Source organism: Trachemys scripta, chromosome 9 (genome assembly GCF_013100865.1).
Source record: "Trachemys scripta elegans isolate TJP31775 chromosome 9, CAS_Tse_1.0, whole genome shotgun sequence".
NCBI classification, from domain to species: domain Eukaryota; kingdom Metazoa; phylum Chordata; order Testudines; family Emydidae; genus Trachemys; species Trachemys scripta.
Genome location: NC_048306.1, coordinates 67239681 through 67311769, shown reverse-complemented (window position 1 = coordinate 67311769; position 72089 = coordinate 67239681). Strand labels below are relative to the sequence as shown.

General features: G+C 44.5%; 1 protein-coding gene across 2 annotated transcripts; it reads right to left on the bottom strand.

Annotated features, from left to right (window-relative positions):
• Positions 1-29987: 29987 nt before the first annotated feature.
• Positions 29988-32848, bottom strand: KCNE4 (potassium voltage-gated channel subfamily E regulatory subunit 4). 2 transcript variants are annotated; one of them, XM_034781550.1, is made up of 2 exons: positions 32764-32848; positions 29988-32285 (listed from the first exon to the last, which is right to left on the bottom strand). In XM_034781550.1, the coding sequence occupies exon 2, from the start codon at positions 32257-32259 to the stop codon at positions 31762-31764; it is 498 nt and encodes a 165-aa protein (XP_034637441.1). In that variant the 5' UTR covers positions 32260-32285; positions 32764-32848; the 3' UTR covers positions 29988-31761. The 2 variants fall into 2 exon arrangements, with proteins under 2 accessions (XP_034637441.1, XP_034637442.1); XM_034781551.1 differs by having other exon boundaries at positions 32740-32804.
• Positions 32849-72089: the final 39241 nt, after the last annotated feature.

The following is a 72089-nucleotide window of genomic DNA, read 5'->3' as shown; positions in this document are numbered from 1 at the left end:
AACTGAGAATCTGACCCACTGTCAGTACAGTGGTAGTTTCCTTTTGAGAGGAATTCAAGCCACAAGCTTTAGATCTGGATTTTGAACATCCCAAGTTATACAGGGTTATTGTTTATGCATTATTTTAAAAGAGCCAGGAGCCATATGCAAAATTTGGAGCTGAAGCCAAGTTCAGATTGAAGGTGTTGTTGTCCAAGACCCTGGTTTTCCCCTAAAGTTGCAATTTATCCTGGCTTAGGTACCTCTATTTATTTTTATGAAGATGGAGTGTCCCATTTTTTAAAAGCAGAAATCCTTTGCCTGGCTGACAGAAATTTATGGCAAAGCAATCTCATCACTTATTCATTGTATTTACAACTCCCAGGCAAGGCAAGTATTTTCCCGAGACAAGTAAAAAAAGTTTCACTATTTTGACAGTGAAAAAAAAGTATATTGCTTATTTTATTTCTGTTTCAGTGAAAACATTCAAAGTGAGATCCAATCTTAAAGAGACAGGTAACAAAATTTTCAATCATGCTGACGGTTTAGCCCATTTCACATTTTTTGAACAAAAACAGACATTGGCTATTAGTTTAACTCAACTAAAACACTAAGTTTTAAGTAAACTATAACAACTTTATTCTTACGTAAATAGACTTTCATGAACAGCCCAAACTTACAGCTGCAGAAAACACTTCCATAAAATGCTTAGTTTTTTTGCAACACTGAGCATTTTATGGAAGTGTTTTTTGTAGTTAATTTATTCCTTCTCATTGGTCAGATAAACACCCTTTTGTGATTTCACACAAGGATTTGAGGAGTTTTATTAGCCAGCAGACAGAAACAGATCACATATGTAGTGATGTTCTGTATAATGTTGTTGTGCAACTGCAATCCTTCATCACTGTGACATTGTATCAAAGTTTGCCAGGAACAACCAGACTGAAGACTACAATTGTTTATTTATCTTTTGTTTCTTCCCCAAAAGACAAGCTACTTTACTATCTGTTGAACCATGTAAATTAGTTACTTCAGTCTAGAAGTCAGTGGGTCAATGGGCCTTTGTATGCAGCGTCGTCTCCAACTGCCACCTTTTGCCTTTTGAGACAAGTAGCTAAAGTGTGGCTTTAATAATTTTCATTGAAGACATTTACTGTTAATTCATTTAAGAAGGGATACAAATACTTATGTTCTAGCAGAGATAGGTTCATGCATAGTTATGCCTTTCTCAGAGTTCATGGGGTGTTTGAGTCTGCCCTTTGAAGCTCACTCCCATTTTTATAAAGTTAGCTTTGATCTGAAGTTCCTCAGGCTGGGAGTGTCCTGACCTAAAGTTTTAGTTTGGGCACATCTTTTGTGTCATTGAAAAGAGGGGTTCTTTCTTCCTTCTGTGGTTGTGTGTGTTCCTCTTGCAATCCTCAATGGAGGTGTGTAAAGGAGACACATACAGCATATCCCATAATACAATAATTGTAATTAATACAAGTTTTAAACTAAGAAGCTCTCTGATCCAACACACTTTTGAACATATTCTTGATTTAACAGATTAATACAAGTAGACTCCATTTCCACAGAATTTAATCATTCATTCCTTGTTTTGTATGTCACTTTTGACTTCACAATTCTATGTGGACAGCTCTCGCCCAAGGAGCAGTACAATAGTTTTCTTCTGTTGGGTAACAGTCTCCTTTTAAGCTGACATCAAGCGAGTTCTAAAAAATTCCTTTCAACTATAGAAGGGCTTAGTTTTCAGTGAACAACTCCTTGTTTACTGCCACATAGAGAAGTGTCTCACCTCCTCTCCACTTTCTCCCACAGGTAGCTAGCCCTTCTGTCATGTGGTTAATGGCAGCAGAAAGGGACAAATTCAATATGACTCTTGATAAATAGGTAACCCAGCTTAAGCTGTTACCCAGACTCCTGGGAAAACCAATACGCCCTCCCTGGGTGACTAACAGGGTGAATGTCTGACATACAATTATTCAGATTGTGGACAGATAAAGCAGTTTGTATTATGGAAAAAGGAACACAGTCAAACCTGGGAAAACACTGGAACAAAATAGATATGCAAATTCTCCCTTCCAGTAATTTTGGCAGGTAATAATCCATTGGCCACCTCACCCATCTGTCAAACTTCCCCCACAGTTTGGATCAGCGATCTGCAGCAGTTCAAGTCTCTTGGCAGGTCTGTCTCCAGTGCCAAGGAAGCTGCTTGCCAGGTTCCATTTGTAGGCACCAATCACCTAACCCCATTTAATGAATCTGCGTTATATGGTGCTGGGTAGGTAGAGGCCCCACTGGAGCCCACTCAGTTCTGCTGCTAAACAATGTGTCATCTCAGCATAGAGTTCTCAGACTGTGCTGTGTCTTGCTCCAAAGTCGCCACAGGAGGGAAGCCAGGTGCAATTAGTACTCTTGCAGAGTCCTGGCTGCTTGAAAATGAGCTCTTTGCATAAGGTAAGAACTCTTTCCCTTTTCTATGCCTTTAATCACAGACCTCTGGAGCACGGACAGCAGCAGTGCATATTTCTGCAGCTTGCCTCCAAGCAATATGCCATAAGCATGCTGACAGGCTCACCTTTCACCCCATCTCCACACAGTCTGGAAAGGCAGCCCATCAAGTCAGCTAATTAAAATGCACATGTATTGGCTAAGTTGCATTTCCAATCAAAATCATGCATGGATTCTTGTGCACTGGTAAATTAAAATTGTCTGTTGGCTTCCATTCCCAGAGACAGTAAATCCAATTACTCATCTGTTTTTTCATTTTCACAGCTGTTCTTTGAGTTTCTAAGGAGAGCACAGATAATTTTAATCTAGGAATTTAAATATCTTCCATATGGTACCCAACTGTGTCATTTTGGGGCATTTGGTTTGAAGATTGAGAGTTACTAGGGCTTTTCAGGAATAGGCCATGGAAAACAGAGCAAATATTCCTCAAAAGTCAGACCCAATCTCACTAGCCATCCAAGTGTTTTTAGTGCCAAGACTTTGTTAGTGCTACATGGAGTACAATATAAAAAAAAAGTCAAGGCTAATTACAGCATTTAGCTGCAGCTGAATCCTAGTAAGATTGTATTACTTGCACCTGGGAAAATGATCAAAAGAATATGGAATACTGTAGCTATGTCCATTTGGGGAAGATGTTCCCTATAACAAACAAGTAGTAGTGAAACAAGTGAAACTGCAAGGCAAATGCCTATTTATATGAATATTTGTCTAGCACATTATTTTTAGGTAGAGGAACAAAACCCAACCACATTTGGTAAAGACCGCATATTTTAGTTCTAAGTAGATTTGTGTTACAATGTAAATATTCAATGACATCCTAGGCCATCAAAGCCAAATCTGAGATTACATTAAAGAAGGTCTAAACAAAAATTTCACACAAAGGGTAGGGGGGGAATCTGTATTTGTTTTCACTGGGAGTTTCTCCTCTACTCCTTTCTGATTTGGCTACTTGCTTCATACAAGCACATTCTAACTTATAGGTTCCCTCTATTTAAAACACTTGTTCTCTGAAAGACATAACTTTTGGACAAGAAATAGTGACACAGAAGCTGAAGTGGTACCATTTTCTGTGATAAAGTGTGACTTGAATGGCTGCTGCATTCTCTTAAAGCACATACATATATTTCTATTTCTCTTCAACCATTAAGATCAGACTGGTTCTGCCTATTTAGAGACAAAATGATAGAAGTGCTTAATGGGTATTTTAATTATCCCTCTACCCAGGCTTTCTAGCCAGTGCCCAAAGTGAGTAGAAACTGATCTTTTTAGTAGTGATGAACTCTATTTGGGCATGGGAGGAACAAACACAATCAATATAGTAGCTAGAATGGCTATTAGCGGCTATGCTATCCTTCAACCTACATGCTTTATCTTCCAGATATAGTACTCAAATACCAAGACAAACTCAGTTTCAATAGGAGTATAGACCTGTCCAAGATGCTCACAAAAGACTATTTCATATCAGAGATCCGAACACTGAGGGACAATAATGTCAGGCCTTCAAAGAAAGTTGACTCCCAAAGGGCTCCATAGAGAACTGTCTGCACTGGATAGTCCCTCAAAAGCATCACTTTTCTCCACATGTATAAAGCAAGTCATGTAAATTCATTGGATCTAAAAGCCTCTATTCACCAGCAAAACAGCTTTCCACTTAGTAAAATGGCATTTGCTTCCCCACGGGTATATTCCACTTGCTGACATGTTTTGTCAAGTTGAATTGAATCTTACCTACAACTGTTCAGAACAGAAAGCTCTAAGGGGGAAGGGAGCTAGACTGTATAAATACACATTAAAAAAATAGATAAGCTGGCATTTTACACAACACCATCCGTATATGGATAGGATGTGTATTCAATTTATCAAAGTTATTTAAGTGATCCCCATTACTAGGGCATTGGGTCACACTTGTGGGAGGGAAATGCTATTATCTCCATTTCACAGATGGGGAACTGAGACTCTAAGACTGCGGTGGGCAACCTGTGGCCCATCAGGGTAATCCGCTGGCGAGCCACCAGACCGTTTGTTTACACTTGCACGGCCACCTGCAGCTTACAATGGCTGCAGTTCACCGTTCCCAACCAATGGGAGCTGCGGGAAGCAACAGCCAGCACGTCCCTGCAGCCTGCGCTGCTTCCCGCAGCTCCTATTGGCCGGGAACGGTGAACCATAGCCACTGGGAGCTGCGGGCAGCGGTGCAAACGTAAACAAAACAGTCTGGTGGCCCATCAGCAGGTTACCCTGATGGCCCGCATGGCAAAGGTTGCCCACCACTGCTCTAAGGGCATGTCTACACTACAAAATTAAGTCAACCTAACTTATGTCAGCATACAGCACCTGCACTAATTGCATGCTTGTGCATGTCTACACTTTGCTCCTTGTGTCAGTGATGTGCCTTCTCACCATGAGTACTTGCACCAATTGAACTGTCAATGTGGGGCACTGTGGGACAGCTTCTGAAAACCAGAAACAGTAGATAAAAGCATCAGTGTCTACACTGATACAGCATCAACCTAACTACATCACCTCCATGAGAGACAGAATAAATGTTGGAGTTAAGTCAGCGTAATGGGTGAGTTATGTTGGCAAGAGCAACATTTTAGTGTAGACACTTAGAATTACATCAGCATAAACTTCCTTGTGTTGGCCTAACTCCGTAGTGTAAACGAGGGCTAAATGACTTGGCCAAGTTCACACAGCTAATTTGTAGTAGAGCAGGGAATTGAATCTAGGTCTCCAAAGTCCTAGGCTAGTGCCCTAACTATAGGACCATTCTTCTTCAGAAGGGATAGATTAGTGAGAACTTTAATGGTTGTATTTTTTTCTGTAGTGTTGTGCAATGCTCATTTCTCCTGTATTATTTGTCTGTGGGAGAAGGTGAAAGAGGAATGGGAGTTCTCTTGAAGATGGGAGGCATGGTCATCTCGCTTAGGAGACATGGCTTTAGAACCCAGCACTGCCACTGACTCACTGTGTAATCTTGGGCAAGTTTCTTTACTGCTCTGTGCTTCATGTTACCCATTCCTGGAACCAGCCAGGAAATAACCACAGACAAAGGGTGAACTCGAGCAGTACTGAGGGTTAATTTATTGCTTTCCTTATTGCTTCCCTTATTTGTGCAGTTATACTCACATACACAACTCATTCATGCTGGCAGACTGAAGGCACGGATGTTGGTTTCGGTGACTGAGCCTGGCCAGGCCACAGCTGCCCAGGGATCGAACCGCTAGGCAATGAGAGTCCCCCGGAGTCCCTTCCAGTCTGCAGGAGGGCTCTACTGCTTCCGGTCCAGTCAAATTAACATGCTATTACATTTCCTTGTTGGTAACCTCACCTGGCTGCCCATCTCAAAATTTATACCTTCACCACGATAATACCATGGTACCATAAAAAGTGATGTTTGCTTCGCCATTGGCTGTCACTCACACTATTTCACTCATTCCTTACATTGACTGATTACATGTTCATAAGCATGAATACAATTGGTGATATAGAGCAATACAGCTTTACGCAAGCATCTAATTTTCCGTTGCTGCTTGTGGTTTTGTAACAGCATAACAGGAAACTATGCAGACTGTATTCAGAGCAAATGGGGGCAGGGGAGGGGGAGACTGTGTCCAGCTACATTTCTTGCCCCTTGATCAATGAATAACAATAAGGATCATCAGACTGCAGCCCCCCAGAACAGCTGGTGGAGTTTGGTGACTCGCTGAACCAACCATCAGGTATAACAACATAAGTATAAAAATACAATGAAAAGTATACCAAGAATAATCACTAAGATGGCAATGGGGTAAATTAAGACCATTAGAATTCCCAAAGCTGTGGGGGACCAACCCTTGAAAATGTCCCACCAGAGATGCTTGGTTAGGTCAACTATTTCTCCACCCAGTTGTTCAATCTGGCAGCCTTTAGCTAAAACACAAATTTGGGTGGTCCTCACAGACTGGGCCACTACTCTGGCCTGTTGGGCCACATTGGAACTCTTATTTAGGAGCTCTGGGAGGGGGGAGAACGGGCAGGTCAGGTGTGGAAGCCAAACCATTGATGGTTTGGGGTGGGGATGGCACCCATGTATTATGATAGGTGCCATTGACCAGAACACCAGATACATTGTGGGTACATTGAGTATAGTTATTGGTAAAATTACATTCTTAGCTGGAGGGCGACCAGTAGCAAGAAACATTTTTGCGTGAGGTTGTTACACACATAGATGAAGGTCCAGTGTTAAGAACAGATACCCTATTTTGCAATGGTAGGAAAACACAGAAACCCTCCTTTTGGGGCCCGGCTCAGAGAAGCAGGCATCCTGGAGCACTGAGCCAGGTGGACAAACCCAAAAACCCAATTTAACCTGCAAGCAGTGAACAGCGGGGGTGAAGTGTCCCAAAGCCTGAGTCCAGTGGGATTGAGTTCTAAGGGAGAAGTCATATCCGGTCCTCCACTGGCCAAGTGTTTTCGACTAGCCAGCTAGGGACCTAGCTGGCTTGGTGCCATCCTGAATTTGTAAGTGGAGCAAGCCACACCTTTGCCCCGTTGAGGTCCATGAGAGGCTGTGACTAAAATCCCAGTCCAGATTGGGGTCCTACCAGACCCAAAGGGGAATTGCACCACTGCTCATTTGGGACACTTGACCCTCCGACCAAATCTGCGTTTGCAAATGAATCGCCATGCAGAATTGATCCCAGGAGTGGCAGGCCCATGTGATACCGCCACTTGGAGGATTTCTGGAGTGAGCACTGAGGCATCCAGCAGTCCCAGAAGACCTCCTACGGAGGGGAGACAGAAAAGTGATATTTTAGTCCCCCCCTCCTTTGTTTATGGGGGGGCCAGGTCCCCCCACCAAATCCTTAAGGAGGGTAACATGTGCCTTTAGATCCCTGTTTTCTTCCTGCAATTTCAGGGATCTAAGATGACTATCTTCCAACTTCACTGCGGATACGGCAGCGGAGGCAGCAATTGCTGAGGCTGTCTGAGCCTGAGCTTTCCATGGGTTGCACTCCCTGCGAGCCTCCACTAAGTCTTGGCGGAGCACCTCCAGTTCGGCGGTCTACCCCCTTTATCGGGTTTATACAACGCTAAATACTTCTCATAATTATTTTCCAGGTCCAGGATCATGTCCCCTCCAGAGACCACCCTGGGCCTCCAGGGATCTGGGCCTAAATTCTGCAACCATGCCAAGAAAAGGGAGGGCCGATTACAGTGCCCCACTCCCTTTTTTTTCTGCTTCCTCCTTCTTCCCTTTACCCTTCCCGAACACTGGCATGGTACTCCTGCTCCTCAGACCCGAGACTACCTGGGCTCATTGAGCAACTCTTCAGGGCACTCGGGGCTAAGAGGGAGGGTCGGTACTACCTGGGCTTGCTAGCCTACCTGTATGGCAACCAACCGTTGGGAACCCCCAAGCCTGTCCATCAAATACTGCCTGAGTTCAATTTAACCTTTGCCGCCCACACTCTCCACCATTTAGTGTTAGCCATTCCTGGAACCAGCCAGGAAATAACCACAGAGAAAGGGTGAACTCGAGCAATACTGAGGGTTGACTTATTGCTTCCCTTATTGCTTCCCTTATTTGCGCAGTTACACTCACATACACACACAGCTCATTCATGCTGGCAGACTGCAGGCGTGGATGTTGATTTCAGTGACTGAGGCTGGCCAGGCCACAGCTGCCCAGAGATCGAACTGCTAGACAACAAAAGTCCCCAGAGTCCCTTCCAGTCTGCAGGAGGGCTCTACTGCTTCTGGTCCGGTCCTGAATTAGCGAGCTGTTACATTCCATCGTTGGCCTGTCTCAAAATTTATATCTTCACCATGATAATACCAGGGTTCCATAAAAAGCGATGTTTGCTTCTTTGCTTTGCCATTGGCTGTCACTCACACTCTCTCACTTATTCCTTACATAAATTGATTACATGTTCATAAGCATGAATACAATTGGTGATATAGAGCAATACAGCTTTACTCAAGCATCTAACTTTCCGTTGCTGCTTGTGGTTTTATAACAGCATAAAAGGAAACTATGCAGACTGTATTCAAAAGAGCAAATGGGGGTGGGAGGGTTAGGGGGGCCGCATCCAGCTACACTTCATTATCCCCATCTTACAGATGGGAAAAATAGAGCTGATACCTTGTACAGAACTTCATTAATACTTTGATATTTCTAGATTTAAAAGTGCTATATATATACATATACACACACACACACTCTCTGTGTGTGTGTGTGTGTGTATATATATATATATATATATATGTGTGTATGTATGTATGTATGTATGTATATATATTAGTTATTAAAAGGAGAGACAGGAGAAGACAATACTCTTCAAGGCTGGCCTTCTGGGGGAGGATATCAATGATCTGCCCACCTCCACTGAGTCACACCACTGCCACAGAAGATTAAGCCTCCCTGCTCTTTCAATGAAGAACATCCTGGTCTAAGTAGCCCCACCTCTGGGGTGCCAAACATACAAATCACCCTCCTCCTAGCCCTTCTGTATGGGCGTGTCTCAATACACATGGATCTCTTACTTGCTGAGCTTCTTCTCATAGTGGTTTCTGAGGTCTAGGCTCCCACACAGTTTACGTTACCCAAGATTCCACAAAACTTAGGGCCAACTCTAGAACTCAGTCACTGACAACCAAGCCCACAAACTGTCAGTCTTTTCTAACCAAAGAGCTGTAAGACTCAGTGTACCAAATAATATTCTTTATTCTTCCCCCTCTTACTCTTATGGGCTCTGTATTGAAATAGGAGTTCAGTGGACCCAGGAGTGGCTCCTCTGTTTTAGGAATAAATGAACAGTTACCATCTTACGAGTCTAGAGAGATCAGTTTGAAGTGAATTGAAGCTCAGTCCATTTTGTCATGGTTAATTGTTCCTTTTATGTCAAAACCATAACCACCACCGTTACCCTGGTGGACAGGTCAAGGACTGAAGGAGCAAAGATAGAACCTGAAATTCCATCCAATCCCTACATGTGATCCCTCCAGTTCAGGATACTGGTTGATTACTGTAGGGAAGCTTGCACCAATACCAGCCATGTTACACGTATTGTGTAAACAGAGGATTGTTTTCCAGAGCATTATTTCAGCACCTTTCACACACACTAGAGGCCAGATCCAATGCTCATTGACTTCAATCAATCTTATACAAGGAAGTCTATGGAATCTACAGCCTGATCCAAACCCCAATAAAATGGAATAGAGAAAAAAAAAAGAACTCAAGTATTTTATTTAGGAGGAGCAGCAATCCTAAAAACAGAGCCTATGCCAGATAAACAAGGCAGGAGCTTCTCTGCTCCCATTAAGACACTTTGTACTTTTCCATTTTAAGCTACTGTTTTGCTTCTATTGCACGGAATTTTAATACAGCTCAGAACAAGTCAAACAGATGCAAGTTATAAAAAAAAATCTTTTATACTGTAGCAATGCAGGACTCACCCCTGCAGCACCTCCTGCTGGTTGTCTCTGGGAATTAGCTCGTCCAGCCTCCGGAGCACCCTCTGCAGGCCTGTGTCCTGCTGCCACTTGGCCCCCGTAACCCCTTTGTCTCAAGGTCTACCCTCCCCAGGGAGCCCCCACCCACTATCCCCACCTCTCCTCAGTATAAGGCTACTGCCAGTCATTGTCTAGCCCCCACGCCCTGGGGCAGACTGCAGTATCAGCCTACTCATCACTGGCAAGGTTGGGTTTGAATCTGCTGCCTTTGCCTACCCCAGGCTTCTCTCTGCAACCCCCAGTACCCGTTGGCCTTCTGCTAGGCCACAGCCTGGGGCTTTCCAGGCTGGAGCCTCCCCAGCTCCTGTGCCTTTCCCCAACCTTGCTCCACTCAGGTACACTGTTAAGGTCGCCGCAGCCAGGTCCAGGTCCATCTCCCTCTACAGCTAGAGAGAGACTGCTCAGCTCCTGGCTCCCAGCCTCTTATATAGGCCAACTGAGGCCTGATTGGGGTGTGGCCCAGCTGTGGCTACTTCCCCAATCAGCCTATTAGCTGCTTTCCCTGCCACAGCCCTCTCCCAGGGCTGTTTTAAACCCTTCAGGGCAGGAGCAGGGTAACCAACCCGCTACATATACATACACAAGCCACACCAAAAAGGTCAGCATTATGCAGCTACACACACCATTTAAAAAACAAAAACAAAACAGACATTGATGGGGTTACTTTATTTCACAACAATGTTTTGTTCACATGACCTGTAACAGCATTACTACATGATTAGGCTATGTGGGTCATTCATAGGTATAAACGAAATTTAAGAATTTTACATATACTGGTAATTTAAGAGAAGAAGTTCTAGAAGTATTTTTGTTTAATAACTAGGAGCTTTGGCTAACAATATGGAATTAAAACCCACAACATTTCTTGCCTGAGCAATCTGTTTTCTTCAAGTTCTGAGAGGGCAAAAATGCATCTGACACCCACTGTCTGAAGAAGACATGCCCTGTGGGGGTTCCTATCATAGGGTGGGTGACTGGAGGGTCTACACAATGGCAGAATTCTAGCTCTGCTCTTAACATTTCTTGCGTGAAGTAGTACATGGAGCCCCTAAAGAACTTGGCTTTGTGCCACACAGCAAGTGACCACTATTTTGGTAGCCCCTTCCTAAATCCTTCCTCCTCCTTGCACAGTGAAGTCCTCAGTTCTGCTGCCATGGAGCCATTACAGCAGTGGTGGGCAACCTGCGGCCCGTCAAGGTAATCCACCGGCAGGCTGCCAGACCGTTCGGTTACATTTGCACGGCCACCCGAAGCTCCCAGTGGCCGCGGGTTCACTGTTCCCGGCCAATGGGAGCTGCGGGAAGTGGCAGCCAGGCCTGTGCCGCTTCCTGCAGCTCCCATTGGCTGGGAACAGCAAACCATGGCCACTGGGATCTGTGGGCAGCCATGCAAATGTAAATAAATGGTCTGGCGGCCTCCCAACAGATTACCTTGACAGGCCGCAGGCCAAAGATTGCCCACCACTGCATTACAGCCATGGAAGCAGAAGCAATAAATTGCTAGAAGCTTCTAGAATCTGGGATTTTAACCTCTATTTCCAGATGAGATCTGACTACAAATTGACATATCACCTAGCAACATTCTAGGCTCTCTCCCTTCTTGTATTCTCAACCACTTTCTTGATTTGTTTCCCTTGTGTGCTCGTTTATAGCTATAGTAAAAGTTAACATCCACTTTTGCAAAAGTTTAATTGGAATTACAGCTTTGAACACACCCTGGACATCCATGAGCCCTCTTACAGGACAGTTCAGAATCACCCACAAAGTTCCACAGTTTGGGGCAGTGCCAGGATTTCTGGGATGTATGCACAGAAGGCGCTGCTGCCAGCATACTGGAGGGCAGCCCTTGTGTGGATGAATGCTGTGCAATGACCATCTTTTCAGTAGTGCTCAACACCTCCCCTTGTGACATTTATGGCCACATTTTTAGACAGTGAATGTTCAAAATACCAAGCTCTTTTGAAAGTCTGGAGAGTTATTCTGGTATCTACGGGAGAACAAAGCTCTCTTCATATATATATATATAAAAATCTAGCCCCAATTGTGATGCTAAGCACATCTGAAAGTTCTGGCCATAGCAGCAATTTTTTTTCCTTCCATGGAAAGGTATCTGGGACCATGTTTGCATATCTGGGCGCTTTGCAAATCCAGAGAATTTATGATAATCCTTGCTTTTCATTTTTTAAATTTTTATTTAAGTCACTTCAATGATTTGTTATTTCAGAAGACAATGAAACTGTCTGGATTAAATATTCTTCATAACTTGAATTTTTAGGACCGGATATCATTCTTCTTGGTGAAGACTATACCTCACAAGGAATCTTGGTTCCAGAGTGTTTTAAATTTCTTGTAAAAAAATAAATGTATTGTCAAAGGGGCACAAAAAAATTGAGACACGTGAGTGAGAAGTTGCCAAAAGGATGGTTTAAGCTTATTTGCTGTATCAATTAATTTTTCCAAACCATCATGAAAAGTTCAAAAAATAAAAACACAAGTTTAAATAAAGCTCCTGTTAAAACTGAACCTCTAACAGAATTATCAATAGTACGGCTCCCACATCACCTGAACATAGTTTATCTGTAGCCTAATGCTTTGACCTGAAGGACCCTTGGGTATTCCATATAGAAATTGGATATTCCATTCCATGTGTCAAACATTACTTTTTGACTAATGACTGAGATAGCTGCATTAATGTACCTAATAGCATGTTTTCCAGATACAATCAGGTGCTGTCCATGGGGAGGTTTGAGTGCATGTCCCATATTGACTATCCTGTGTATGAGTTTGTGAGGAGGAGAAGACTAAGATACGAATTGTCATTTGTGGCCAACATAGGAACAGTGTAGCTGGTCTCACGCATTTATAATTTTCTTATAATCCATATCATCCCCAGTCTCTTACCAAAACTAATCCCATTAAAGTTGCCTTCTTGATTTAGTTTACTAGCTTGTTACTCTTCTAAGCTTCCCTTGGGTGAGTGGGAAAATCCAGCATGCTTTTTTTAATACATCTGTAAGTTACATTTTGTGTTATTAGTGGGGAATATTTGTTATCTAAAGCCAGCGTGCAAGTGTATTCAGTGTACTTTCCAGACTACTGCTCTAGAAACTAGAATTAGGAAGATGGTGTGATAGTTAATTAAGTTATAGAATTTTAATTCCTATCTTCTCCCACTGAGTTTGAGAGTTTCCTCTAGTAAAAGTTACTGTAATTCTTCCCTTCCCTTTGTTTATAAAAGGAGAAATATTCAAGCTGCAAGTAGAGCGGATTAAGTCAGCAACTGAAAGGAATAGCACATTTATACATGCAAAGCCAGTTTATTACATACTTTCCCTCCATTAGCAAAGCTTATCCTGTTTCACAGCTATTTAAATTCAATGGATGGGTATTAATCTGTTTTCAGCTAACATTCATATCCAATATCATACACCTCATGAGCTTAGGGTGACCAGACAGCAAATGAGAAAAATTGGGACGGTGGTGAGGGGGTAATAGGAGCCTATATAAGAAAAAGACTGTCCCTATACACTTGGGACATCTGGTCACCCTACATGAGCTGGGACTGGAGCCCAAGGCCTTCTATTGCAGGAAGAACACAGACTCCTGCTATTTGAGCTAAAACTATTTGGAGACTATAGATATATACTTAACAAAGTTACTGTGTAACACAGCCTGATCTGATGAACTTTGGGCCATTTTAATATCTGCTTAACTAGTCCAGTTTGCTTTTCTGCAAGATAAAAGTCTGTTGCTGCATACAATAGAAACAAAATGGTTCTAATTTAGCCACATAGAGATGACTCCCAGCATGTTAACTATGGGGAGTTGGGTTGTTTGTTTAAACTGAACTCTACTTTTTGTTGGCTCCAATTCAATTTCCCATTTTCTTTGGAGCAGGCCTTTGTCTAGATCTTAGGCCTCTCAAGTATGCAGGGTCAATGTTTGCCTGGGAGACCTCAAAAGGAAACCCCAGCATGATGCAAAAAGGAAGCAGTTCAGAGACATTTCTCACACCTACCCCCTGCCAACCTCCACCATAGAGGTGGAACTAACAGCTATGCCTCCTAACAAGCCACAGTAGCTGCTGCCTCTTCTCAACTCAGGCCACTGTCTTCCTTTTGCAGCCAATGAAGAAGTTGGGTCATCTTCCTGAGTGGGGCATACAGGCCTAGGTCAACATAGGGACTTAGGGTTACTGTTAGTGTGGCAAAACTTAATTGTGGGACTACAAACTCACTCACTCTCTCTGATTGTTTCACTGTGGATAAACAAATAGTCATTGGGCCACAGAGAGAGACTGACTAGTTCAGTCATTAGGGCACCCCCTGGGAGGTGAGACCCAGGATCCATTTCCCCTGCTCCAATCACTTTCATTATCCACAGCAGAACACCTCCAACAGGTGAGACTGAAGAAGCCCCACATCAGAATCTCTTGTATCTTGGTAGTTAGAGCACTCAGCAGGGGATACTCCTCTGCTCAAATCTCTCCCCCTCGCCCAGCAGGGAGGGGAACTTGAACCAGGGTATCTCACACCCTATCTGAGTTCTCTAACACTAGCTTAAAAGTTTGAAGTTGGGCACCACCTGATTGTGAATGGGATCCAGCTAGTAGGCCGCTGCTGAGCACACCTATCAGAAAGGGCCTCACATGCAAGTCAGGCAGGCAAAAGCCAATCTTCCCCAGTTCGTGGATTGCTCTGGGGCTTAGGTGGGAGATAGGCATTGGACACTAAAGCGGGGCAGCAGACATGCCCCAAAGGCAGAAACATAGATGACAAGGGAACTTTTACCCTGAAAACTTAGGCTCCTACACTCACTTGGTGCCTAAGGTGTTCAACTGGAGTTCTGTAGATCACAGTGGAGCCGAAATTGGGACTTAAATGCCTAAGTACCTTTGTGGATCTTGGCCGTAAACCCAACACTTTCCTTCCAACAAGTTCTGGGGACCTCTCCCCCACCACACACACACTTCCCCTTCCCCCCAGGAGTCTTGGTCTTGATTCATAAGTATACGCCGTACTTTCATGAGCGTGGGCTCAGGTGTGAGAGCCCTGACTCTAATCAAGATTTTAGTTTGGGATTCAGTGTGAATAATTCAACCTAGGTCTAGTGATAAACTTGACAATCTGGCTAAATTCCAGTTTGGGTAACTACATTCTGACCCCCTGCAGTCCCCTCCTCCCCCTTCCCCACCAGGGGATGTGGTATTTCTTCATCTCCAGTTCTGAACTGTCTGCAGTGTTACTATTAAACAGCTGCCATATCCCACCCTATGGACAACTGCTGGAATAATCCCCGTGTACATAGAATTATGCAAAACTCTTTGGGAATTCTTGGGGATTAAAGACTCTAGAGTTTTAAGGTCCTAGGTTATTAGTTAACTGGCCCTGTTACTGGGGAAGAGTTAAAAATCTTGTATAAGCAGTAACTAAAGAGCATTTAAAAGCTAAAACTATATATAGGTTATACCAGATATTTCTGGCATAACTGAGTGAGACAAATGTTTTGATGGCCAAAAAAATAAATATGCCCTTTAATCTACATGAAAATGAGCAAAACTGTATTTCCTATGATGAGCTTTTCACCTTTTCCTGAAATTGTCCAAGAGCCAGAGCCCAACAGCTGCACTTTCTCTGGGAACTTTTTCTACATTGTTCCATCCCATATACCTTGGCTCTCAGCTGCCTTAAACAAAAACAAAAAACACAAAAGAAAACAAAAAGAAAAAGAAAGTCACATCCGTCAGAACTCTCAAGGGTGCTCCAGTAAAGGGTGGGGTCCATTCATATACAAGGTCAACCGCCAAACCAGAGATTAAATTTAAGAAACCAGTCTCTAATGGAAAATAAATGTCAGCCGAAACTGACTCTGAACAGGAAAGGCAGGGGATAGAAGTGAAGGTCAGACGATAGAATCTGTTTTATGAGCTGCATTTTTGTGAACAGAAAAAGCTCATATAAGGTCCCCCTTTCTCCAACCTTTTGGGGTGATCTGATCAATGTCATCCAAAAAGTTCTAAAGAATGATAATCACTCTGTGGTTACACTACTATGGGCCAACTAAGAACTAGACACAGCTTATTTGGCACCCTGCCTCCCTCCAACCCTATACCTTCTCCCACTTGCTTGTCTGAGCAGTCTGTTTGGCTGCTAGGTGTTATCCCAAAATAAGTGCTAAAACCTAAATCGAGTGTTCCACTATCCAGCCTCTATTCATGGGCACTCACATGCACTTCAATAGCCTACTGTTCCAAAGACAAACTTAAGGGTATGGCCAGTATTGTTCAAGACCAGTACTGCTAGTCATGGTTACTTTTCAAACTGGGAGGAAACTATCCCTGCAAGTAACATAAGAAATGATCTGGATTATCTTCAGGGATGACATTCTCCTGAAGCAAAAGTCACAAAATGTCTGACAGAGTTGCCCTTTTCATAAGTCACTGAAGTATTAAAACTGAGTTTCACCCTTGAGACTAGAGGAAGAGATCATATCATCCTCCGACAATGCAAGACAGAAGGGCACCTAATCAGAGCTTCATAAATATCATTAAGGTAAAGTTGAAAATAATCTCAGCAGGGCTGACTCTGGCTTTTTTGCCACCCCAGGCAAAAAAGCCTCCCGCCGCTCCCCGCCCCTGGCGGGGAGCATGGCAGGGGAGGGCGCCGAGCCTGGCCGCAGGCCCGCTCTCCACGACCGGCCGGAGTGCGGGAGGAGGGCGGAGAGCCCGGCCACGGCTCCGCTCTCCCTGGCGGCCGAAGCGCCGGGGGAGGGCGGCGAGCCCAGTCGCGGCCCCACTCTCGGGCCGGAGCACCGCACCACCCCCCTCCAGGTGCCGCCCCAAGCACATGCTTGGTGGGCTGGTGCCTGGAGCTGGCCCTGAATCTCAGTCAGTGGAATAATCTTACTTTTGATCAACACTGCTCTAAAAAAAAAAAAAAAACCACACCCTTCTAAATTGCCTAATTCTATCCTTCATGAACAGCTTAGACGGACATTAACATTTAGCAAGCTGCTGTATACTGGTATCAAACATTTAAAAGAAGCTGAAGGGTATTTGTTCAAAGTATTAGCCTGAACAGAAAGACTGTTTCTCAGATATTAGATTTGCCTAAGGTAAGATCCTCCTTTGACAAGCCCGGTGCATCTCCCTTTGGACTTCTGAACTGCAAAACAAACATTATCAATAAAATAGGACTTGACAAGCTTAACTACTGGCAACATAATTGGAACTTGTGACACATAATTAGGCAATAAGATCCAACATGCCAAGCTTTGCTGGGGAATAATAATATGCTTCAAGTGGTATTAAAAGGTATGAGACTGACAGCTGATGCCATTTAACCACTTAATTCCCTAAAAGGCCACAGTTTATATTATCTTTAATGAAATGGGACAGACTTTTTATAAAAGAAACAGTCACAGCCATTATTATGTTGTGCCTTGTTGACATTCTTATGACAGTGAAATCCCTTCAGAAGCCTTCATTTGAATTTTAATTCTAGTTCATTTTTTGTTGTAGAGCCTGTTTAAACTCTCATGGGAGTCAATAGAAAAATCACCCTCTGACTTCAATGACACTGGATTAGGGCCCAAAGCAGTATTATATGAAAGACTAATTAGATATATATAAAACCAGTATTTTTGGGGTGAAAGTCGGCAGACATGGTCTCAGTCTGAAGTTTTGATTTGGTCAGATTTTGTTTCTAGGAAAACGCTGCTGGAGTTTAGTAGGCTCTTTAGTGCCCAACTAAAAAGTTAACTCCATTTTAGAAATTTAAAAACCAAACACTTATTTCCCCCACTCTTCCTTTTCTATTGTTTTATGGACATCCCCAAGAGCTAGGGAAGAACTATTCCCATTTTATAGATGGGAACTAAGCCACAGGTTAGATAAAGTGACTTATCCAAGGTCACACAGAGTTTGTGACTGAACTGGGAGTTGAACTGAGGTTTCCTGAAACTCACTCCACTGTCCTATGCACCAACCCATTTCTGTAAGAAGGAAATAAATATAGCTGACAAGAAATTATCTTCTCTTTTGCTGTTTGGACCCTCATAGGGCTGGAGCTACAAAACAGAAGCTGGGATCCCCAGGGTCAGCCTGGCTTAGCCCTAAAAAGACATTCAGAGCTGTCAGATTTCTACAGCTGTCACCTTTTAAAACCAAAGACTAACTCATTTGTGTATATGTACATTTGCATGCTTTAATCTTAATATAACTCATTTGTTTGCTTAGTTAATAAATCCTTAAATAGTTTACTATAGGATTGGCTGTAAGTGTTGTCTTTAGCATGAGATCAAAGATACAAATTGACATGGGGTAAGTGACTGGTCTTTTGGGATTAGGAATAAGATGAATAGTTTGTGATCTTTGATGGATAGCAACCATCTATCAGTAAATCCAGTTTGCCTGAGTGGCAAGATAGACTAGAATACCCACAGGGACTGAGACACTCCATGGTAATATTGTTACTGCTTTAGGAGTTCACATTTGTTACTGGGTCAGTGAAATCTAATTATAGAACATACCACCAGTTTGGGGTCTCTGCCCTGCTTCCTAACAGCCTACCTGGAGTTTGACACCCACGATCATGAACCTCTCTGGATAGCATGACACCATCTTTGTGAATCTGCTCTACCTGGAAGCATAACTGAAACTAGCCCCACTCTGATTTCAGATAGATTTTGGCTGCTAGGCAAACTATTCACAAACAGGTACAAGGAACTGCTGTGGAGGGCGGAGTTTGGGGAAGCAGGATGGAACTCCAGTTCAGACTTTTGTGCAAGTGTAATGTCTCATCATTTGACCAACTGAGTGAGTCCCACTCTAATATGGAAATAGTGCCTATACATAGAGTTGGTGAGAAACCAGAATTTCTGTTCTGTGGGAATTTCTCACATTTGTTTTTGGTCTGCATTGGAACAAGATGAAGTTTCCCAGAGAATAAAGAAGTTGATTTGTGACCATCAAAAACATTCAAACACTGAAATGTTTCATTTCGATGATAAAAAACAATGTAATGTTAATTAATTAATATATTAGAGTCAAAATGCAATTAATGGAAACAAAGGCAAAATTAAATGATTTTACCCTATTGAAATGGTGTTCAGCATTATTTAAACTTGCTTGTTTCATTTCTATGATTCCTTGTGTCTCCCCTGCCTCTTCCAATCAAAAGTCTTGTTGAAATTAGCATGTTCTTGCTACATCTTTTTATTTTGACAGAGCTGTGGTTTTGGACTGAAAACTGTTGGCTGAAAATTTTTTGGCCAGCTCCACCTGTATGGAAGATAAGCTCTGCTACTCCACCTAGTGGAAAGAGCTCAGAGCAACCCAGCTCTTGTAATGAATAAGCAACGGGACAAGGGACTAGGTCCTGTGTATTTGGATGACCCCATTAACTTTTAATTCTATTTTATATAAAAACACCACTGAAATGTATCTGCTTCCAGGGAGGAAGTAGCAACCAACTGGCAAACAGCACATTGCACAGAAGTGTGAGGAAAGGAATATTTTGCTGAGGACACCAGGACATTCATTGAGATGGGGATCCTTAATGTATATTCAGGACTCTTTAAAAAAAAATAAAAAAAACAAACATTTAAATCAAGGGAGCTGATTCCTAAACAAGCTAAGTGTGAAACAGCTGAGCACTTGATTTTCAGCTGACTTTAATTAAATATACCAATCCAGCAGTTGCATAGGCAAATTGTTATCCGAAGCCATTTGCACATGCAGTTATAAGGTTTAAGCAGTCAGGGACAGTAACTGTATATTGTATGCTTACCTTGATTAAAAATCATGCCCATGGCATCTATGAAATAATGGTTTCCATACAGAAGTACCAGGGATGCCTTTTACTTAGATTTTGTGGAGACGGTCAGGAGGACGGTGAAAAGACCCTTGAAAATCTGATAGATTCTAAAAAATGGCACCCTATGAATCTGTCTACTCACATCACAATCTTTCTCCAAGCTCCCCTGAAGGCTTTGCGGCTCTGTACAGCCATTAACATGAGCTAGTGCCTAAATGGAACAATTTGCCCCCCTCTTAGGATGATCAGTTACAGTCACATGCCCTGACCCCCAGATTTGCTGGGCTGAGCATGCCCAGTAACATCTGTCGAAGCCACTGCCCTCACTCTGCTGTCCCCCCGCCCCACACCAGCAGCTATGGGTCATCTTTGGGTTACTCTCAGGATTTCTGAAGCAGCAATCTCTAGAGAGAAGCATGAGGAAGTCTGTAGGAATGAGTTGCCTGCGGCCCTGCAAAGACGGAGCAGATGTGTTGAAATTAATCATTTTCCAGGGAATCGTGATCAAATTGGATCACGAGGGATATCGGATTCCAAAAGAAATGTTCCTGATTGCCACTAGTGTGTTCCCAATGATGTTTGAGGAACATGCAGAGCTAGCATGGAAATAAAAAGCCAGCTAGTATGCAAGAGCAATGCTTTAATCTAAATTACATCATGTGGAATCCAATTTATTTCCTGTGTAAATAATTACTCCTGCCACATTATGCATGTTCCACAAGCTCTGGCTTTAATGGGAAAGAGATAAGGCTCCACATTCAGGGAATGCATGTAGCTCAGTATTCAAATTTTAAAACTGAGGGGCCACACACTGTTTCCAAAATACTTTTTTGCATGCTTACTTTATGGGTCTCTTGATGACAACCTAAATCCTGACTGTTCTTCAGCAAGCCATTAATCTCCCAGATAGCAACTTCCTTGAATTCCATGTAGCAATAAAGAATAAGAGTACTTTCAGAGTCTAATGTGAAAAGAGGCCAGGGGAAAAGGGCGCAGATAGGGGCCTTAATTTTAAGAGATCCTGGCATCTAACACCCTAGGCTCTAGTTCTGTCTGCATAGTCATCCTACTTAGGGTCTGATCCTGTTCTCATTGAAGTCTATTGGGGCTTTGCCATTGATTGCAGGGGGAATGAGATCAGCCCCTATAAAGTCAGGCTCAGTAGGGTAGATTATCTGCAGCATCCAGTTTCCACTGAGCTCAGCAGCAAAGAGGGAAAGAGCAGCAAACGTTTTAAGGAGGGAATCTAGAGTTCATGGAAAAACTAGGTCGACAGCCCTGGAAACTGAAGCTCAGCCTCCACAGAACAAACAACACAGGCAGTGGAAGAGAACTCTTCCCCGCTGATGGGATTCACCACTTATCTGATGAGACCACCTTTAGAGGTGAGAGTCACTAGCCCCATTCTGTCCTGGACCATAGGGTTACCATATCTCATAAATAAAAAAAGAGAACCCTCCACGGGCCCTGCCCCCGCCCATTTCCCCACCCCTAGCCCCGCCCCAACTCCACCCCTTCCCCACCCTAACTCCGCCCTCTCCTCCCTTCCACTCCCAGCCAGGGGGAAAGGGCTGCCCCAGTGCTACCGGCTTCAGGGTTTGCCGGGCAGCCCCCAGACCCTGCGCCCCCAGCCGGCACTTCCCCAGCGCAGCTGGAGCCCGGGAGGGGAAGCGCCCAGCCGGGGGTGCAGGGTCTGGAGGCTGCCCAGCAAACCGTGAAGCCGGTAGCACTCGGGCTTTGGGCAGCCCCTATGCCTCCGGACCCTGCGCCCCCAGCCGGGCACTTCCCCTCCCGGGCTCCAGCGGCACAGGGTCTGGAGTCACAGGGCTGCCCAAAGCCGGTAGCGCTCGGGCAGCCCGGCTCTTAAACAGTGCCGAAGAGTCGGGGAGGAGCAGAGCCGCCATTTTCCCGGACATGTTCGGCTTTTTGGCAATTCCCCCCGGACGGGGGTTTGACTGCCGAAAAGCCGGACATGTCCGGGAAAAAGAGGACGTATGGTAACCCTAGTCCTGGACCTCTCCGCTGAGCCTGCCAACAAGGGCATCTGCTGTGCTGCAGACACCACCGTCTAACAAAAACTGCACTCAGATCACAGACCCTGTCACATAAGTCATCAAAGAACTATAGATGGTAACTACTACCAGCCTGGTTTTGCAGATGAACTGGTGGCCTGCAGTGAAATTAGCAATTCAGAATCTCACATTGTGACAGCAAGTTTACCAAGCCCCTGAGCCATCCAGCCTCCTATAAAATTGATGTTAGCCATATTTCAGCGTGACCTTTACCCAGTAGGTATATAAGCACCTTCATAATTATTCAAAAGAGGGAATAGCAGTAAGTATTTGAAATGCCAAAGGAATGGGAAGCATTTATGGTCACAGCAGATTGAAATGCCCTAAAACTATACCCTCCATATTGGTAAAGAGATAAGGAGAGGCCTGACATATTGAATTCCTAGCCCTACCGCTCAGGAGAAGTTAGACACCTCAAGAACACACAAAAGGAGAGATACTCCCTCCCTGTACCTTTACCAGTTGAAATTAGCAAAGTTCTCAATAGAAATACCTGAGGGAAATCAAGAATATATGGAGGGGAAGCCTCCAGCATTTTCACCTATGCTCTACCCCTACACACACACACACACACACCTCACAAGCATCCCTTATAATGGGACACTTGTAATCCAAAAATTCCACATCTATGTAATGCACTGGGTAGGGGTCACTCCCCAGCCTGGGCACTCCCTCCTGGCCAGGCACAGTACAACAGCCTCTTTGACTTTGGCGCCCCTTATCCGCAGTCCCTCCACACCTGTGGTGGTTTGCCCCTTCTCACGATTCATCCCTCTGGCCAGGTTGCTTATAGTCCCAACACATTCTGGGATAATAAAAAGAGTCCCACAAAACAGAAGCCCAGTGACCTTATCTGAGGCCTACAACCCCACCCTGGATTCAAAAGCTCTTCTCCCCCCATGTCCTCACATCAGGTGCACTTTTACATCTTCTTTCTTGAGAGACAGTAGGTGAACACAAGCACTCCCTCTACTCTGGGTTCAAGCCCAGGGGTACTGTATTAAGCAGCCAAGTTCTGCTTCTTCAAACACACTGCTGTTTCCCTGAGCCACTTCCTACCTTCATCTGCCTCCAGACCCTTCCACAGAGCAACTCCTTCCGGTGCTTTCTCTCAGGGGGTTCCAGCTCCTTGGGCCACTTCCTATCAGTTTGCGGCTGATACAGATGTAAGGGACTGTTGTCCCCTTACTAAAACTCAGTGAGGTTTTGTTTTTTTGGTGGGCTAACTCCCAGTGCCAAAAGAAAGGGGAAGGGTCGATGGGAAATCAGGACCCTGAGACTGACAATCCCCAGGAACAATAGGGAGAGGCCAATGCCCCAGATCAGCCTGATTGACAACCTGTGAGCTGGAATTGCCTGGGTCGGACAGAGTGGGGCCAAGCTCAGGAGAAAGCAGGGGCCCAAGCAGAGCTGGGGAACAGAGCTGTGCCAGATCCAGAGGGGCTAGAAAAGCAGCCCAGGGAGCAGACCCTGTGCTGGGAGCAGAGCTGCAGCCACAGAGCCAGAGACACAGCACAGAGAGAACAGATCCTGTGCTGGGAGCAGGGCTGCAGCCACACAGCCAGAGGGGCCAGAGAAGCAGCCCAGGGGGCTGGAGGCAGAATAGCAGCATCAGTGCTGAGGCAGAGTGGAGCCGGGGCTAGAACAGGAGCTGGAGAAGTCTGGAGCCGGGTGCAGTGAGCACCTGGGGCCAGCGAAAGGGGGGCCCTGGGCAAAGGGCCCAGCGCAGAAAGACCCCCCCAGACAAGGGTCCTTGCAGGCCAGACTGGGAGGTGGATCTTAACCCGATGGGGGGCTGACACGGGGAAGAAGGGTCCCACCACCCAAAGCCCGGAGGTGTGTGGCCACCACCAGAGCAAGCGTCCAACCCGCAGCATCCCTGCAGCACAGCCAGGGCCTGAGAAGGAGACCTGGGACCTACAAGGAACAGACTGTGAACTGCCCTGATGTCCAGAGACACTGTTTGTGATGTTCCCTGCCACAGAGCGGGGTGATGTGTTTTCCTTTAATCTTTCCCATTTTTCCTTATTCTTTTTAAAATTAATTGCTGATTAAATAAATTGTATTTGCTTTAAATTGTATGTAAAGATCAGTGGGTCAGGGAGGTGCCCAGTGCAGAGAGAGTACCCCGGAGTGGGGACACCCTAGCCCCTGTCCTAGGTGACCACAGCAAGGTTGGGGGTTGAGCCCCCCAGGAATCCTGGGCCCAGCCTTGTTGGAGTTACAAGGACTCTGCCAGACAGGAGAGTGGAAGGGGAGTCCTTGAGGGCAGGGAGGCCTCTGGGTAAAGGAAGTGGGAGCGAGGACTCAGATCCTTCCACTAGCCCATTTCACCAGAGTAGTGCAGAAGCCAGGAAAGTTTCCCCACAATAGCAGGCCCACTCCCCTGTTTACACAGAGGCTTTTAAGGTTCCCTGGTAGCACACAGCTCCCCACAGGCTATGTCCTCAACAGAGACCCAGAAGGCTCTTTCCTAAATGCCTTTCCCTAGCAGCTTCTCTTCTTAGGAGCACCTCAATTTAGCAGCACCTGAGCTCTGGTAGCTTTCTGTCAGGTCCAGGTGCTCATTAGCTGCTAACCAGCCACAGAGGCAGTTAAATATTTCTAGGTGGGCCAAGATGGAGTCAATCTCCTTCAAGAAGCCTGTCATGAATAGACTGGGCCCTAACCGCCCTTAAAGAGGCCAGCCACCCTATGATCTGCCCCTTCACTTTTATTGATAAAAATGATTTACAGGAGAAATTCAGAATCATGCACATGAGGCTATAGAAAGAGTCCTTTGCAATAATGCAAGGAATCCCTTAGCATTTTCAGTTTCCTCCATTAATAATTTGTGTCCCTCTCATTTTGGGTCTTTGTCAAACATCACGTCCTACCTTTGATCCTTCACAAGACCAGGGGTATGGGTGCATACACACAATCAAAAGAGTAAGACAAAGAATAGGGTAGGTCAGGGCACAAATCAGGCCATTATCCATCTAGGTGCCACACATGTGTAACCCACACACTTTCTGGGTGTGGTGTGCTGTCCCATCTAGTGGCACCAAGACCACTTAAAGAGAGAGAAAATGAGTTTGCTCTACAGCCTTAGCCAACAGCCAGTTGGCTTTTAGCTCAATCTGTAGAGGCTCATGCGCTGAGCTCCGGAGGCCTCAGGTGTGATCCCGACCGGGGTGTGTCAGTGTTACATATGCACCTACAATTCATTGGCAGATGCAAAAATTTGAGCACCATCTTTGTGGGCACAAGCAATATGCCCACAAACCAGGAAGCTGGGCCAAGGCCTAAAGCATCACTATTACTTGCTAATACAGTACCGTGGCCCTCGATGACAGTTAACTGCCACCAACCATATTTTCCTCTTGTAAAGACTCACAGCAAATACAGAGCCCACCTCTTCGACCTGAGTTACATTCATTCCACCCACAACTTGCAAAATCCAGGTAATATTTCATAGAGAGACTCAATCTGCAGTAATTCTACTTGGCTAAGAACAGTTAATAATAAAATGCGGAACAAGTGCCCCAGAGCAATATTGTTGCTGTTTCTTCAGTGGAAAAACATGATTAATGTTCCTTAAGAAAATAGCACTTCAGTGACTATAACTTATGTGCCATTATTATATAGCACCCATGTGCCACACTGGAGCTGCAGAGAAAACTTTACTCCTGCTGATCAAACCTAACAGCTGCATGACAGATTTCTTGGTATTGCTCAATTTAGAATCCTATGTATGTAGCAATGGCTCAGACAGTAACGTATAGGAAGACAAAGCAGGGCGATTCACAAACCTTGCACGGGAACATCATGTAACGGTGTATGGGTAGAATCACACGGGGAGCATTGCAGCAAGCAAGGATGCTCACTCACCCTCACCTACCGTTGCTGCCAAAGATTTCTCTGCTGATTATTACAGGAGCAGCAGCGGTCTAACCCTGCTAACAGGCTGGATTGTAATTTATCAGCATCGTTAGACTATAGCTGCCGCTGTGATGGAAAAATGGCAAAGGGTCACTTTATAGTGTTATGTATCTATATGGAAAATGCCTACAATGATGCCCTGCTAAGGTCTTAAGAGAAAGACTGTAATAATCAGTGCAGGCAGCACGTCTACCATAACAAGTATTACAGGGCATTTTGGGGGGCTGTGTGGCTAATATTCTAGAATAATATTTGTCTAAATATTTATAGGGCTTCATTCACCATAGTGTCTGAGCACCTCCAATGGATTTAAAAATAGAATAATAATAACAGTTGCTTTCTGCTTCTTCCTTACCAGACTGGAGGAAGCCTGGCTTGATTAGTTTACAGTTTTGTGTGTTGAGTAGGCACGGTACACAGCATCTCTTTGTGGAAAAGCAATGTGAAGCAATGAGATTTGCATTTAGTTCTGAGCAGAGTGAACTCCGTGGTCATTCTGACATCACGCAGGAGTGAATTCAAGAGCTTCTTGTGAAAGTTCTGTCTCCCACACTCACACCTCCGTCTATTGATTGGCCCTTTCATTGCTTCAGTGGAATACAGCTGCCATGGGAAGGGAAGATTCTAGGACCAGTCCCATGGGAGACTTTGAATGTCACAACCCATCTTAAACAGAGCCCTGTGATCAATGGTGAGCTGAAGTGATGTGTTCATGTGGAGTAGTGTTGTTAAGCAGCTGAGTTTGAACCAGTTGGAGGTTTTTCAGAATGTGTGATTTCTTTGCTAGATATAGAGAGTGTCACTTTATTTATCTTAGGTATTCCTCTGGCAGAATTACTGTATTATCTGAGCACCTCACAATCTTAAATGTTTTTATTCTCATAACACTTCTTTGAAATAGGGAAGTGCCATTATCCTATTCTACACATGGGGAAGGGAAGCACGGAGGGTAAGTGACTTTCCCAATGTCCCTCAGGAAGTCTGTAGCAGAGCATAGAATTGAACCTGGGTCTGCTAAGTTCTAGTCCCTGCTCGTTCCCACTTCCTCCAGCAGAGGCCCCAGGTCTCCCTTGGCTGGGGAGTCCCTCCTTTCTCTTACCCACACAGTGTATGAGCTGATGCCACTAGGAGTCAAGTTCTCAGCAGACCCCTCTGCACTCCACTATACAAGAACAGACTCCCCGTGCACCAGGTCGCAACACTCTTTGGCTCGGCAGCCCTTCGGTCCAGATAGACGGGCATTTCTGTAGCATTGCAACCCCAGGTGCCAAGTTGCAGTACCACTCATTAAAATTTGACCCAGCTGCCCCTCAATGGCATTGCAACCACACAGCTGAGACAATTCTCCAGACCGCTCTGGTAGCAGCTATACTGATAGTGAGGGACCACTGCTTAAAAGTGGTCACATCATGTCCCCTTCCCTCTCCAATATGGCAGCCTATGGGACTTTGAGCAAATGCAAAACCCTTTGGGAGGCATTTGCAACCCTTAGAGCACCCTAATTGGCTAAAACACCGAGAAAAAGGGTGAGCTTGCTCAGTGCTTAATTTGTAATGGAAGAGGTGTCCGGTCTCAAGCAATTTTTTTACTGTGGTAACTGACATGGCAAGTCCAGAAGTGCTGGGGCTCACCCCTGGCACAAATTAAGCACTGATCTGGCTATTATTTCTGGCCCAGGTGTATAGGGGAGTGCAGAGGCATGCGAAGATGGAAAAAAATAGCAAAAATAATTAATCAAATGTGTCCATAGGTAAAATACACTCAGTGATTAAACAACCAATGGTTTGGTCAGCTTTAGTCATTCTTCTGGCTCTCCAGTCCAAGAATTTGCATTTCTTACTCGGCATAATGTGGATCTAGACTAATAACACCGCTTCTCTGAGAAAGAAAAGAGCTTTCAGATGAAACCACAGCGTCTAAATAGTTTAGCCAATACATGTCTGAGCAAGAAATAACATAGGGCCACTGTATGGCCGAGCTGTGCTATCATTTCATTCTGATACTGGGCAAATTGCTGAGCTGTTCTGTGCCTCATTTTGCCTAGCTATAATAACACTTACTTACCTCAGAGCAGGGCTTCCTTCATATTTATAAATGCTCTGAGATTCTTGAAATATTCTATATAAAGGCAAAGTATTATTATACCTTATCTTGACTGAAAACATCAGTGAGGATGCCTCTATTACACTCTCAAGAGAACTATATATTTGAGGCCTGTGTATCAAATATTCTGGAATAATATATTTATGCAGGTACTTATCTGGTCACCATCACAGTCGCATCTGAGCACCATGTGTTTAACAATAGAAATAACATTCAGAGTCTCTCTTAATCTCTGTTTCCATCCTTCCCAGCCTGTAGGAGAATGGACTTGATTAATTTATAGCTTTATCCTCATATCGCCCCAGGCAATTGGAAGCAGGAAGTATCCACAGAGCTGGACTCCTGATGTGCAGGGAGCGTATGGTGCCTGTGCAGATTGCAAACATCCTGTGTCCCAGTGCAGTAGACCTACAGCAGCACTGCTCCAGGCAGGGCTCTCTATGTTGGCAGAGACACAGGCAGGATTTCCTCCTTAATTATTACCTAGATTGTATCTGTTGCAGATGAGAGAATTACTTATATGGGTGAGTATAATCCATTCTTTGGCCTTAGGTCCCAACATCCATCAAGGAGCATTACAAATCCACATGCTGAACTTGCTGCTGTATTTTATTCAACAGGTGATCGCTGAGCTAGTTTATGAATAAAAACCGCACATTGTTCCCTATGTATGGCTCCATCAAAGAGACTCCTGTTAGCTAATCTAGCAAACAGATGACATACAGTGATGCCATGAAATATGTGCCTAATTAATATGTTCATTTCAGAGAGGAGTATGTAAATAACCAGTGTGTTGGGCTAGAACCTTCTACATTTGGTCAGATTACAAGCCATTATCATTATCTTCCAGCCCAGGCATATTAGCCATGAATCTGACCTAATTCATTTGTAGGAAATATCCACACCATTGAGGAGTATAACTAAATCAGTCTTTTTTTCCTCTAGCTGCCTGTGGGCTTTAAAAACTAACTAAACTGAGAAAATATTCTCTCTTTAGTTCACAGTTTGTAAAGAGTAACACAGCCTCCTTTATTTTGAAACAATAACGAATGGTAGCCTTAAGGTCACCAAGCAGTCTGTGAAACATCTTTTCTTCCTGTGTCATTGCCAATTAACTTTTTAAGCTAGATGCTTGTTTGTTAGCTTTTTCCTCAGCAAACCTAAGTATTAATTTAAACAAAGAACAAAAGCAAAGGAAATAGATAAATATAAAACTAGAGAGTATATTTCCCCCCTAGTTATGCACAGTACCAGGACAGGCTAGATGTCTATCAGGTCTTTGTCAAAGTGGTCATGTTATGCTTCACATTTTTTAGCTGGCTTTAGTGTAAAGAGATCCCATAATATAATATATATATTATATTACTCACTGTATATTTTCTTTTACTTCTCAATTTATTGTATCGCAATTTAAGCCCAGAAACGAGCTAAAACTTTTGTTGCCAAAGTTGAGCTGTATTTTTTCCTTTCTTTCTTACCTCCAGTGCTGTCAGAAGTCATTCATCAGTTTCACTGATGTGGCCATAGAAGCAATGAGACCCAGACACTGCAATATGGTTCAATATAGAAGCTGGAACTTTACTTAACTCGTACCTAACAGGGGAAACCTCTCCAAACTCCCCAGTTCCAGTGCAACTTTCAGCAGATACCAGTGGCCCCTGATGCACTATTAGCCTGAGGGTGAGTGTGATGGCCAGGTCTAATCTACTCCCTCAAGCCTACCAAAGGACCCTGACTTAACTCCAGAGTTCTGACCAGCTCCCCTCCTCCAAGAGTAATAGTAATAAATAATTCAAATTTCCACTTAGAGGCGTAGTATCTGTGGATCTGAAAGCTCTTTGCAAAATGTAGGTACAGTATTCCTATCCCATTTGGGGGGGAGGGGGTTTCCAGAGGTGCAGACAGAATGTGTTGTTCAAGATAATATCAGAGTCAGAAAAAGAACCTAGAATGCCTGGTTCCCAGTTCTGTGTTCATTCCACTATCTCCTTCCACACATGGAGATATGGGAAATCAATTAAACAAAAAACTAAGAAAAAGACCCATTACTGGACATCTGTTTGGAGTAGTGAACAAACATTATTCCCAGGAAAGGTGTTTCTTTATTTAAATAAAAATTAGTGCCAATAAAAACAATAAACCATAAATATATAAGACAATTATATACAACTCAGTATATACACCATTTTTACAGATACATATACATTTATACTAAAATAAAAGGATGGAGGAGAAAGCAATGGAAAATGTGACAACTCACATGTCAGTCTCAGTTGGAAAGTTTCAGGATTCAAGTGATTCCAGGCAAAGTGCCAAAATTTAATTTGGCTTCTTACAAACTTAAACAGCCCCCTTTGGAGTAAATCTATCAAAAGCTTTATGTGGTCTGATCTAAAGCTCACTGAAGTCAATGGAAAGAAAATCACTGACTTCAAGAGGTTTTGGATCAGGCCCCTAGTGCCCAATAGAGCTTTTTCCAACCACAAATATCCCCTACTGTATAAGAAGGCTGAAGTGATATGTCTGTTTAGCCTCTCACATTATATTAACCCTTCAAAGTGAAAGCAGAGCTCCCACAGTTAATTTCTGCTGTTGTGTTCATGTTTTTCAAACTGTCTCTCAAGCTCTAAGGCCAATGGATAAATCACAGAGCTATTTTAACTCAGGAAGTATGCAGGGACATTTTATAAGCATATTCTTATGCAATGCTTTAAGATTTCAGTTCTTTGCTGTCCTGTGTAAGAACTAATCTACGCATAATGTTATAATAAAATTTCATACATGATTGAAATAATCATACTTTGATACAATATTAACCTTTGCTTATTTAAAAAAATGAAGTAATTTAGTAGCTAATGCATTTGTAAAACCACAGTGCCATTTGATAAGGAAAAGTGTTACAACAGTGGTTTAAAAAAAATACTGATCACAATATAGAAATGCATGTGCCACATGCAAGCCAATAGTGAAAGAAAAAGGAACAGACAAAAAATGCAACCTGATGGTTATCTACATTGGCTTCAGTAGAAGGGTCAAATTCTCTGATGGTGTAAATGGGCACAACTTCATAGCCTTCAATGGAGAATTTCGCCCTGAATGCTTAGGGTCAAATCCTGGTCCCCTTGAAGTCAAATGGGAGTATAGCCATTGACTTCAGTTGGGCCAAGGTTTCACCCTTAATAGTTAAAATTCTGCTCTGAGTTATACCCATGAAAGACCATTTATTTCAATTCAGTGCAATAGAGCAGAGCTAGCATTTCTAGCTCTTACAGTTTGTAGCAAAGATCTTTTAACGTGTTTTGCACTGAAAGATCTCTGACTTTTGCAATCAAATGTATATTGCTAAATGCACATTTCTAATTGGTCATGTGAAATCTCAGGCATCTTCAAGTAAAACTGCAGTGATCTGTGGCTTGACAGAAGGAAACACAGTAAAAATACTTCTAGTAGATCACATATCTCTGAGAATGGATATTAACAATGATGATTCAAAACTAGTCACTTACACTTGGATAACTAGTCTCAACATTTCCCAGACATTTGCAGAATTTTGAAATATGCAGAGGATATATCAGTAATAGTTACCTACTGAGAAAAATATTCTCCGTGTTCTTAGCACTTACAGTAAAAAAACAGCATTCGATTTTCTAATTAGTTTTTAAAAAAAACTAATTTTTAAGTTTCACTTTGATGTTTGTGTATTTGATTTCTCATCTTGCCAGCTTTCAAGAACATATTAGGCTCTGGAGCACAGCTACCTGTTGAGAGTTCATTGAGCAGGAAAGTAAAACTGCAAGATCTTAACATTAGTTCCACTCACTCTTTTGCTAGCTGATGGGGCTGCTTTTCAAAGGCCTGCAAGTGCTAGGAATTTTGGTGGATGTTTTCTGAAGACCCTTCACTGCTCTCATTGAGAAGGGCTTCTGACGCTTCCCCCAGCTCAGCATCCAGCACTTCCTCTTGAATGGTGAAGTGAATATCAGGTGAGGAAGACTCCGAACTCACACTGCTTCCCTCCATGGAGCAGACAGCACATGACAAAGATGGTACCATACTCTCTTGCAGCACATTTAGCATCATGGGGATCTGGACGGACCTCAGTCCTGACACAGTTGGCCGAGGTTTCATGGCTTCTCCCCAACGCCTTTCCTCATCTTTGTAGAGCAGAAGCAAATTGGATTTCTTTTCTTTCCTCTTGGATTTCATGTAGCCCAGCATTATTCCCATTAAGAAGATCCCATAGAAAGACATGACAATCAGAATGTAAAAGTACTCTTTGCCACTGCTGTTGATCTTCTCCGGAGTCTGAGGTTCAGCAGTCGACATGGTTTGGGTCATGTTTTTATGATCCATCTTCAACATCAAAGCACTTTTGCCAGAATTTATGCCTAGAAAAGAACATGTGTGTTAGGTATCAAAACTCCAGATCAGATATTTGAAAACAAGCCCCTATAGACATGCATGAATTAAAAACGCAGGCTGTTCTTTGTCACTCACAGTGTGATCTTTTAAAAGCTGGCAGAACCCAACAGAGTGAAGTTTGCATAGTCTACAGTATTTGGGCAATAAATAATCTTTTAATCTAATGAAATATCATTCAGATACAGAGAGTATTATACAGCGAGCACACAATATTAAATTATAATAAATACAACTTTAAAATATAACAAAACCCAAATATTTAGCATTATGAGTAAAAGTGGAAAATACTCTACGAGTCACATTTATGTAACTGAAACTGGCAATTCTGCTGGTTGCCAGTGTTTCAATAGGAAAAACAAAGTTAGAAGTGTTATTGCATTGAATGGTGTGGGAGAAAGAAAAGAGATGCAAGCCACTTACGTGACTGTGCAAATAATTCCTTACTTCACAAAGCTCAAGAGATCTTTCCTCTGCCAAATGCTGGGTATTCTGAAAACTTTGCTCTGCTGCAGTCAGAATATATAGTCTCTCAAGAAATGTGTCATCACGTGTCCTGGAGGCAAAGTTTATAATAGTTTTGGGTTGGAGTCAACAGATGAACTCAAAGGATTGCAGTTCAACCCACTGAACTCTTGACAGCTGTGAAAAGAAAAAAGGTTGGGAATTCAGAGTTAATTTTTCTTAACCAGCACAGTGCCAGATCTTTCATGTTGCAAATCTGTTTCCTCCCCCCACAAAATACTAAATTTGAACACCGAAAGCTGTTGTACATAACAAAGAGTCTGCTAATCATAAACCCCTTTGTCATAAAATACAGAAAAATACATTCACGGCTTTATAGTACACTGTGGAGAAGAACTGCTGCAGCCAGGTGTAATGTTACTGCTTTCCCTGAAGTCTGTGGGGGGCCAAATTCTCTGGTGCCCTGAACCTGGTGCAGTCATTTAAACCATGACAAATGGAGGGCAAAATGCTTCTACATTGGAATGGTGGTGGCATCCACCTACTTTGCTCTCACTTTGCACAAGGAGCAGGGCAATGGAGAATCAGGTCTTGGATCCTGAATGAACCTTTCTCGGTAAACACCCTTGTGTATAAATGGTAGTTTTCAGTAGGATCAGTAAGCTAATAATGCTCAGTATTACAGGGTCATGTTCACCCTGAAGCAGAGATTTAGTGATAGGCCCTCTGCACCATTGAAACCGATGGCTAGGCTGCCATTACAGGGTGCTTCTGTAACTCTGCATGGAAATCAGGGTGCATAGAAGTCTCTGTGCCAGCCCCTGATAGCCCAACATGGAGGATAGCACAGGGGGCAGACTAGTGAGTGAGTCCACAGAACCTACAATTGCACTGATCAATTGAACCTAACCACTATCTCCTATAAGTGGCACAAGGGACCTGTGACTATTATGCCACCATAGGCTCCAGTACATGCTGTAGGAGGTAGGAGGCCCATGCTGCATCTTGGAATTTCACCTCCCCATGACCCCCACTCCCATACAAAGCCTGATTAGACAGGCCCCATGCATATTATGTGAATGTCTCCCATAGTGGATCATTTCAAGGATGTTTATGTGACAGGACACTTCCGTTCCAGACAATATTTTACCAATGTTGTGGAATTTCCCCATTGTAGGTTCTGAACTTTTCCACAGTAAATTGTGGCTTCCTTCAATAGGCTCCAAATGCTTTACAGCACCATGTCCTCTCAGCATCCCTACGCTATATTGGTTTATATTATTATACCCATTTTATAAGTGGGTAAGCCAAAGTACAGAGAAGGAAAGTGATTTTTAATGAAATTCTTAAGTCCGGGTGACACGGAACAAAAGCCCTATCCATTTTCTACTTTGATGTGTTTCCTTTTTCTATAAGGCCCATAGATAGAAAGACTAAACCAGCAGGAAGGATTCCCTTCCCCGTCCCTTGAAACTGAGGATCTGCTTTCTAGGATGTTGATTTTATTCTCTCCTTACACATTCCCATATGATAGCTCAGGAGATGTTGATGTTGGACTAATGTCTATTAGGATTTCATGTGACAAAATCTGTCTGCAGCACCCTCTTGCCAAGTCTGCATTTTTCCTCCCTGTTCCCTACAGATTACTGAGCAGAAAGCACTAATATAACAGTGGGCTTAAATGCCTATCAGTGCAGGACTCCCAGTTGTCTGGTTACCTTTGAGGATTTTCTTTGATATTCCTGACAGCTTCATATCACAGCCACCTCCCTCCCAGCCAAGAGGGCTAGATGATATCCTGCCCCAATAGGCCTCCCACCTGGCTGTGGGAATTTAGAATTCAACACATTAAAGCCCGTGGGTTATATTTTTCCCTCAGATGAGCATGCAAGACTTCCATGGACTTGGACAGAAGACACAAAAATGCATCCAAGGTTAACATTTGGCCCAGTGCAATACATCCTAGCAGGGTGAAATCTCCTCCCCATGCCCAAGTAAATGGGCTTTGTGCAGGGAACCAACTGGTAGTTGGGGGCAGGGGGGCACAGAGACAGGGAGAAGGGCAGCTCTTCAGATCCTCTGCAGTCACTGCTCCAGCTCCTGAACTGAAACAGGGACAAGTGAGAACCCCCAGTGCAGAGAACTGTGTCTACCTACATACTTGTAGCCTCTTATTCCACCTAAACTATCATGGTCCCACACTGTCCAGTCCCCAGTCTTCCCCCATCACACCAAGCTTCCACTCCCTGCTTTAGCAGACATGGCATGGAGTCCAGCTCCATCATATACAGAAGGTAGAACTCACTTTTGGACCTGCTCCGTAGCCTCCCATTCCCCATGTGGTGAAATGGTATGTAAAATAATACTGAATTAAATTGCTGCAGCCAGTCAGAGCACAAGAAAGCTGTGCAGGTACCACAGCCCGAACAGTTTTGCAATTCCTTGAATTTTGACTGAGAGGGGAATGGATGTGTATAATGAGTGAATGGGTATTTCTGAAAAACCATTGTAACCATGGTTACTCAGACTGGCTGCTGCCCACAGAATTCCCCCATCTGTCACACCATGTGACCCCACTTGAATTTCAAAAGAACCATTTTTGCTAGGGGAGGAGATACTAACCCCTTTCAAAATGGTAAAGAAGAGGGGGTAGAGGGACACTGAGGAGAGGCTAGGTAACCGGGTGACATGGCGGAGATGATGTCAGATGTTAGATGGCCAGATTGTTTCTGGGCTTGTGGATGAGAGTTCTGAGGACAATAGTCAACTACAGCAGTGGATTTTATAGCAATCAGCGTGCAGGGGTAAGAGGATGGAGAACACCTTCCAGTTGAGTAATAGCGAGTTTAGGGGGCTTTCCTCAGTCTTTACACAGTAATAATTAAATCCTTGTCTTTGTCCTACAAGATCAAACCCAGGATATAGTTATCAGCTCAAAAACAGGAAGTACCTCCAAGTTATTTGTTGAATACAAAGCTTATATAGAATCCAAAATTGCGCTAACATTAGTGGGAGTTGGGTCTGAGTATGGGGCTTGTCCTAAAGAGGTATCACATCGTACTGTTTAATTAGCAACTGTTGCTAGAGCTGGTTGAACAATTTCTGCTTGAATTTATCTTTCCCATCAAATCAGCAGTGTACACCACACTGACCAGTGGGAATTGAGGGTGCTCAGTATACAGTGTCATGTCAGTTTTGATGAAGTTTTGTTTGGAAAAAAACTGGAATGGATCATTTTCATAAGGTTGACAGGGGACATTTAGTTTTTGTTTCAAAATGACTTCATTTCAATATTTTTATTCTATAAAATTTAAATCAGAATGAAACTTTTTGATCAACCCAAAACATTTTTTTCCAGAATTTCATTTTGAGGGAAATTTCAAAAAAAAATTGTTCCATTTCAAAACAGGAAAAAATTGCAAAAATTACAGAATTTCCTGTGGAAACAACATCTCTGGCTCCTGAACAGCTTTAGTTATTATCCATCTTCATTCATCTTTGTCATGAGGAGAATCTTACTCCCAGCATGATCTATAAAACTTAGTTTATGAACAGTCTGCTGTTGCCCCTCCTATTTCCATCCCCCAGAGGTTTCCAGGGCTACCAAAGGAGAAGAGAGGAATGGCCAGCCAATCAAGAAAAATTATAACACATTGAAAAGGTCACCACCCCTCTCCCGGAGTGCCTTGAGCAGCTAGTCCAGGAAAGGCACTCACATCCTAATGAGTCTTTTGTGACAATAAGTAACATGAATGGAAGCAGGGCCGGCTCCAGGCACCAGTGAAGAAAGCAGCTGCCTGGGGCGGCCAATAGAAAGGGGCGGCAGTCCATCTGTTGTTGGGGAGACACGCTCGGGTCCGCGGTGGCACTTTGGCGGTGGGTCCTTCACTCCATCTTCCTCTCCGGCGGCACTTCGGCAGCCGCTTAATCGGGTTTTCCTTTTTTTTTTTCTTCGCCGCTTGGGGCGGCAAAAAAGCTGGAGCCGTCCCTGAATGGAAGTGGCGTATCTTTAAGAATAACAAGACTTTGCTCTTCTTTAAACACTCTTCATCCAGGGACTCAAATATTCATTAAGGCTCACAGCATCCCCATGGGTAGGTATCTATCTGATGACAAAGACAGCAAGGCCCAGGAGATAGTAGAACATGAACCCACACTCAAAATAAAGGTTAGGAGAGAGGAGAAAGGGAAATGGCACAGACAGAATCCATTATCAGTACAACGTGAGCTGCAGCAAGCAGTTTCCCCCAGAGAGCCAGACAAGTTGCTGCAGGCTGAAGTGGAAAATACAGACTTAACCCTTTGGGGATCACTGTGCTCCCAGTGCTGAATTTAAGTCAGAAAGACTGCTGTTACATAATTACCCGGACTTGATTACATGAGCTGCTAAAGCACCCTCAACTCCCATTAGTCCATATGGCGTATGTACAAAATTCTCTAATGGTTTTCTTCTCTGAAGCAATCATTTTAAAACTGATGTGAAAGAAAGGGAAGAGAGTCAGGGGAGTATTGTGAGAAGCAGTGGAACTTTAATGGGGATGGTAGGTCAGATATCTACAGCTGAAAGAGGAAATGGGAGACCTTTCATTGTACAAATATTTACTAAATTGTGGCTCAGAACATTTGGATACTACAAGTGAGAAGGGAGAATAAAGGATAATTAGTATCTTGAGTTTACATATATGATTTCATTTAAGCAAAAATTGGTGATCATGAGGTATCTGACAGCTGGAAGAGGAAAGCAAAAGGAGCACTGATGTTTGATTGATTGTTCCTTTTAAAAAAGACCTGTCACTTTAACATGTGTGCTGACATTTGGGCCCATCATGAAAGCACAAGCTTGTCTAAAGGTATGATCCAGATCACTGAAGTCAATTTCCATTAACTTCAATGGGCTTTGGATCCGACCCAAAGCAAATGTCAGAGCAGAAGTGACCAAGCTATTCTCATCAATCTCTCTTGAAACTTGTGAGTGCGTAGGAGAAAAAAAGCCATCTTAACCTTAGATCTTAATCTTAAAATAGTCTGCTTTTGGTCTAATGGTTGGAACAGGGTGTAGTAGTCAGGCAGACACCTGAGTCTTATCCCCATTTGCCCTGTCTTGCCCAGAGCGATAAAGTGAATTTTTCAGAAACATATTAACTTAATTGTAATTCACTTCCCTTGTCTTTCCCTTGGTTTACCCATTTGTAAAATGGATATTATAATAATAGCTGCCAAACTCTCAAAGTTGCCATGAGGACATGATGCAATAAAACATTTGGAGATCCTTTCCTGAAAAGACACTGACTTTTGCATAAAAGTGCAAAACCATTATGAACCTGCCACATCTAACATCAGAGCACCTCTCACATTGCTCTGTGTTTCGATGTAACTTTCCCTCTCTCTCAGTTGTCTCTCATTATACCATATAAATGTATAACTTTTTTTCCTTACACACACACCTTCTCCGCCTTCTTTTCTGGAGCAAAATAATCACCTGCTCCTACAGCAAAATCCACAATGCTGCACACATACCCATTGACAAGAAGTGACTTCCTTTCCAGTTAATAGCTGCTAAAGGCAAACATTACAAGCCCAGTGTTCATAGCACCAACTGGTAAAATGCAGCATTAATACTGATCTGATAAAACAACTGAAATGTTCATACAATATACAGTGAACTTTCTGTTCTCTAAGTCAAAATATATTTTTAAAAATCAGCAGAGCCTTCCAGTGTTCTGTCTTAAAAAAAAAAACAAAAAATAACAACATTAAGAATGTCTCTATATTATAGTATGCACAGTGCAGGGCCGCCCAGAGGATTCAGGGGGCCTGGGGTCTTCGGCGCAGGGAGCCCTGAAGTGCCCCGAAGACCCAGCACTTCGACAGCGGGTCCCGGGGCGGAAGGACCCCCTACCGCGGGTCTTCAGGGCACTTCAGCGGCAGGTCCCGAGGCGGAAGGACCCCACGCTGCGGGTCTTCAGGGCACTTCGGTGGCAGGTCCCAGAGTGGAAGGACCCCCCGCCGTTGAATTGCTGCCAAAGACCTGGAGCGGAAGAAGCTCTGGGGGCCCAGGCCCCACAAGACTTTTCCGTGGCCCCCGGAGCGAGTGAAGGACCCTGCTCCAGGGGCCCCGAAAAACTCTCGTGGGGGCCCCTGCGGAGCCCGGGGCCTGGGGCAAATTGCCCCATTGCCCCTCCCCTCTGGGCGGCCCTGGATCAGTGTGCTAGGCACTTGACAAATAGATATAAAAGACACAGCCACTGCCCTGAATACCTTCCAATCTATGTGCAGAATATTCAGACGTCAAGATAGGAAGGGAGGCAACACAATCCAGTTTGACAGAGGAGTAGAGTGTGACATATGTCCTGTGTTTCCATGTTGGGTTTGTTTTTTGGTTTGTTATTTAATTAAAATAAAATTACAGTTAATTTTCAAAACAGTGTTTAGAACTACCTGTCACTGTTCCAGAATCACCATGGGGTGAGTGGAACTCTAGTTTCTTTGGCTTTGTCTTTACAAGGAAAATTAGGACCCATCATTCTTAACTGGTGGTAGCTAATAAGGAGTCAGTACAATTTTTACTGTGTCCTCTAACACTGCTCAGGGTAGTTCTAGTCAACCTGGCGATTAAAAAAGCAGTGGCTTTCTACACTATCTTTCCTACACGAAGTAGGGTAGTGGTGAAAAATTGCCCAAATGAGTCTGGTGAAGACATGGACAGTACGCCATGTTAATGATACTACATTAACTTACCAGCAGGAAGCAGAGCCTTTAGGTTCCTGCACTTAGGTGTTTGACTTAAGAGCAGTATTTTAGAAAGAACGAAAGTAATGAAAAAATCTGGGTTTTTTTCTGGAAAAAAATGTGATTAAAAAAAAAATCACAGGCTCTTATATATATATCTATATATATACACACACATACATCTCTACCTCGATATAACGCTGTCCTCGGGAGCCAAAAAATCTTACCACGTTATAGCTGAAACCGCGTTATATTGAACTTGCTTTGATCCACCAGAATGCGCAGCCCCGTCCCACCAGAGTGCTGCTTTACTGCATTATATCCAAATTCATGTTATATCGGATTGTGTTATATCAAGGTAGCAGTGTATATATATGCAATAGAAAGTTGCTTTAATAGCATAGCACCTACTGTTTATTGTTATTTTTCTGTACATAAAGAATTTAAGATGGCTGCTATCCTCCCCTAGTTTTAGAGATGGACTTTTTCTGTCTCAAACTCATGCAGAAAAACAAAATATAAGTTTCTCTTCTTTTAGTAACAGGAATCTGGTACAAATATTTACTTCCATCAATGTAAAGATGTCTTATGATGGGACGTGCACGTGTCCTGTGAAGCTTTCCTGATTCTAACATACTCAGAATCAGCATGTGACACTGGGGAAGGCTTCTTTCCCAACAGGTTGTGGATAAAGAGAGTGAGTTTCAAGAATCCCCTTAAGCATAAAAGATGAGCATCTGCTCCAGCTCTCTACATTTTTGTTCTGAAGATCCTCAATGATTTCAGAAATACAGCTTATGCCAGCATTTTAGCAAGTGAAAGAAATAATGGGGCTAAAGAGTATTCAAAACATTTACTTAAATTCTTGAGTGACAGAGACAAGAACTTTGAGAATACTCTGCTGGGAAAGTTAAGGTTTTCACAGCAGAAAGGGAAAAATGACCTCAGAAATGAATGGTTTCAGAGTAACCTGAAGAAGTGGGCTATAGTCCACGAAAGCTTATGCTCTAATAAATTTGTTAGTCTCTAAGGTGCCACAAGTACTCCTGTTCTTCTTTTTTCAGAAATGAATGAGTACATTGCTGTCCAAATAGATAACTGAAACTAAGACCTTGTCTACATTAATGAGGTAAGTCAATCTAAGTTACGCTAGTTATGTTATGTAAATTATGTAACTTAATTCGACGTAGCTTAGATCAACTTGCAGCGGTGTCTACACCATGCTATGTTGATGGGAAATGGTCTCCCATTGATATAGTTTCTGCCTCTCATTGAGGTGGAGTACTGAAGTTGATGGGAGAGTGCTCTCCTATCGACTTATCGCATCTTCACCAGACCCACTAAATCAACACCACTGCATCAATCGCAATAGCGCCAATTTAGCCCGTAGAAAAGACGACAAGCCCTCATGCTGAGTTTAGATAGATTACAACTCAACTTCGTCTTCTTCAAACAAAACAAGTTCCTGTTGGTTCATTTCTTGTTCTGCAGTCATTGTTCATTTACAAATCTGATTGCACTTATCCCTTCTGCTTTTCACTTCTGCTAGCTCAGTGGAAGCCAAGCATGGTTATTTGGTGTTTTTTTTAGAAATAACATTTATAACGAAGACAGAAGAAAAGTGGATTGATGCACTTTATAAGGCTATATTACACACAAGCCATGAAATGATATGGTAAGGACTGGGGATCCAGTGGCTTTAGAACTGCCCTTTATTGGCAAAGATACAATGGGAATTCTCATGGCCTATAATACTTCAAAAAAGATTTTAAAAAATAGACAGGAAATTAATCACTGGGGAAATCAAATACCCTGAAGTCAAAGAGACAGTTGTTGCTTAGTTTTAACCAAAGCCAGCCAACTCAGTTACTGTTTCTTGTAACATGAAAACTGTAAATAGGCCAATGTTTTAGACCAATTAGTGCAGTGCTGCCTTACCTATTGAATTAAATGGGAATTGGGGTCTGTAAAGAATACAGCATAAGCATAGGCAGTGAATTATATGGGCCCGTGGTGCCCGGGCTCCACCAATATTCAGGAACATGGGCTCGGCTCCACCAATGTTTGGGCTTATATTTAATCAGAGTTGCCCCATCTATAGGATGGACCAGGACAACTGCCCTGGGCCCCATGCTTTGGGGGGCCCCGTGCTTCAGGGTGGCCTGGAGGGTTAGTGGGGGACCTGGCACCTGCAGCAGCAAGTGAACTCGCCCCCACTCCACCCCTTCTCCCAAGTCCCTGTCCCACCTCTTCCCGCCCTTGTTCTGCCCTCTCCCCGCCCCCATTCCACCCCTTCCCCCAAGTCCCTGCCCACTTCTTTCCAGCCCCCTCCCCTGAGTGACACTGGGAGCTGGTGGGGCAGGCTGGGGCCGAGTCGCTCGCTGCTGCCGGCACCAGCCCCCCTGCTAGCTCCTCAGGCCGCCCGGGACCCCACGTCCCCCTGAAGCACAGGGCCCCCCAAAGCATGGGGCCTGGGGCGGTTGCCCTGGTCCGTCCAATGGACAGGACGACTCTGCTTGGACCCATTCTGGACACCACCAAAAATTATACAAACCTGGCACCCATGAGCATAAGGCCCACTGTATATTTTCTTCATAGAGTGAGTATGCGTTCTGCCTAGTTTTCTGCCTTTCTGGAATCTAAAATACCTAACAACATATAGGAAATATTTCCTGTTACTAATACTGATTAATAATAATAATATTGGTGGAAGCAATATTGGACAGGTTGGACAAAAATTAAAATAAACCACTCCAATAAGGGCATCGTGGTGCCTTCACCAAGGTCGAACCACATAATCTCTCTCCAGGGCACCAACAACCAACTGTGCCTAGCTAACAGCTCAACAGAAACATCATCCTGACCTTCTCCTCCCCCACACCGAACCAAGCCGTGAGAGGAATCTTCAGTCCTCTCTCCCAGAAAATGGTGCTCAGTAAGGGATGGATAGGATAAATTGTGCTTTCTCACTTCCACCCATAAAATCCCACTGGTTCATTGAGGGTGCATAGCTATAGATGAACAAGCTGCACTATCTTTTTTTTTTCAATCCTGGATAAAATGGTTTACAAAGTAAAAAGCTGTTCATGTTGTTTCACAGCCATCTCAGCGTAGCATTCCAGGTCGCTATGACCTTAATAGCATAACAGATGTCATTTTCACATAGATAACAGATGTTGAACTATATCTCCAACATACAAGGCACTCAGGCTTTCCTTCAACATAAGGCGGACACATCACATGCATTTGTAACATTTCCTCCAAGATATTTTCTTGAGATAGTCACACTATTGCAGCTGTTGCAAGGAAAATGCCATACTTCACTAATATTTGAACTACACTTTGATAGCCACTATCTTTGCGTGATTATAAATGCAGACCAGCATTCTGCAGTCCTTTTTGTATTATGTTCCCTTTTGTAACCCTTCCGCCCATCTGAGTTGGCAGCAACAAGGGCCGGGTTCAGTATCTAGGGGTTCCGTTTCAATAACGCAATGCAAAACCGGCTCGAGCCCCCACCCAGTGACCTGGGACAATTACATACCACTCCCCTGAGCGCCTCTAAGAGGCAATACTTCCCCTTTCACAAGCACAGAGTCTGAGTGTAGCAGAAAATGTTTAACAACATGAGGTAAACAACATCAGCATTAAATTGGGAAAACACCACAAACAGGATTCATAGCACAAACCATGACCAAAAGACCCACCCCCAAAGTCCCAAAAGTCCAACACCCCAAAAGTCTCTGGCCCTGATCAGTGCAGCCCCAGAGTTCAAAAGTTTATCTGCAAAACTTAACCCCCTCCCCAGCCTGGGTGGAAATGGGGGAAAGAAAGGGGCACAGGTGGTATTAAGGGACACCTTACATGGTCCAAGGCCAACTGCCCCATCTCTCCATGGGGTTCTGTTGCAGCCTTCACCACGAGCCACTCCACTCCACCAGCCGCTCCGCTCCTCCAGCCATCCCATGAGCCACTCCAGCCATCCTGCAAACTGCTCTGCTCGCTGTCCCATGGGCCGCACCAACTGTCCCACAAACTGCTCAGCTCACCACTTAGCAATAAATCTTTAGGCTCCCCCACTAGTTAACACAGCACTCAGTGATCTCAGCTCATAGTGATTTCAGCTTGTAGTAGGGGAGCCCCAGTATAGCTGCCTATAATTAGCCTCTTAATGGAATAAAAATTAGCTCTGCTATTCAACAGTGGAGAGTGCAATTGGTGTTTCAGGCCCTCACAAGAGGCCCATACCATCAGGTACAAATACCTGTCCCTGGCCTCTCTCTAATCACTGGGTTTTGTAACCCATGCCCCTTGTCTAGCAAGTGCTACTTAGTTAATGGTGAGTCCCTCTGTCATACAACAGTTCCACTGGCCTTGATTCACAAAATCAGGGTAACAACACTTTATTCTTCCTGCCCCAATAACAGAGAAACTGGGGATCCCACACCAGCCAAAGTAACCACTTTCAGTTGCTGTTGTCCCAGGCTAGGCGGGTGGGTGTGCCTATGCAAACATGATCAGCCCCTGAAGTTCTTTTCCACCCTTGCCATAATTCACCACCAGATGTCAGGGTAGAGCGCATCCTGACTTTGCTTATACTTTAAAGCCTAGGTGTTAAAATGGTGGCATTTATTATTTTCCAGTTTTGTAGCTCAGGTGATTGAGTCTAAGGACTGTATTAATTTTTGGCATAAAAATATCCTCAGAATTGCTCTTTGTACCATTATCCCAAAAGTCTGCATTAACACCAATAGCAGGAGGACTGAAGACCACAGAAAGGAGGATGTGTGTGAGTAAATTCAGGTGTATAGGAGAGAGGACATATATAAGCGTATGAATTAGGCCCATTTGCAAGGTGACATAGTTTTTTTTTTTAATTCTGCATGCCAATGAAAAGGGACTTAAATAGTAAATTTCTGATTCCAAGGCTGAAATTTTGGCCCCCATTGAACTTAATGGGAGTTTTGCCATGGGCCCAGGATTTCCCACCAGGTCCATGGATAGCAAGAGGAGATTAGTAACTAGAATGCACAGTCGGTCCTAAAAATGGGTTTTGATCAACTCATGAGTTTGACCTCACAAAGCTCTAATGAAACAGTCCCATGAGTCCATTCACTTCTAGTCAATGTGGCTGTGACACAGGGCAGTGCTCTTTATGGGGAATTAGGGCCCAGTCTGGCTGTGACTGCCTTATGAAGGCCCCACCTGGGGGTAATTGACTGCCCCAAGTGTCTGATTAATTAACAAGCACCTGGACCTAAAAAGCTTCACCAAGTTCAGTTAGAAGGATCTCTGAAGGGAGACAGGAGATTTCTGAGGAGGGGCATTCCTAAAAGAAACCTGAGCCAGAGAGCTGAGCAGCAAGCCTAGAAGGTAAGCTCCTTGGGAAACCTACCAGGATAGGAAACTTGTATGAGGAGCAAATAAGAGCCTCCTAGATAGAGGGCTGCAGCCAGCAAACATCCAAGAGGGCCTGGTCTCAGCCAGGAGTCCACCAGACATTGGCCAGAAGCCTGGCCTGGCAAGGGTCACACACTGTCCATGGAGAAGAGTTGCAGTGGATGGCCTTCCAGAGAAAGGATATTATTCCAGTAGGGGCAAGAGGCCTAACACCAGAGGCAGAGACTGGTACCAAAAGAACCCTGGAAGAAACGCCTGGGTAGTGGTGAACACTGGACTCAGGCGGAGGACACGGACTGAGAATGACCTAATCGCCCCCACTGGGATGTAAGTCATTTGTTATGTGTTGGCTGTTTGAACTTATTGGTACCCTGTGCAAGGGGGGAAAAAAATCAAGTAAAGGCTCATCTGCAACACTATGACCGCGTGCTGGATCAGCCTGGAATCGTGACAGGTTGCAAGAGTGTAAATTAGCAGAGAATTTGTCACTACATGCAAAATACAGGTCAGAAGACACCACCACTCCGAGTGACAGATAGGCTCTTTTACCCATACCCTGAATCACCACAACCCCAGGTAGCCTCCACTGTTGGAAGTCCATTGGAGTCCCAGGATCAAATTAAGTCTCATCTCCATCAGAACTGCTAGGCAGGGGTGGCAGTGCAAACATTTCTTTCCAGTAAGGTGCGTGAGTTTCCCACTCTGAGGAGCTGACAACTGGTAGCAGAATTTCAAAATAAAGGCCTTGACTACTCTAGAAAGTTGTACTAGCAAAGTGCAACTGACACAACTATTTTGACAGCGAGTTCAAGCTTGTTTGCTTCCCCTGGCACACTATAGTTCTCACAGAGTCAATTCATATGGGCAAAAACATGTTGCATGGTGGGTAGGCATCCCACTGTCCTCTGCACTGTCTTCAAGCACCCTCCATTATGGAAAACTGTCACCAAGTATTGTCTCCCCTCCTCCCCCAAAAATGTGAGTTATGCTGATTACATTAAAAAAATGTAGACCAGGTCCATGCAAGTAGGTGGATAGAAAATTAACTAAGATTTGTAAAAATTAGTATTCATAATGCTGTAAGAGAAAGTAAAACCCAGTCTGAAAGGTAATACAAAGTCTGAATCTCTGCTAGCAGCGGGAAGGTTTCTCTGGGTGACACATAGCCTTCCCAGGTTCCTTTTTCTCAGGCACAGATATTCACACTGAAGCATTTGGTGAGAAATAATCACTCGTTGTATATTTTAATAATAATATTGTTAATCCAATGGAATCATTATTTTCCCTATTTTAGTCTTAAATTGTATTTGTTGGCTAATGACATGCAATTAGCAACCCAATGTAAACAAGGCACAGCTGATACACAGAAATGTGTGTGGTCTTTTTGCTATACATGCTAGAAGTGGGTTATTATTTCACAACCATCAAAAAGAATTCAAGGAAAGGAAGTGGCGCAAGAACAGGGGATTCTGCAGTATCACAAGAGTCTCTTGAAGTGAAGCACATCTGGGGAAAGATATTTTTATTCTTGACTGGAAATATTAGAGAATAATATCCGCAGAGATACATGTTAGAGGTGAACAAAGACTAGTAACATGCTCAATTCATATTCACTTGTATTATGAAGAGAATTTTGATGTGCCCCCAATGTTCATGAATATTCCTGTGTCCCATTTCATGAATATTTGAATGCTCAAGCTTCAATCAACTGCTAGTGAATAGAAAACATTAAATGTAAGTGTTAATACTTTCTGACAAAATTTTGAACTGTATATTTAATTATAAAATCAACAGTTCAGGTGTGTTGGTTACTTACATAAATCATCCAATCAGGGAACAAACAATAGTAATGTTATGTAATTGTCCAACATGGCATGACAAACTCTTTGCTAGCATGCTACTGATCAGGAATCAATTTGCTGATTTCTTCAGCAGCCGTTCTAAAGAAAGCCCCATGCTTGAAAGTATTCTATCTATTTTCAGACAGTTGATGAACAGACGAAAAGGTCACATTTGGATATTTTTTATTAATTGCAAGTTATTCATTCAGCTCCCATACATACTACTCACGCTTGCAGGGATGAAAACCATGAGAAAGTGCACTCACATAATAAATGAATTTATTTGCCATTCCTTTCAAGCTACCCACTCTTTTCATTCTGTCCAAATTACTCATCCATGTTCTTCTCTTCTAATATCTTTTTGATAATTAACCTCACGCTACCCAAAATGCTGCTGCTGGAACCATGTCTCACCTGTCACTTTAATCATTTCACCCTCCCTCTGATTCATTTCAGTGGCTCTCTGTGGGCCTATCATGTTAATAGATTTTAAGGGCACAAGAGACCATTAGCATCATCTTGTCTGACCTCCTACACAACACAGGCCATAGAACCTACCTCATCCACTAATAATTGTACTAAGCCCACAGCTTCTTGTTTAAAAAAAAAAATCCCATGGCTGTGCTTTCAAGACTTTACATCATGGAGTCCTAGCTTCCATCTCTGACCTTGTCACCTTCCATGTGCCCATTACCCCCCTCAGTATCTTAATACCCTGCCCATCTCCTCCTCTCAGAAATATTTCTGGATTTTTTTCCATGTTACCTCTCATGTTTGGAATGCCCATCACAAACTTGGTTTCTAAAGTGCCTTCTTTACCCCCTTCAAGTCTCCTCTAAAAAAAAGTAACCTCACTCTTGCCTATGAAAAGGATAGGGCTAAATTATTAAAAAAGAAAAAAATAGAGGTCACAATATATATATCTCACTGAGCAACCACATGGTCTTATTCCTTGTCCTTCTCTTCCCTTGCTCCTTTCTCACATTTCTGGTTCTGATCATTGTGTCATATCAAATCAAGGTGATGTGATTTTCTGGGCAGGGACCATGTCTTTGTTTGGTGAGATAGTTACCATGTTTCTGGGCACTCAGTAATACGGTATCATGCACTTGTGACTGTCTCTCTCCATCCCTAAGCCATCTTGTTGTGATTCTTTCTAAGATTGCAAACAGCTGACTTTTAAAAGAGAAAGCTGCCAAAAAAACACATCCTCCTTTCCCCAAAATATGGAATTTCCCTACCACTTTTCCCTGAGGGTTATCAACCTAATAGATTTTAGCTTTTTACCCTCAGCACTTTTGACACTTGAGCTGGTGAAATAAAACATTCCAAGAATGTTTAACAGGAATAGAGTGCTCTTGTTTTTAACTCTCCTCATACTCCCAAATGGCTGAGTTATTTATCAGACTTTTCACAAACATTCACTCTCAAACAGAGACCAAGGCATCTATTTAAAAAGGTTCTAATTGCAGGTAAATCTGTGCATCCTCACAGCATACCATTGACTGGTACATCTTTCAGGACCAGATCCTCAGCCTGGAAAATTTCCACCCAAAATAATCACCATTTGAGAAAATTGTGACCATCTGAAAACAGCAGCTTAGAATGGAAACCTTTACGCAAACCTATTTAACAGTCATTATTGCTCTAGACATAATAATCTTAACTTTAGCATTTGCTACATGCATCTGCAAGAAAGAGTGGTTCACTTTGATTAAAAAGTCTTTGCAATTAAACCTTAGGAAGCCACTGAACAGAACAATATGCCTAAAATTAAATTGACCACACAGGATTTTTCTCCAACCCAAGAACCGACAAGTTAGAACTAGGCAAATTCCCATCAGTGTTTTGAGTCAGCATTGATATAAAGTAGTCGTTTAAATATGAAAATTAATTAAAAAGCAGACATTATACAGGCAGCCACTGCAAAATTGGACAACAGACTATCAGCTGACTGTGTTAGAGTCTGAATAAACAGAATAAAAATAAAATACAGCACAACTATTATCAGATGTGAAGTTATTCAACAACAGAACATATCTGAAGTTACTTAGGATATACAGTATATTTTGAATAATAGCTGCCAGAAATTCTGTGATAAACAAATCTTTTGTTACTAGAACCTATAGAATTCTGGCTAAAAAGAACTTTGCTAAATCAAAAATCAGATTTTCTCCTAGATCCACTCCTCCTTGTAGGAGGGAATTTGCATTAAGTAGAAGAAAGGCCCACCCGTTCCAGAGGGAATCCATTACTATATAGCTCAATCAATTTATTTGTTCCCAAGTGCTCAGGTGTGAAGTCTCATGGTGCCTCTAACTAATTTCTCCCCATTGGCATGAGCATCCATGTGGGCCTATGGAAGAATCCGGCCAGAGAGGTGGCTCAGCAGGGGAGGGTGCCTAGGGGATGGAGCAGCGCCATGCCCCCTGGGAGCAGGACCCAGGGCAGGAGGGTGGGGGGGCAGATGAAGAGGGTGCTAAGCCCCTGCCTGGGGGGACTGCTGTGGAGCTTGCAGGTTCGGGGTGTGAACAGGCTGGAAATCACTTCCCACCTGCCACTCCAGAGCTTAGCTGAGGGGCGGAGAGGCTTCTCCATGCCAGCGCTGTGTGGGGCTTTGGTAAATACAGGGCTTGGCTCCTCCTGGCCAGCGCTCTGGGCTGGAGGGTCTTGGGCTTTCCTGAGGTGCCAGCCCAGCCAGAGGCAGTGGGGGAAGGAAGGAGCCTGCTGGCCAGGCTGTTGGTGAGCTGAGCGCTCCGACCAGGGGCTGGTTCTCCACACAAGGCTGGGAGTGTGATGCGCTCCTGCTGGGTGGGATATGGAGGAGCAGCGGGGCTGGGAGGAGAGTGGGGGGCAAAGCAGGGAGAGGATTGCAAGAGGGGGAGCACGTAAACGGCCGATGGCTGGGCAGCAGAGGTGACACATAACCGGCTGGTGCCTGCCAGAAACAGGATGGAGGGGGGGGTCTTGCTGGTTGAGAGCTGGCACGCAGCAGAGGCTGCACTGATGGACCAGCAGGAGGAGCGGCTGGCTCTGTGCGCTGCAGCTTTGCCCCCCCACCAAAAGACAGTTACCTTTTCCATAACCAGCGGTGAGTGGGGGTGTCCAGTGGCTGACAATGGGGGTGGATGTGCAAGGTTCTTCTTCGAGCGATTGCTCATGTGTATTCCACAATAGGTGTGCGTGCTCGCCACGTGCACCAGTGCCGGAAGTTTTCCCCCTAGCAGTAACCATAGGGGAGCACCCCTAGCGACCCCGGAGTGGCGCCTCTATGGCGCAGTATAAGGGGCACTGTGCGCTCCCCCCACCCTCAGTTCCTTCTTGCCAGACAATTCCAACAGAGGGGAAGGAAGGCAGGATGTGGAATAGACATGAGCAACACATCTCGAAGAACGCCAGTTATGGAAAAGATAACTGTCTTTTCTTCTTCAAGTGATTGCTCATGTGCATTCCACAATAGGTGATTCCAAGCTATATCTGTTGGAGGTGGGTAGGAGTTCACAAACTCTCAGGATGGAGCACAGCCCTGCCGAATCTGGCATCTTCCCTGGTCTGGGAGACGACTGCATAATGTGAGATGAACGTGTGAACTGAAGACTATGTGGCAGTCCTGAAAAAGTCCTGAATAGGGACAGGGCTAAAAAGGCATTCGATAAGGCTTGTGCCCTAGTTGAGTGTGCCCTCACAATTGACGGCGGAGGGATTCCTGCCAGGTCATAACAGGTAGAGATGCACGAGGTGATCCAGTTGGAAGCCGCTGAGTGGAGATCAGCCGACCCCCCTCATGTGTTCGGCCAAAGCAATGAACAGCTGCGAAGACTTCCTGAATGGCTTAGTCCACTCCAGGTAAAAGGCCAGAGCCCGTTTCACATCCAGGGTGTGGAAGGGGTGCTCCTCACTGGACACATGGGTTTTGGGGCAGAGGACTGGCAGGAAAGTGTCCTGAGCCATGTGGTAGGCAGAGACCACCTTCGGGAGGAATGAAGGATATGGGCGGAGCTGGACCTTATCCTTATGGAACACCATGTATGGGGGCTCGGAGGTCAAGGCCTCCTGAGGTCAAGGCCCCCTGAGTTCCGAGACCCGCCTAGCCGACATGATCGCCACCAGGAAGGCTACCTTCCACGAGAGGTGTGACCAGAAACATGTAGCTAATGGCTCAAAGGGGGGACCCGTCAACTGGACCAGCACCAAGTTCAGGTCCCACTGCAGGACTGGGGCCCTAATGTATGGGAAGAGATGATCCAATCGCTTAAGGAATCGGCCAGTCATAGTATGGGAAAATAGCGTGTGCCCCTGCACTGGCGGGTGGAAGGCCGATATGGCCGCCAAGTGCACCTTGATGGATGAGGGCGCCCGGCTTTGGGATCTAAGGTGAAGGAGATTGTCTAAAATGAGCTGGATTGGGGCAGCTGGATCGGGGCAACGCCCCGCTCAGTGGCCCATCAGGAAAACTGATACCACTTAGCCAAATAGGCTAGACGCATGGAGGATCACTTGCTTTCCAAGAGGACGCGCTGAACCCCTTCCAAGCATGTCCTTTCTTCAGCCTAACCATTGAGCAGCCATGCCGTGAGGTGGAGTGCCGCTAGGTTGGGGTGGAGGAGGCGGCCCTGGTCCTGGGAAAGCAGGTCCGGGTGGAATGGCAATGGCCACAGTGGGGCGACTACCAGGCTCATGAGGGTCCCGTAACCAATGTTGTCTGGGCCACGCTGGGGCAATCAGGAGGACCCGGGCCCTGTCTGTCTTTATCTTTTCCAGGACCTTGCCAATCAGCGGGATCAGGGGGAAGGCATAGAGAAGCTGGCCTGACCAGGATAGGAGGAAGGCATCGGAGATGGCGCCCATTCCCAGCCCTCTCCCAGAGCAGAACCAGACACCAGCCGTTCTGCTGAATCATGAACAGGTCCACCTGGGAAGTTCCCCACTCTCGGAAAAGTCTGTGCACCACCTCTGGGTGTAGAGATCACTAGTGCTGAGAGGAGAAGTCTCAGCTCAGGCAATCCACCTGCGAGTTCCGGGTGCCTGGTAGGTGGTAGGCTTGTAGGCAAATGTTGTGGGCTATACAGAAGTCCCACAGCCTGAGGGCTTCCTGGCAGAGGGCAGAGGAGCGGGCCCCACCTTGTCTGTTGATGTAAAACATCGAGGCCATGTTGTCCATGAGAACCCTGACCACTCTGCCCTCCAGGTGCAAGCGGAAGGCCACGCACACCAGCCGGACCGCCCTGAGTTCCTTGACGTTTATATACAGGGCAAGGTCCTACGCAGATCACAGACTTTGGGTCTGAATGTCCCCCACATGGGCTCCTTACCTAGAGTGATGCATCGGACACCAGCTCCACCAACAGGAGCCTGGCCCTGAACGGGACCCCGCGGAGCATGTTCCCCAAGGAGGACCACCATTGTAGGGGGGGCACGGTGAGGACCTTGTCCATCCTGTCTCTGGCCTGGGAGAACACCGAGGCCAACCAGAGCTGGCGGGGCCTCATCCTGAGTCTGGCATGGCGAACCACATATGTGCATGCCGACATGTGACCCAGGAGCTGGAGACACGCTATGGCTGTTGTCACAGAAAACTTTGTGACTGTGTCGATGAGCCCTTTCAGGGTCTCGAATCTGTCTGGTGGGAGGGAGGCCCTGGCCGACATCGCGTCCAGGACTGCCCTGATAAATGCTATGTGCTGTACCGGGACTAACGTGGACTTGGTGTTCACCAACAGGCCAGCCAATCATCCAGATAGGGGAAGATCTGGACCCCACGACGTCTGAGGTAGGCCGCCACCATAGACATGCACTTTGTAAATACCCTGGGAGCAGTGCACAGGCCAAATGGGAGGACAGTAAATTGGTAGTACTCCTGCCCAACCATGAAATGGAGGAAATGTCTGTGCCCCTCGAATATATGAATGTGGAAGTCCACGTCCTGCAGATCGAGGGTGGCGTACCAGCCCCGGGATCCAGGAAGGGGATGATGGAGGCCAGAGAGACCATGCGGAACTTGAGTTTTACCATGTACTTGTTCAAGCCTCGCAGGTCCAGGATGGGTCTGAGCCCCCCTTTGGCCTTTGGGATAAGGAAATAGCGGGAGTAGTAGCCCTTGTGTTTGAACGCCGCTGGCACCACTTCCACAACTCCTAGGCCAAGAAGCCGCCCCACCTCCTGCTTGAGCAGAGTCTTGTGAGAGGGGTCCTCCAGAAGGGACGGGGGCAGAGGGTGGTTGGGTGGGGTAGAGGTAAACTGGAGGGTGTAGCCCCAGGAGATGGTGTTGAGGACCCATCGGTTCGAGGTCAGCCGCAACCACTCCAGGAGAAAAGCACACAACCTGTTGGAGAAGGGAAACTTTATTGCAGGTGGATCCCTGGTGAGAACTGGTAGGTTGCCCCTGGGTGTCCCGTCAAAGCTGACGTTTCCCCGCCTGTTTACCCTTGGAGGACCCAGGCTGGGGGGCAGACCGGGACTGCCTCTGTGGGCATTTCTTATAGTCCCATGACTTTTTATAATGGGGCTCATATTTAGAGTGAATAACATGGGTGGAAGCCTGCTGTGGCTTAAACTTAGGTCTAGCCAGAGCCGGAACATAGAGGCTAAGAGTCTTAAGCATAGTGTGGGAATCTTTCAGGCCGTGCAGCTTCACATCTGTCTGTTCAGCAAACAGGGCCTTGCCATCAAACGGGAGGTTCTGCAGGGAGTTCTGCACCACACTGAACAGCCCAGACAGCAGGAGCCACAACGCCCTTCTCATAGACACCGCGAAGGCCATGGACCGCGCAGCTGTATCCGCGGCATCCGACGCTGCCTGCAGGGTTGCCCTGGCAGCTGCTGTACCCTCCTCCACCAGAGCTTTGAACTCCTTCCTGTCACACTCCTGGAGGGAGTCCTCGAATTTGGGTAGAGAGCCCCACAAATTGAACTCATACCGACCCAGGAGAGCCTGATGGTTCACCACCCTTAACTGGAAACTCGAGGATGAATAAACCTCTCCCCCAAATAAGTCTATTTTTCAGAGTATGGGCTGGTTTGCCCTGCCGCTACCTGTGGTTGACCAACTCGACCACCAGGGAATTGGGGGCAGGGTGGATGTACAGGTATTCATGCCCCTGGGCGGGCACAAAGTACTTCTGTTCAGCTCTCTTAGCGATGGGGGGCAAGGAAGTCGCGGTTTGCCATAAGGCGTTTGAAATTTTTGCCATCCCTTTGTGGCGTGGGAGAGCCACCCTGCCCAATACTGAGGTGGAAAGGACACTGAAGAGGGAGTCCGAGAGTTCCTCCACATGCTCAGCCTGAAGGTTGAGGCTTGATGCCACCCTTTTCAATAGTTCCTGGTGGGCTTTAGAGTCCTCCTGTGGGACAGAGGGAGGAGGGGCCATAATCGCCTCATCAGGGGAGGGTGAGGAGGTGGGCGCAGTACTCTGCACACCCACCAGTACCAGGGGTCCCACCACTTGGTTGCCCTCTGGGCACTGAACCGAAGATGCACGTCCCACCAACTCCAGCCTAGGAGGCTGGGAAAGAGAGGCCGATGTCCATTCCAAGGCTCCGGCCACTGAGCAAGCCCCTGTCGGGGACCACAGGGACCATTGGTACCACGGTGCCAGCCTAGGAGCCCGGTGCCACTGCACTTGCTGTGGCACCAGTGGAACAGGCTGTTCAGCCTGATTGGCCTGTCCCATCGATCGACAGCTACGAAGGGAGGCTGGGCTGGCCGGAGACCTGTCACTGTCCCTGGACCCGGGGCAGCGGCGGCGGCGGGAACAGTGCCGACCACGAGACCGTGATCCCAACATGGAGAAACAGTACTGCTGGTAGCCGCTGCTTCACAATCGGCTCCAGTGGGCGAATCTGCGACGGCGAGGTGCCAGCGATCGATGGCCAGGACGGCGGGAGCGGTGCTGTGGCAGGGACCTGGAGCGAGACAATGAACGGTAACGGCATAGACATTCATGTTGCGACTGGCTACGGTAGCCCCTCAGAGACGAGGACCTCCAGTGCCATCTGTCTCGGTCTCGACGGGGCCCGTTCCTCAAGGTGGAGCGGTGCGTGGAGCCCCTGTTAGTCAGAACCCAGCCAGACAACCTGGTAGGGGTCGACAGTGCCCGGCGTGAACTACACATGGGGCGGTTGCTGAGCGGTGAATGGCATTGGGAACATTCCCTCGACCATGAATGGTACTGAGCAGGGGGTGACTGCGGAGATCCCAGCAATGGCTTGCCTCTGGACCAGGGAGCCAGCATTGGCAGTGCCTCTGGTACCGGCAGGGACATAACGTCCTGGGCCGCTTGCGGGGCCTCCGGCGTGGAGGGCATCCGGACATCCAGGGAAGCCTGCTCCAACTAGGCCAGGCTACTCTGCTCGACCTGAGTCGGAGGCCTGGAGGCCGATGGGGACCGAGGACTATCCAACATTGGTCTAGCCCAGGGGTCGGCAACCTTTCAGAAGTGGTGTGCCGAGTCTTCATTTATTCACTCTAATTTAAGATTTCAGGTGCCAGTAAAACATTTTAATGTTTTTAGAAGGTCTCTTTCTATAAGTCTATAATATATAACTAAATTATTGTTGTATGTAAAGTAAATAAGGTTTTTAAAATGTTTAAGAAGCTTCATTTAAAATTAAATTAAAATCCAGAGCCCACGAGACCGGTGGCCAGGACCCAGGCAGTGTGAGTGCCACTGAAAATCAGCTCATGTGCCGCCTTTGGCACGCGTGCCATAGGGTGTCTACCCCTGGTTTAGCCTCTCCCACCATCTTGCTCTGGTGCAGCGGCAGAGAAGGCCTCTTCTTAACCTTCTTGGCATGCCCCATGGACGGGGAGCGGTGCCGACTGGTAGATGGCACCGAGGGGTTGCTGTGCACCGACACCGTGGTATCTGGTGCCAACTTGGAGCAGCGCACCGGAGTCGGGGTCAATGCCAACTCCATCAGGATAGCTTGGACCTGAATGTCCCTTTCTCTCTTGGTCCGAGGCTTGAAAGACCTGCAAATCTTGCAGCAATCACTGAAATGGGTTTCCCCCAGACAGCGTAAACAGTCTACGTATGGATCACTCACTGGCATTGGCTGCGTACAAGTGTTGCACGACTTAAAGCCCGGGACACGGGGCATGCCCTGACCCAGGCGCACTAAACTAAACTAAACTAATCTAACAACTTCAACTACAAGTACTACTACTAAGAAGAATGAACAAGAGTTCTAGAGGAAAGTTGCAGACAAGCTGGAGCAGAGTAGTTCTGAAGCACCTTCACTGACAGCAAGAAGGAACTGAGGGTGGGGGGAGTGCGTAGTGCCCCTTATACTGCACCATAGAGGCATCACTGCAGGGGTCGCTAGTATTATGATTCCTGATTAATGGACACAAATATTAAATACTCAATACATAATACTCAAAAACCAGTGGGAGAACACTTTAACCTGTCTGGTCATTCAATGACAGACCTGCGGGTGGCTATTTTACAACAGAAAAACTTCAAAAACAGACTCCAATGAGAGACTGCTGAGCTGGAATTGATATGAAAACTAGATACGATCAATTTAGGATTGGATAAGGACTGGGAATGGCTGAGCCATTACAAACATTGAATCTATCTCCCCTTGTAAGTATTCTCACACTTCTTATCAAACTGTCTGTACTGGGCTATCTCGATTATCACTTCAAAAGTTTTTTTTCTCTTAATTAATTGGCCTCTCAGAGTTGGTAAGACAACTCCCACCTGTTCATGCTCTCTGTATGTGTGTATATATATCTCCTCAATATATGTTCCATTCTATATGCATCCGAAGAAGTGGGCTGTAGCCCACGAAAGCTTATGCTCTAATAAATTTGTTAGTCTCTAAGGTGCCACAAGTACTCCTGTTCTTTTTGCGGATACAGACTAACACGGCTGCTACTCTGAAACAAGTGCTTTTTTGGTATAGCTTAAACTTCATTGCTAAGTGACATAAAGCTAACTGAAAAAAGGCTCTTTTATAGTGGAATAAGGCTACATCTACACTACCAGCTAGGGGTGTGATTCCCAGGTTGCCTTGGAGTTTCCATATGGAGAGTTATAATACCAGTATAACTATACTGATTTAACTATATTGGTATAACTGTGTTGGTATAACTGGCCAAATTTCCCTGTGTAAATAAGCCCTCAAGTCCATTTCTCTTCCCAAGCCCAAACAGATTTAAAGATTTCACACAATAGAAAGGTATTGTAGGTACAGTTTCAACACTGAAAAGATCACACTGCACTTCCCTGGCATCCCAAAGGAAATATGACAGCAAGCAACCTAAAAAAGAGGTGCAATCTAGATAACAGTCATAATAGTGATTCACCCTTTTATATTTGCCCATGAATGGTTTCTTTGGTTCATCAAAGTTAGGAAAATAATTTACCTGAAGGTGTACTGAGGACTATATCCTGCCGTCATGCGCCCTTAGCAATATGTCCAATTTCTCTTAACACTGTGCAGATAACCTAAGGTCAAATCCTGCTCAACTTAGAAGAACAGTCCACTAAAGTCTTCTGAGTAAGGCAAGCAGAGTTTGGTCACTAATTGTCTTTTCACCTGCCTCTCCCCTGCATTTAAGAAGCAAAAGATTTTAAAACCATCACTCTCTTTGAAGAGTTTAGATGCAGACTGTACCATAGTCCTTAGAAAACAGTAATAATTGTATTGGACTAAGCTGTCATATCCTTAACAATGGCCAACTTGGACCTTGCTGACTGCCTGTTGTCATAGTTACCTGCAATGCATGGAAACAAATGCTGCTATGTAAAATAAATTGTCATGGAACAGAGGACATCTGGATGTTACTGCATAAAGATATCACATTCAGGGTGCTGGATGACATTCTAATTAATAAAAAATCAACTGCAATCCCCCTCATCTAGCTAATGCATGGCTTTGAAAGAATTGCCATGAAATTAAGATTAAAGATGTGTTTTGCATGGGCTGTGCCAAAAAAAAAAAAAAAAGACAGAGGTTCTTCTTAAATAAATATGAATTACAGAGAATAATTCTTTCAAATTATATAAAAAAGAAGTTTATGTAGGATTTATATATAAATAACATATAGTAATTTCCTGCTTTGCATTAGTGTAAATGAAAAGAGAATCAGGCCCCATGTGTCTAGAATACACAGTATTGCCTTCCCAAAGAGGAAGACGAGAAGCTTCACAGAAGGAAGTTACAATGCAAGGGGAGCCACACAGATGAAGCAGTGAAATTTTGTCTTGAAATTCCCAGTGCTTTCTGCAAACGTCAGATGATTCAGTGGGAAATGAGATGCTGTGGTCAGCGGACTAATGCTCAGTCATCTATTCCTGAAAGCAACCGTGTGCCTGAGTCTGTATTGGCAGAGAAGCATATGGCCATTGAAATTAGTGGGATTTTTGTCTGCCTATGGAATACTGGATTAGAACCAAAGTAATTCACAAATATGCCTAATAAACCCCAGAACTGCCAACTCTTGTGATTTAATTGGGAGCCGTATGATACTGGGGAGCTGCTCTTTAGCTGGTCTAAATTGACATAGAGCTGTGACAATCTACACCAGCAGAGCCTCATCCCCTTGTTGTTTTGTTTTGTTTTGTTTTGTTTTCCTTAAAGCCCCAGCTGCTGGCATCTGGTTATGCCATGAGAACCTCAGCTTTCATTTAAAACAAAAACCACTTCGTTTCTAGCCCTCATGAGTGTGGGGAAAATTTGAAAACATGACCCAAAAGTGCTCCAACATGAGATGTCAAATAAAAAGACCCCCAACAATATTCATTTTTAAATCTCAACTTTTAGAGCCCTGACTCACAATTTCTGAATGTTCGTGGTTGGCAATAACGCCAAACAATCCCGCTTGGGCTCCCTTTCCTCCCTGCTGAGTATTCAGTAAGCTTTATTTTTCATTTGAATCCCTGCTTATTCCCTGAAGACTGTAACAGAGCCTTTACATTTGTCAGACACATTTCCCTTGTGTTTCAGGAAATGACCAAAGGCTTTAGACAAGGGCAGGGGAATCAGTCATTCTAGGAAAAGTTAGGGGCAGAGGCTTTTCTTTAGCTGACTGGGAAAAGTTTACCAGAGCTGAGGCCAAAGCGAATGACGGCATGGCCTGAAGTACAGTGCAGCTGGCTGTGCTGTGACACAAAGCAGCATGTGGTGTACATTGAACAGACCAGAGAAAGTTGGAAAGTCCAGCCTGATACTACTTCATTACTTTGCCCTGACTGGAACTGTCAAACTTTTATGTTCTCTCCATTTTTCATAAAGGTTGCACTGAAAGTGTTTGTTCGGCTGCTGCTTACCCTTCTGTTAACCCGCTTTGGTAGAGATCAGCAGCATTGATCCGAAAGTCTGAGCCGAGAACAAGGGCCATTAGCATTCAGATGATTTACATTTATATAGAACTTCTATTCAAAGGCCCTTGAGGTGCTCCATGAACATTAATGAATTAGCCCCTACACCCATATGATGCAAGTATTATTAATACCATTCTATACAGAATTGTTTTTTGGCCAATATAAAGACACTGAAAACATTTTAAAGTAACTAAAACAGGATTGGGATGAAAATATTTAGAAGTATTACTGTAGGGACTCTGCGTCAGTTCTTCATCACAGGGGGCAGCTTGGGAACAAACATGAGAAAATAAATGAAAAAAAGCTTAAACAACTCTTGGAGCATTTAAGGCAATGCTCAAATTAAACTCTGTAACTGAAGAGTGGGGCTGTCTGTCCTCCCTCTGAACTAAGGATGCATTAAGGTTAGACATCTGGATCATTTTTATTAAGAATTTGACCTAGTTTTTTTTATCTGGAAGATTCTTCTTCTCTGGGTCCAAATGGAAAAGGAAGGAGGTGAGAACTGTTGTTCATATCATCAGAACGTACAGCTTCTTTGCTTTTAGTCCAAGCTGGTTAAACAATACTAAAACCTGAGAATTTACACATAGAACCACATCTGTTGCTTATGAGTATTTGTATGACTGTTGAATGATTCATGAAAATGGTCACAAATCACAGACACTTAGCACAGCTGGTTATTCCTCTGACAATTTTAGTCAGCAATGTGTTATTCTTCTGTTTAAAAAGATGGCCTCATACAAATTAGGAGCAAAAACACTATAACACAACTGAGAGGGCAAATCAAACCCCATGGATGGCAAATGGCAAATTGTGGTAGATATGTTGGCAGTGAATCACTTGCAAACAACTTATTGGCTAAAATTTGTTCATATCGGTCAGCAAACATTTGTGAAAGCCAAATTCACCTCTAGTAATTAGGATCATTCACTGTATAATCCATGAAAAGAAGATTAAAATCACTGGCTGATTTATTTGAAACAAATCATTTGACTAGCTCTCTTTTCAATAGAGCATGTGGTTTGGATGGTAAGCGTATGTGATGTATTAACAGTGTCTCAATACCAGTCATCAAAAATTTACCAGTTCAGGCACAAAAATTTACCCTCCAACCCTGATAATCAAATGGGGAGGGGAGGAAGAAGAGTGCCCAAATGTCATTTCCACTAAGGCTGCTTCATATTTTTCTGTTAGGTCCCTTCGCATTGTGAGGTGGCCATAGTATAAATGAGAATCAAGTCTTCAGTTTGTGCTCACCTGGCTAAAAAATAGTTACCCCAAGCAAGTGGAATTTAGCAAGAACATATGAACAGGTTCATTTAGACTGAGCCTGACCCTCTGCCTTCCTACTCCAGGTTTACAGCCAGAGGCAACACATAACTGTTGATAGTTGGGGGGCACAATTTAAAGGTTCGGAGGGCACCTGACCACCCCACGCAGCACCTCTGGGTGCAGGAACCTTCCAGCCCCCCCATCCTTGAGTCAGGGCAGCCAATCCTGGTAGCTCCTGGGAGGCTGGGGCCGCAGGTGGGGGGAAGCACACACCACCGGGCCAGCCCCTGCCCTGGGCGGGGAACTCACAGCAACAAAGTTTCTCCCCAGAGCCCCCATGCCGACACCTCAGCGGGGGTAGGGGTGCAGGCAATGCCCCTAACGAGGGCTAAGCACAGGGAACCTGCTCCTGGCACCTCCCCTACTGACTCCCTGCCCTGCACCCAGCCAGGGCCGCAGCCGCACTCTCCCCGTCCCGCCAGGGTTACCTGCTGTGTGGGCTGTTGTTGCCTCCCCAGCCAGCCTCTCACAGGCAGCCACTGCGCTGCACAGAGACAGCGACCTGGAGCGGCTACCCTCACCCAGCAGGAGAAGTGGCTCCATCCCCCTCCCCCCCAGAGACAACCCGTGCCTGCCAATAGGGTGGTGGTTCAGAGTGAGGGCACTCGGCTTCAGCAGTGTTAGTGAGCATGCTCAGTACAAGCCAAGCAGCAAATCTGGGGGGACATGTGACCCCACATTCCCCCCCATGCATCGCCTCTGCCACCCCCTCCGCTCCCCACCCAGGCCTGGATGCTGGGGAGAAGGGCCAAGTGAGCTGGAAATATATTGGGGTGGGAGTGGCACAGTGTGAGGACAGAGTTCCCCTGTGCCCTGGCAAGCCGAGCAACACAAGCCCAAGAGCAGTCCACAGGGCTGTGGTGAAGGGCCGGGAGCTGGAGGGGAGCAGCTCTGGGCGCATCAGGCTCATGCAGCATGTCACACAGAGCCCAGCCATGGGCTCTTTGTAGGGCCGCAGGGTCAGTTCACTGTGAGCCCCACAAGGACAGCTTGGTGCTCGCAGAAATCTTGGAGGGAGGGTGCAGAACCACCCAAGTGTTGCTTCTGTTTACAGCAGTGTAACTCTATCCACTTCAACACATTTACTCTAGAATTTCTAGTCTCCTGTACAAAGAGAAAAAGAATCAGAAAAAAGATTGTGTGTATAATCTCCTTTTTCTCCTTATATGTTCTGATTGCATCACTTGCGATTATTCAATACAGATGTTAAAAAAAATATATTTAAAAATAATTAGGTGACATCTCTGCGTGTAGTAGCCTTTACTGCCTAAGTCTCTGTAAGGCTTATAACCCGCAATCCTCCAGGAGCTGGTCTCCCTTTTTTAGCATTCACTTCATTGTAACAAATTCAATTTTCAAGAATGATATTTTTGTTTGGGAGGGGGGGTTAGAGAGGGGCGTGTTAAATATACAGAGTGAACAAGCAATTTGCTAGACTCCCAGTGCCTTAACTTTTCCATTCACCATCATGATCATTATCATTCATCCTTGGAGTCATATATATTTCCTGTGAGGAGACACCAGCAGTTAAGAATGACAGCATCATACTAATTTATATGGGCCAGCTAGCTGCTTACTGTATATTTAGTGTAGCAGACAAAAGTGTTTAACAACTTTTGCACAAAAAAGGCTATACAGCCATTTTTAAAAACCACATACTCTATTCTATGCTGAAGTGTTCTTAGAGGTCCTCGGGGCATGATTTACTAAAACCGTGGGATTTTTAAAGGCCTTAATTAATGGACTACTTGGAATCATGACAATATTTGGTGTACAGAATTTTAAAACAAAGATGAATACAAAGCTTTCCTATAAGTTGTTTAGGATCCAAAATTGTGTGCGTGCGAGTGTGTGCATACATGCACAGACACTAATGAATAAGCAGTTATTATAAAAAATACCTGCCCCCGAATGACACCACAGTGTCTAGGCCTAGAGACTCTCCAAAAGAACAAAGAAGAGAGCCTAAATGTGTCTGGAACAGACCTGAAATGGACTTTTTCAATTCATAAGAATTTCTAAAAATTTCACTTTTATTTTTTTGGAACTGCCACCAAACTGAAAATGTAGATTATTTGCCAGGCTCTAATGAGCATAACTTTTTGCATGAAATTTCTGGTATGAATACTTGTGATTATGAATTTTAAATTTGATTTCCACAAATATTCAGCAATATCCATATACAATTCGCTGTTTTGGCAAACATTCCTGCCAGTAAACTTGTTCACTGCCATATTCATGGAAAACCAACACAAAAAAGGTTCAGACACAACAAAGCAAACTTGTTGAAAAATTCAGTGACATGTTCATGAATAAAATTTCCAGCGATCACCCAGCTCAATTACCCCCATTCAGCCAGAAGATGAAGCTTACAAATAGTAAATTTCAGAAACAAAAATAATTATCCATCCACCAGCTAAGAGAAACTTCAAACTTTTCTCAAGTGAAGTAACCAGCAAAGAGAAGGATGATCCAGTCGTTAGGAAAGTAGCCAGGGATCTGGGTTCAAATCACTGTCTTCATCTCAGACTTCCACCATGTCACTTTGGTGATATCACTTAAGGCTTGGCTTCAATGGAGCTATGCTAATTTGCCCCAGCTGAGGATCTGCCCCATCTGTAAGACTAGGGATACTAGTACTTCCTTACTTTCTCAGGGGTGTTATGAGGATAAATACATTAAAGATTGTGAGGTGCTTAGTAACTATGGTGGTAATGCGGGTGGGGGGACATAGAAGCACCTAGGATAGATGATAAAGCTGCTGCAGTAAATGGTGAAAATCAGAAGGGGAAAAATGGCTTTGTGATCTAGTTCTAAACATGACTGTTTGGATGTGCATGTGCAACTAGCCAGAGATCAGTTTAGTAATGAATAGAAGGTGAAAGCAGGACAGGCTGTGTATACAAACACTATACATTGCTGGTGTTCTTGAAAGTAAAACAAATCAGAACAGGTTAAAGATAAATATTTAGCCATGATGCATGGAAGTGGATTGAATCAAGTAACCAAATCCCATGCATCACAATGAATTACGCCTTAGAGACTGTAAGCCCATGTTGGGTTGCTGATTTTTACTGGACACACTGTGGTATGTACTCAACCAACTGAGTCTAAAATCAAGACCAAAACAAAAAAGAGGAAGGCCATGACCCCTTCAAATAACATTGTAAGTGTGACTAAAATACATGCACACAACGGGCTAAATGGAGGGTATTTACAACTGTAGTGCCGAGTGATCATCCTTAAGAATGCTTCTGATAAGAAAAAAATAATAGGAGATCTTTAAACTAAACAGAAATGAAGAGTACCTACTCATATCCGCCTACTAGGACTGGAAATTTACTGTGGAAAATAATCTCCCTTAAAAAAAATACTCTAGTTACAGGGCACAAAGATGCTCAGATTGTGACCTAAGCTTTTCAAACAACTTCCATTTGAGATGGTCACATGCACCACTACAGGAAATCAATAGAGGTGACATGCTTCTAAACCAACAAGGCTTGAGATCATTACCCTGGGAAATATAAATCAAGTTAATCATTTTAACCTCAGAAAGATTTAGTTATTGATTTTCTTTCCTCTAATAAAACATTGTTTACCTCCCTGGGGAATTAACTTTACGATAGTCTTCATGATGCTAATTTTCTGATCTCCCTGACATCAAGTATTTACTAGGAATGTTATTTACTCAGGCAGCTGGTATTTATTATTGTGAAGGAGCTGGCCTGTTACAGTTCAGAACTACAACCATCTCAAGGTTCCAGAAGTGACGTTTAGAGTCATCACGGAAAACTCTTTTGTGAGGCTTGTTAGGACAATGGGTATGTCTACAGTATGAAATTAGGTCAATTTAATAGAAGTCGGTTTTTTAAAAATCGATTTGATACAGTTGATTGTGTGTGTGTCCCCACTAAGCGCATTAAGTTGTGTGCGTCCACAATACCGGGCTAGCGTCAACTTTCCGAGCATTGCACTGTGGTAACGATTCCACAGTTCCCGCAGTTTCTGCCGCCCATTGAGCTCCCAATGCCTGATGGGGCAAAAGCACTGTCGCGGGTGGTTCTGGGTACATGTCATCAGGCCCCCCTCCCTCAGTGAGAACAATGGCTGAGAATCATTTCGCGCCTTTTTTCCACGCAGACACCATACCACGGCAAGCATGGAGCCCGTTCAGATCGCCACGGCAGTTATGAGCACTGTAAACACCACGTGCATTATCCTGCAGTGTATGCAGCACCAGAACCTGCAAAAGCAGGCGAGGAGGCGACGGCAACGCACTGATGAGAGTGATGAGGACATGGACACAGGCTTCTCTCAAAGCATGGGCCCTGGCAATTTAGACATCATGGTGCTAATAAGGCAGGCTCATGCCGTGGAATGCCGATTCTGGGCCCGGGAAACAAGCACAGACTGGTGGGACCTCATAGTGTTGCAGGTCTGGGATGATTCCCAGTGGCTGCGAAACTTTCACATGCGTAAGGGCACTTTCATGGAACTTTGTGACTTGCTTTCCCCCTCCCTGAAGCGCAAGAATGAGGGCAGCTCTCACAGTTCACAAGTGAGTGGCGATAGCCCTCTGGAAGCTTGCAATGCCAGACAGCTACCGGTCAGTCGGGAATCAATTTGGAGTGGACAAATCTACTGTGGGGGCTGCTGTGATCCAAGTAGCCAACATGATCACTGAGCTGCTGCTATCAAGGGTAATGACTCTGGGAAATGTGCAGGTCATAGTGGATGGCTTTGCTGCAATAGGATTCCCTAACTGTGGTGGGGCGATAGATGGAACGCATATCCCTATCTTGGGACCAGAGCACCAAGGCAGCCAGTACATAAACCGAAAGGGGTACTTTTCAATGGTGCTGCAAGCACTCATGGATCACAAGGGATGTTTCACCAACATCAACGTGGGATGGCCGGTAAAGGTACATGATGCTCGCATCTTTAGGAACTCTGGTCTGCGTGAATGGCTGGAGAAAGGGACTTACTTTCCAGACCAGAAAATAACCGTTGGGGATGTTGAAATGCCTATAGTTATCCTTGGGGAACCAGCCTATCCCTTAATGCCATGGCTCATGAAGCCATACACAGGCAGCCTGGACAATAGTCAGGAGCTGTTCAATTATAGGCTGAGCAAGTGCAGAATGGTGGTATAATGTGCCTTTGGATGTTTAAAAGCGCGCTGGCGCAGTTTACTGACTCGGTTAGACCTCAGCGAAACCAATGTTCCCATTGTTATTACTGCTTGCTGTGTGCTCCACAATATCTGTGAGAGTAAGGGGGAGATGTTTATGGCAGGGTGGGAGGTTGAGGCAAATCGCCTGGCCGCTGATTATGCGCAGCCAGACACCAGGGCGGTTAGAAGAGCACAACAGGGCCTGCTGTGCATCAGAGAAGCTTTGAAAACCAGTTTCATGACTGGCCAGGCTATGGTGTGAAAGTTATATTTGTTTATCCTTGATGAAAACCCGCCCCTTTGGTTCACTCTACTTCCCGGTAAGCCAACCGCCCTCCCCTCCCACCTTTGATCACTGCTTGCAGAGGCAATAAAGTCATTGTTGTTTCAAATTCATGCATTCTTTATTACTTCATCACACAAATAGGGGGATAACTGCCAAGGTAGCCCAGGAGGGGTGGGGGAGGAGGGAAGCACCAGGTGGGGTGGTGGAGGAGGGGAGGAGGGAAGGATAAGGCCACACTGCACTTCAAAACTTATTGAATGCCAGCCTTTTGTTGCTTGGGCAGTCCTTTGGGGTGGAGTGGTTCGGTTCCTGGAGGCCCCCCCACCACGAGCTTCGGCATCTGGGTGAGGAGGCTATGGAACTGGGGAGGAGGGTGGTTTGTTACACAGGTGCTGCATTGGCGGTCTGTGCTCCTGCTGCCTTTCCTGCACTTCAACAATACGCAGGAGAATATCAGTTTGATCTTCTAGTAGCCTCAGCATTGCATCCTGCCTCCTCTCATCATGCTGATGCCACCTATCATCTTGATCCCACCACATATCCTCGTGTTCATTTAGTGCTTTCCTGCACTCTGACAGTGTCTGCCTCCATGCATTCTGCTAGGCTCTTTTAATGTGGGAGGACTGCATGAGCTCAGAGAACATTTCATCACAAGTGCGGTTTTTTTTCGCCTTCTAATCTTCACTAGCCTCTGGGACGCAGATGATACGGGGAGCGTTGAAATATTTGCAGCTGTGGGAGGAAAAAAAGGGAGGGTAGTATTTAAAAAGAAACATTTTAGAGAACAATGGGTAGACTCTTTCACAGTGAACGAAGCTGTTAACATTACATGGTTTCAAACAGCAGCACCCTCATTTCCCATACCAAGCACCTGTTGAATTGGCCATTTAAAATGGGTTAGCCATTTAAAAGGAGGGGCTGCGGTTTTTGGGTTAACGTGTAGCACAAACCCAACTAACCCCCCACACTCTATTCTCTAGTATGATCGCTTCACCCCTGCCCCCACCGTGTGGTGCACAGCGGGGATGATTTCTGCTCAGCCACAGGCAAACAGCCCAGCAGGAATGGCCACCTCTGAATGTCCCCTTAATAAAATTCCCCTTTTTCAACCAGGTGACCATGAATGATATCACTCTCCTGAGGATAACACAGAGAGATAAAGAATGGATGTTGCTTGAATGCCAGCAAACACCGGGACCATACGCTGCCATGCTTTGTTATGCAATGATTCCAAACTACGTGCTACTGGCCTGGCGTGGTAAAGTATCCTACCATGGAGGATGGAATAAGGCTGCCCTCCCCAGAAACCTTTTGCAAAGTCTTTGGGAGTACATCCAGGGGAGCTTCATTGAGATGTCCCTGGAGGATTTACACTCCATCCCCATACATGTTAACAGACTTTTCCAGTAGCTCTACTGGCTGCAAATGCATCCCAAGTCTTCAGAGCAAATTAATCATTAAACACGCTTGCTTTGAAACCATGTACAATATTTACAAATATTGTAGGGACTCACCAGAGGTCCCTTCTCTGCCTTCAAGGTCCGTGAGCCTGCTTTGGCTTGGTTGGGAAGAGTACTGGGTCCAGGGTGATAAACAGTTCCTGGCTGTCGGGGAAAACATTTTCTCCGCTTGCATGCTGTGCACTATCTTCAACATCCTCCTCATCATCTTCCTCATCCCCAAAATCTGCATCCCTGTTGCGTGAGAATCCATTGATGGAGTCCACGCACAGTGGTGAGATAGTTGTAGGGGCACCCCCTAAAATGGCATGCAGCTCATCATAGAAGCGGCATGTCTGGGGCTCTGAACCTGAGCGGCCGTTTGCCTCTCTGGTTCTTTGGTAGGCTTGCCTGAGCTCCTTAAGTTTCACGTGGCACTGCTGCAGATCCCTGTTATAGCCTCTGTCCTTCATACCCTTGGAGATTTTTTCAAATATTTGGGCATTTCGTCTTTTGGAACGGAGTTCTAATAGCAAGGATTTGTCTCCCCATACAGCGATCAGATCCAGTACTGCCCGTTTGGGCCATGCTGGAGCTCTTTTGTGATTCTGGGACTGCATGGTCACCTGTGCTGATGAGTTCTGCATGATCACCTGTGCTGATCAGCTTGCCACACTGGCCAAACAGGAAATTAAATTCAAAATTTCGCAGGGCTTTTCCTATCTACCTGGTCAGTCTATTGGAGTTGAGATTGCTGTCCAGAGCGATCACAGTGGAGCACTCTGGGATAGCTCCTGGAGGCCAATACCATTGAATTGCATCCACACTACCCCAAATTCGACCCAGCAAGGTCGATTTCAGTGCTAATCCCCTCATTGGGGAGGAGTACAGAAATCGATTTTAAGATCCTTTTAAGTCGACAAAAATGGCTTCATCATGTGGACGGGTGCAGGGTTAAATCGATCTAATGCTGCTAAATTCGACCTAAACTTGTAGTGTAAACCAGAGCAATGAGTACAGATTAAGGAATGGGAGGGGCCAGCAGATATAAAGAGGGACTTGAAGAGAATTCAGCTGGAAAGCAGATATGTAAGGGATGGCTGTGTGGTACTGGACCTTACTATTCCTTGATTTACTGTCTTCAGTACTATTTTCCACTATGTTTCCTGAAGATAAATTTACTTTCCTCCCTCCCTTCCTCACCCCATTTCTAGGAAAACTGGGGACAAAACTATGTTTCTGTGTGGATCATATTTTTCATTTTTGTGTAAAGTCATTGTGGAGTGTTGTGTTTTTATTTAGCAAATAATGACGTAAGTAAACATTAATTTTTATTTTACTAGTAGGTCTAGATATCTATTTAAAAGAAAAGAGGTAACTGTTAGACATTGAAGACAAATTCACCATTGGCTCCAAATGGTGAAAACCCATTGACTACAATAAAAGTCACACCCACTTCAATAAGCTTGCCTGATTGGCTGTAAAATAAATTGATGCAGAATAGAACAGAGAGAAGTAAATAGGCTGTGGCTGGCTTAGATAACCTGTCACTAGCTACAAGGTGCACAAACAAATGGCCAAATTACACACTAGGTGAGGTGTGCACAACTAATGTTGACTTGCATGTGTGTGACTAGGGACAGAGTGTAAAGCTAATTTGGGATGAGTCCAGATGGGATGAGAGAGAGAGAACAAATTATAATGCTGCAGAGTGAGAAGAAGAGGAAGGAATCCCATTGATAATGGAAAAGCAAGGGAACAGCTTGAGTAATGCAAAGGAGGCTTTAAAACAGAGTTTGATAAATTCATTAAAAGAATTATGTGAGGGGGTTACCTGTGATAGTAGGGGACTAGACTCCATGACCCAGGAGCTCCCTTCCACTCCTATATTCTTATGATCATGCCCATGCAGCCAATGGTAGATATCATGGACTTCATGCACTGCTTCCATCCCATGGATTTGCCTGCACAGTGAATGAGACCCACATGACAACAGGGAAAATTATACTAATTTGATATCTTATGGACATTAAAGTCATTGCCTTTTATCAATTTTAAGGAACGTTGTTAATGGACATCCCCTTGAAGATTTTGAATTATTAATTATGCTTCTGAGAATGACATGTACTTGGTATCCACCAGTATTAGACTGATTTAATCTGGATTTTGTTTGTTTTTTTAATAAATTGAAATCATAAGCATGAGTAATTAATTTTGTATTAACTATTGTTAGTTTTTAATCTTTATATAGCACATAGAGTGTCAGATAGAACTGTGGATGAAATTCACCCCAGTGCAGAAAGCCTGCACAAAATCTGTGCCCCACTTAAGTCTCTCTGAATGCATTAAAAAAAATCTGTTGAGTAGGACCTTCCTATGCAGCTAGTGTTACTGAAGTCAATTGGACTATTCACATAGTAGCTCACTAATCAGCATGCGTATGTGTGGCAGAATTTGATACTAAATAAACATAGTAGTAATTGTAATGGAAAATTATTAAAAAGATTACAAAGTATTTATAGACAGAACTTACTGTACTATGTGCCTCTGAGTGCTATTCTTCCAAAGTTAGAGAGATTAACTAGACACAGTTTATAAATCATTCAGCTGCTGAGAAATATCAGATGGTCTGAAGGCATTTGGTCAGATTATTAATGATTAAGGCTGGTTGTTTGTCACTGCAAACAATGGCCAAAAAATGCAAAAAATCTAAATTTTAGCTGAAGAATAGAAAGGATAATGGCATGGTAACCAAGACAGTGATGAACATTAAGTTGTTTTTTTGTGAGGAATTATGACAAAAATCAAGGCATAGATTTTGAAAGGGGGTTAGGCTAAATGGCAGCCGGGGGCCTAGTCTCCTTTGAAAGAGTCCCAACCCAAAAAAATGTCCTTCATTTTACAAAGAATATTGTTTAAACCATAGACTAATATGTAAATAATAATGTCAAGCCTTTTAAAAGCCCATACTCAGCTACACTGGACCACTATAGAGGCAAATGTGTGATGACAAAGAACATGTCACTTCTTATGGGAAAAAAATTCTAAAAGTTATGGTTTTTGTCAAGGAAATTATGTCATGATAAACGTATATTCTCATTAATGTTGGAACAGCCTGAACAAGTTTGGATGCTCAGTTCAGTTAAACACTCCAAAGTTGAGATGCTTCTCCAAATCTCTTGAACAGGTGATATTGATCTGAAAAATCTCACACCAACAGACAATCTTGTGAGATTTTCAACCTGTTTCAGGTTCGACTAGAAATACTTTAAGACTAGAAATACTTTCTTATGGTATTTTATTGCTTAGGCATTCACAATTCCAGTCTCTAGTAAAATTTGGAACTGCAGTAGGTGCAAAACTGAAAAAAGTAATGGAGGAAGGAGAAATTATCAAACTTTTTTGAACCTTAAAAAGATTTTCTTCAAATCTGGTGAGTTGAGGAGATTGAGGCTGTTGCCTATTCTTATGATTATGTAGCCATTCAAAAAGGATATAAGTTCTCGGTTTTCCTATTTAAAACTGTAACGGGAAACTTTAGAATCTCTCGCTTTGTGGTCTACAACATATTTTTCATGTCCTGGATGTATTTAATCACCAGAGGAACCTGAAAGCCACAGCTGGCTGGAATATTACAAGTACAGGAAATTTCCTGCATAATAAAGCTATGCTAAGAAGTCCTGGAGGTTTTTTGGAAAAGTGCATAGAGGTTAAACAAAATGAAAATAATTAAAATCAGAATTACGAAAACATGGGAGCGGCAGCTCTCAGTATCCCAAATTGGTTTGGGACTTTAAACGTGATCCAAGCTCCATATAAAAGAGAAAAAAAATACACTGCTGGCGTAGGAAGGTGCAGCTGCCTTGACGTCACATTTACATCAGCTGTGAATTCAGTCCAAGGCATATGATTGGCTCCAACATCTGTCATGACTTGATGTGTGGCTTTTGTGAGAGCTTTGAGGCTAGAGCACACTCACACACAGAGCTGGAGAGAAACGTATAATTACATAGATTTGCATGACGGGTATATGACTCTAGAGCACCCACAACATCCTCAAAGTCTATGAGCCCGAGTAAGCATGGCAGATCAGGTCATCCCTCTCGAGAATTACACAGCACAGACGTAAGCCAGTCTTCTGAGCTGTGCCAGATACTGTGCTATGAACTCAGGCAAACATAGAAACTAGCAGCAGTATCCAAGGAAGTTGTTCTCTCTCTCTGCAGCTGTTGACCTGCAGCATAGGTCCAAAGAACTGTGTGATAGTTTCTATCCAACATTTCTTCAAATTATATCAAAAAGGCATTCCACTGGAAATGAGTACAGGGCTTTCCCTATTTCATTTCATTCTCCTTGGCAATGCAAAGGGTTTTTCCTTTCTTCATCCTCTGCAAAGTAAGCAGACAAGAAGAACCTCTGTGTTAAAAAAATCTCGAAGCAATTATTTCCATGGTGTATGTCACCCTCATTTGTCATATGGACGATAGGGCCTGATCCAAAGGCCACTGGAGACACTAAAAAGATTTCTGTTACCTTCCATGGGCTTTGGATCAGACCCACAGTCATTTGTTTTGCAATGAACAGCTTCTCTTTGTAAATTAATATCTGTGAAACATGCTTTGATGTATACATGATGCAAGGCTGTAAGGAACCTGTAAGGTCCTGAACACCACCAACTAAGAGTTGCAGGTCCTCAGCATGTTTCTGATTAAGTCCCACAGTTCCTAGGCACAGTGGGGGAAAATGGGAGTGAACAGTATGTATTGTCCTTTC

Excerpts from the sequence above, each read along its gene's own strand:
- KCNE4 (XM_034781550.1), bottom strand. The coding sequence starts at position 32,259 with ATGTTGAAGATGGATCATAAAAACATGACCCAAACCATGTCGACTGCT.